The sequence below is a fragment of the Schistocerca serialis genome, chromosome 4 (genome assembly GCF_023864345.2).
Source record: "Schistocerca serialis cubense isolate TAMUIC-IGC-003099 chromosome 4, iqSchSeri2.2, whole genome shotgun sequence".
Lineage (NCBI taxonomy): Eukaryota > Metazoa > Arthropoda > Insecta > Orthoptera > Acrididae > Schistocerca > Schistocerca serialis.
Window position 1 is genome coordinate 476,225,205 of NC_064641.1, and position 70,473 is coordinate 476,295,677.

The 70,473-nt window shown below is 40.8% G+C and overlaps 1 protein-coding gene across 1 annotated transcript; it reads left to right on the forward strand.

Annotated features, from left to right (window-relative positions):
* The first annotated feature begins 33,297 nt into the window (after nucleotides 1–33,297).
* LOC126474545 (thioredoxin, mitochondrial-like) lies at nucleotides 33,298–60,683 on the forward strand. The gene is made up of 3 exons (XM_050102018.1): nucleotides 33,298–33,503; nucleotides 60,342–60,465; nucleotides 60,552–60,683. Exons 1-3 carry the CDS (start codon nucleotides 33,325–33,327, stop codon nucleotides 60,681–60,683), a joined length of 435 nt encoding a protein of 144 aa, XP_049957975.1. The 5' UTR covers nucleotides 33,298–33,324.
* The last annotated feature ends 9,790 nt before the right edge of the window (nucleotides 60,684–70,473 follow it).

The window sequence follows — 70,473 nt, forward strand, 5'->3', positions numbered from 1 at the left end:
GTAAGGAAAAGAAGACACATGCTTTCATTAGGCAGTACGGCCAGGCTTCGTACGAAGTGTGGTCTCTCTTTTCACTATTCTAAGTATGTTCTAACTCGGCTTTAAAAAAAAACCAGCTTCAATAAAGAATCAGTAAAAGCATAGGGCGAGGTAGGTTAAGATGTTTAGCTCACAGTGATGAAAACGAAGGTGAGTTGTAAAGAACAGATACCAGGTATGAAAGCACTACACGTCAACGGCGAAAATCGAATTCGTGCTCTGTCGGTTCCCGCGTATCGCAGTATCGAGAGCGATTTCATCACTTGAAGTCTTCCACCAGTGGCCAGTTTAAATTTACCACTTAGCTTCATTACGTAACAGAGCTTTTTTTTCGGCAGGAAAGAAATGACTGTGTTGAAGCGATGCCGTAAATCTCAGCACGAATTTAACGACTTATGGTATCTGCCTCTTCGTGCTTTGGTCAGAGCTTTGTGCACTATGGTGAATTTAATGCGGCGCTGGCAGTGGCGCGGCGACTTCAGCTATGCCTGAGGTCGGGAAGCAGATAAGATTAGGTCGACGTTGAGTAGTAAATACTATACGTCACCAAGTGTAGGCGCAGCATGAGTGGGCGAAAGTGCGCCACTCTCCTGGACAGAGCGTTAACTCGCAGTTACGTTAGTTTGTTGCAAACAAAGTGCAAATGACAGCGTTAAAAGGCGCGTCCATGCGACGCCGTTTTCTGTTCAACTTTGCGCGTGCAACTGACGCTTCCCGCAACGCAAAGAAGGAATCCAACAAACTCGGCTACCTCCGCCAGACTTCCTGTCTGAGGTTCCGCAGGAAGTTGCCTTCATCTCTCGTAGATTCCTGCCTATGGGTAGCCCCATTCCCCCTGCTATCTGACGTCACACATCTGCATCAGGAAGCATATTACCAGTATAATACAATTTATTTAAATAAAGTATCTTTCACAAATTTTGTAAGCGGCGAGACGCGGGCGCCATCAGTACAGAAAAATAAAAATAAATCTTATATGCTACGTTAATTGCTTCATGACAATGACTGTGTTTAATGCTATTCACAATTGTGGAAATTAAGCGTATAAAAATATATGTAAACTATTTGAGAAGCATGTGTATATATAGTGTCTTTCGTAAAGGAAATTGTCTCCTCTTCCTGCTCGAGCATTCGGATTGGTGAATCTCTCTGAATTCTATCGTAATTTACATATTTAATTTTATTCTTATTATTTATTTCCCCGTAAATAAGTTTATATTATATCTTCTGATGTAAATATCTTCTAATAGACTACAACTGTCGGGTCGACAAGCCGTTATCATTGTTACTCTTATAAGTGATTATAATGAATTTCCGGATCGAGGAGTCATTGTCATTAGTAATTCTATGTCTACATTCTCTACAAGTTGGCGTACTTCCTTTTCCGCAACATATCGGTTACTTCTGTTTGCGGTGTCCCTCAGTAACAATATTTGTCGTATTACGCGATACTGCGTGCGTTGAGGACAGAGACCATTCTCCATCTTTGACTACCGGTGACTGTCGGTTTTCCGCTACGTCACTGATGTGTTTTATCGCTGGGTACCTGCTTTCGACGGACGTGTGGCTGCTTTGCTGAGTGCACTCTACAGTATGATACTTTAGGGATGGGCTAAACTGTGACTTTCCGATATCAATATTTTCCGTGAATGCTACTTTTCGGAAACTGCGATTGCAGTTGCGATGCGATAAGTTTCAAATCGTACTTCACGAATTCACAACTAGTATCCCCTAGCGACGTTAAAATGGAATTTCTGCGATTTATTATCGTAGATGTTACATTGTGATTAGTCGCCAGTGAGAACTAACGAGCACTGATAAGCAGCTCTACCAACTGAAATTTCTGTCCAGGTGAAATGTGTCAATGCAACGGAAGTGATATGTTTTCGCCTGTGAAGTGTGCAAACTGAATGTTGTCATGCACAAGATATCTGGTATTACCATTCGAAGCGATCTATAATAGAAATAAGTATAAAATTAATTGTACGACATGCAGATGCTAGAATCCGAAAGTGGTGCTCACACGTGAAGAGGCAGCTATCGTTGATGTGTACGCGGACGGAACATACGGTATCACGAGAGACTGCGCCATCGGCACACGGGAAAAGCTTATTTGACTCCCAAACCAATCAGTTTCGTCACGAAAATTGACGCGCGTAAAATAGCTGCGTTAGCGACTGTCGAAGAAGAGTGCAGAAAATCGCGAAGAAGATTCTGGACTCGTCGGTGGCTTGAACAGCGAATTGCTGGTACAGGAACAATGCATACTAATGCTATACAACGATCAGAGATACGTACTAGTACAAGTTATTCATTATCGCAATTGAATTTTCATCCCATTTTCGGTTTTAAATTGAATGTAGTTTAGGTATACTGTGTAATGACAATTGGCGCATGCACGACACTCATATTCTCGATGTTGCATTGACTATCAGCACTCGGAAGTAACTTACTTCATCAGATAGATTTCAAGATCGAGATTCGCTTAGCAATTTGATTCGAGTGGAAGTGGAGATTTTTTCTAAGTTGCTCATCTTCATTGAAGAAGACCTTTACAGGCAAGATACAAACATGAGCCAGTCCATAAAACCGGAGATAGGCTAGATACAGGATGTTCATTTTAACTGAAGACGTTGAAATATCTTAAAACTACACGTCAGATCAAAAACAGTTATAATTCCGACTTTTCTGTCTCGGAGGGGGACATCCAATGATACCACACTCGACTCCCCCCCCTCCCCCCAATCGCACCCCTGCGTGGGTGGCCGGGGAGGGGGTGGGCGCAACTTTGAAATCTTCAATGGGAACCACCGTTTTTTATTGCAGATTACGATTCTACGGCAAATCTACATAAATTTTGTCTGAAGCATTTTTTTCGTTTCATGACAGATGGCGCTGTTATCGGAGGGATAGAAATCGGTACACAATCATAATTTACGACATGGCCCTTCAATATACAGTGACACATGGGATCCCCACCTACATGCTTTGAGGGTAGGACAGACCAGTATTTCATAATTTCGAATTGGAAATTCCATTCGCGACGTTGTATTCCTCCGATATGTCGAGCAGGAGCCTACTCGACGCGCCACTATGGCCGTAGCTAGAGGCGAAACCTACTCTACTTTTCCAATTAGAGGAAGTGTTCAAACGTAGTACCGCCAACTTCAATACACTTAGGGACCAGCTTTTCAAATGACCGTACACAGGACAGAAGTATATCTGCGAGAATGTCAGCACAGGCGTTTCTGATGCGGTAGACCGTGTCTTTATTGCCTGTTGGCACTTGCTGGTACACCTAACCTTTTAAATATTCCGACAGGAATAAATCCGGCAACGTTAAATCCGACGACCTAGCGGGCCAATTAATAGGGCCCTTCTATTGATCGACCGACCAGTGTAATGCGCTGGACAGTCTTCATGCTAAAACCATATACGTTACCGAGAGGGGTGGCGCAGTGGTTAGCACACTGGACTCGCATTCGGGATGACGACGGTTCAAACCCGCGTCCGGCCATCGTGATTTAGGTTTTCCGTGATTTCCCTAAATCGCTTCAGGCAAATGCCGGGATGACTCCTATGAAAGGGCATGGCCGATTTCCTTCCCCATCCTTCCCTAACCTGATGGGACCGATGACCTCACTATTTAATCTCCTCCCCCAAACCGACCAACCACATACGTCCAGGGCAAAATTCTGTAGAAGTACCGGTAGTTCGAAAAGCGTTCGGCATTTGCGTCCATTCGACGTGCCGTCGATAAAATACGGACCAATGTGTTTATTCCCCATGATGCTACAGCATACGTTAACCGACGAAGGACGTTGATGGTCAACTTGCCGTAACCAGTGGGGACTGTTTACACTCCAGTAACGCATGTTAAGCCGGTTAACGCTACGATGGTTTGTGAATGTAGGCTTATCGGAAAACGGTACTTTCGCAAAAAACGCGGAGTTCGTCTGCATTGGTTGACGTGCCCATTCACAAAACACTACCCGGTTGTGGACATCAGTGCCATGGAGATCTTGATGCTGTGACACTTGGTATGGATGGTACTTATGACGATGAATTATAGTAACAATAGTACTTATGGACATGCCGGAATCCCAGTGTAAATGCCGGGCGCTTATCCTTGCCGGCAATGAACACTGCGCCAGTATTTTACTGCTTGGAGAGGGTATTTGTTGTACGTCTGCACGATGCATGAGCCACGGTCGCAATGCACTGTCGATAATACGGCTATTTCATTAGTTTCTTCTGTAACACGTTTGCTTCGTTTCCTTCTGCCAGTCTGTACGCTGCCATCAGACATAGGGTCGTTCACAACCTTGTAAAAGAACGAACGAGAACGAGCTTTCTCTGGAAAACGCCCGGCATACAAGGTAACGGCAGCCTCAATTCTCCCTAAATCAGGATCATTTCAGCTTTTTCTTCTGTGGTTGCAACATTCATCGTCGACTTGCACGTCTGTTCTCTAAATGATAGGTAGGTGTGCAGGCAACAAGCACTGCGCCAGGACTGTAATGTTTAGAGCAGCTATCTCTTCTACGTCTGCACAATACGTGAGCTCCGGTCGCAGTGTTATGATACGTCGTATTTCGCTACACGGTCACTGTGGCGACGTCGAGTAGTCAGTCCTCTGTTCGATATGTCGGAGGAATACAGCGTCGCGAATGGGATTCCCAATTAGAAGTTATGAAATACTGGCCTTTTCTACTCTCGCTGCACGGAGGTGGAGTCCCACGTGCTATTTGATATTCAGGGACCATTGAATGGCATGTCGTAAATTACGCTTGTATACCCATTTCTATTCCTCCCATTACAGCGCCATCTTTGGTGAAACGAAGAAAATGCTTCAGACAAAACGTATGTAGGTTTTGCCGTAGAATCGCAATCTGCAATAAAAAACGGTGATTTCCACTGAAGATTTCAAAATTGACACACGCCACCCACGCGCGGTGTGATGTGGCGAGTCGAGTGTGGTATCGTTGCATCTTCCCTTCCGAGACAAACATATTGGAATTATAACTTTTTTTGATCCGATGTCTAGTTTTCGAGATATTTCAATGTCTTCGGTTAAAATGAACATCCTACATATTACAGAAAGATTCGTAATAGCAAAAATTCCAGGGTGTAACTCGTGTTTACTTTCAGACATAGACTGGTGCTCTTCATTAAGATTTCTGGCTGCTGGGGAAACATTCCAGTCGTTCCAGTCACTGGGCTTTGCAACAAGAACTGCACCGGATACATTATTTATAATAAATAACATCGAATTTTGATATAATACTTGTCTTAATTGAGTGAGACAGACGAAGGTGGAAAGATTATTTTTTGGAAGGAAGTGGACGCGAACCTACTACTTTTGCCTTCTTAGCTCCAGAACCCACAACGCTATCAACTGTATCACAGCCTTGACTTTCCAAACCACGACTCAGTGAATGACATACTCTGTACAAATACTGTATATACAAATGTCATTATTTGATATTTAATGCGTAAATTGTACCAAAAAGAGGCGATTTTGATAGATCATCATTGTGCCGTAGCATTGAAGCGGCATACTTCCGTAGCACAGAAGTTATATGACTAGGAACATAAAGTGGAGGAAGCTTTCACCTACCGATATGTAGTCCTGTCATTTTATTATAACAGACCTTAGCTAAAACTATGCGTTTTCGAGAAATCCTCAATTTTCTGATGATTTGAAACAGCTAGTATTCATACCACGTACTCTATGAATAAAAAAACCCACTAAATACTATTTTTAATGCCATACAATATGGCGGCTCCCATTTCCTGCTTGTAACGCAAAACGATGTCGCATCTCATTGGCCAAGTACCTCTCCACTAGGGAAAAATGCGACGTGCCAGATTCTTTATATCACGCTCCGCAGTGTAGTGGTACGTGGGATTCCACACTGTGACGTCACCAGTTCCTCGTCTACGTGCGTTTTCATGTCCAGTGAGAGGAAGGATGAGCTCAACCACGAAAGAAGCGGCTTGCAAGACACTACTTCGAACGATTCTTGACTATTGCTCCTCAGTTTGAGAACTTAGTAGTTTTGATTAATAGAGGAGACAGAGAAGCTCAAAAGCAGATCTAGATCTACATCTACATCTATATTCCGCAAGTCGCCTTACGATGTTTGGCCGGGGGTACTTCGTGTATCATTGCTATATTCCCCTCTTCCTATTCCAGTCACGTATGGTTCGCGGGAAGAACGATTGCTGGTAAGCTTCTGTGTGAGCTCCAATCTGTCTAATTTCATCTGCATGTTGTTTTCGCGAGATATATGTAGATGGAAGCAATATATTGGCTGAAACTTCCTGGCAGATTAAAACTGTGTGCCAGACCTTGACTCGAACTCGGGACCTTTGCCTTTCGCGGACAAGTGCTCTACCATCTGAGCTACACAAGCACGACTCACGCCCCCTCATCACAGCTTTAGTTCCGCCAGTACCTCGTCTCCTAACTTCCAAACTTCACAGAAGTTCCCCTACGAAACTTGCAGAACTAGCGCTCCTGAAAGAAAGGATATTGAGGAGACATGGCTTAGCCACAGTCTGGGGGATGTTTCCAGAATGGGATTTTCACTCTGCAGCGGAGTGTGCCCCGGTATGAAACTTCCTGGCAGATTAAAACTGTGTGCCGGACCGAGACTCGAACTCGGGTCCTTTGCCATTCGCGGGCAAGTGCTCTACCGTCTCATTCTTGAATGTATTGGTTGACTCATCTAGGATTGTACGCTCTTGGAACTTTAACAGTTGACCATGACGTGATGCAGAGTGTCTGGAGTTGGCTAAGCTTGTCTGTGACGTTTTCGCGCTTACTAAATGAACCCGTAACGAAATACCCAGCTCTTCTACGGATCTTCTCTACTTCGTGTACCAGTCCTATCCGGAACGGATCCCATACTGAGGAGCAATAGTTAAGTATTGGTCGAATGAGTGTTTTGTAAGCAACGAGTACTTCCCTCGTTGATGGACTGCATATCCTGAGGATTCTTGCAATGAATCTCAGTCTGGCGTCTGCCTCACTCACAATTAATTTGATGTGAGCGTTCCACTTCAAATCAATATGTACACATACTTCTAGATATTTTATGGATTTTGCGCTTCAGTAACGGGCCGCGGCCACCTGGTGCCGAACGTTAGCCGGGGTCCAGCGGCCGCATGCCTGAGAATTCCATGGTGACGCTGTGTCGATGAAAGAGGCTTGTGCGCCAAAGATGGCGGACTTTGTGAAACCATCGTGGTAGACATTTCAGAGTTCATATAGAAATTAATAGTAGCCAGATGAATCATGATACCTCAAAAAGAAACATGTACATTACCATTATTTGCACGACGATTCTGATGGTGTAATCAGATTTTCAATATCTTTATTTGTTTAAAGTTTAGTCTCTGACTGTAAATTATACAAGTAACAGGCAGCAACGAATTTCCAAAATCTAAACGGTTCATCCTATTTCGTCGATCAACGTGTCTTTAGGAAGCTATTAGTGTAAACCTAAATTGGTATGAATTACAGCCATGTAGCTTGAATAGTACATGAGTTATTGGAGGTCAAAGTGGACGATTACTATCGATCGCGTCAGGCCATAAGTACTCCACAGTTAAACGAAAAAATGGTAGCAGCATGCTTATAAATATATTTATTCATCAATGTCTTTGTTTATATCCGATATATGCTATTCATGAAGAAATTGGTCAGTTATTTACTGTGTTTTAGATATCACAGAGACGTTAGGCTACTGGACAAATTTTGCTTACGATTCCTTTGATATATATGTCTATTTAATTTATTTATGTATTTAATAATGTGTGTTAGAGCGTGTTTATGGTCCAGCCGTAGGAATATTTATTTAATTTCAAATTATTTACATGTAAATCCAGTATTTCGAAAGTCTTTATGTTTGTGAGTGTGTGTTGCCTTGAAGACATGGCGGGAGCGCTCTAGCCAATCACAGCGCTCATGAATGGGGAGACTCGATGAAAGTGGGAGAACAGTACAGGACAGGACAGGAGAGTCCGGGAGGGTGGAGGGGGGGGGGGGGTACGGAGAGGCGGACGCACGGTCGCGAGAGATGTGGAGATTGTGGATCAGTTTGCGCGTGGTCACGGGTGATAGAAATACTTTGGAGTGGCGGCTTGTGAACTTGTGAGATTTTGGTGGTTTCTACAGTGGAGACGTAGTATGCGTTTCGAAGTGAACATCTTGCGAGCTATGTTGTTGCTCATAACTTATTACATAAAGTAGGAATCGACTTCTTCCCTGTTATTCAACTTATATTTTATTTAATTGCTGGACCGTCGACACCAATAAGTATTTTGCAGAAATATACCACATTCTCAAAAGTACTTCTACTATCGTACTCATCATTTAAAGTCGTTAAGATAGTACCTGCAGATTTTATTTAACTGCAATCTTTCATTTATAAATTTCTACGTTACATTCGCAATTGCCGAGTATAGGAACCTTCGACCATTCGATTCATGTGTATATTCATAGTGCATACTGCAGACTCAGCAGTATTTGGCTTGTAATGCGGCAACTACGTATCCCACCCCTAGACAACAAAACCAGCCAAAACTTTTAATATTTCAACTCTGAGTCTGAGGGTACGTAGTTGAGGGCCACCACTATCATTTCATCATGTTATATGAAAGCCCGCAGGGTGCGCCAAGGAGTGGAAGGCCTGTCACCGTTGCCACTGATGAAACACTGACTGCAATTCACGATACGATTTTGGAGGCACATTGAAAGCACATTTGGAATCTCCCATGCGCGGGCTCATGACATTGTAGTGGATATTTTGGGAATGCCGGAATGTTTCACCTCGGTGGTTCCCGAAAGACTTGAATGCAGATCAGAGACGGGAGCACTTGCAGTGTTGCGAAGAAATCGTCCGTCAATTAGAAGTGGATGAAGACGGCTTTCTTGCATGGTATGTGACAATAGACGAAACGAGGGTTTACCACTTTGATCCTGAGACAAAAAAGCAGTCACAACAATGGAAACATCCTTCATCCCCTACCCCCAAAAAATTCCGGGTGCAAAAAGCAGCCGGTAAGCTAATGGCATCAGTCTTCTGGGATGGAGAAGGGGTAATTATGGTGGATTACTTGTAACAGGGCGTAACTCTCAATGCATCATACTATTGCACCCTCCTTCGCCGTTTGAGAGAAGGGATAAAGAATAATAGGCGCGGAAAATTGGCGCACAGAGTTCGTTTGCATCAGGACACTGCACCGGCGAACAAAGCCCTACCATCACTGGAAACTCTGCGTGACTGCGTGTTCGAATTGTTATTGTTCTTGTTGTGGTCTTCAGCCCTGAGACTGGTTTGATGCAGCTCTCCATGCTACTCTATCCTGTGCAAGCTTCTTCATCTCCCAGTACCTACCGCAGCCTACATCCTTCTGAATCTGCTTAGTGTATTGGTTGGTTCAAATGGCTCTGAGCACTATGGGACTCAACTGCTGAGGTCATTAGTCCCCTAGAACTTAGAACTAGTTAAACCTAACTAACCTAAGGACATCACAAACATCCACGCCCGAGGCAGGATTCGAACCTGCGACCGTAGCGGTCTTGCGGTTCCAGACTGCAGCGCCTTTAACCGCACGGCCACTTCGGCCGGCGCTTAGTGTATTCATATCTTGGTCTCCCTCTACGATTTTTACCCTCCACGCTGCCCTCCAATACTAAATTGGTGATCCCTTGATGCCTCAGCACACGTCCTACCAACCGATCCCTTCTTCTGGTCAAGTTGTGCCACGAACTTCTCTTCTCCCCAATCCTATTCAATACTTCCTCATTAGTTATGTGATCTACCCATCTAATCGTCAGCATTCTTCTGTAGCACCACATTTCAGAAGCTTCTATTCTCTTCTTGTCCAAACTATTTATCGTCCATGTTTCACTTCCATACATGGCTACACTCCATACAAATACTTTCAGAAATGACTTCCTGACACTTAAATCTATACTCGATGTTAACAAATTTCTCTTCTTCAGAAACGCTTTCCTTGCCATTGCCAGTCTACATTTTATATCCTCTCTACTTCGACCATCATCAGTTATTTTGTTCCCCAAATAGCAAAATTCCTTATTACTTTAAGTGTCTCATTTCCTAATCTAATACCCTCAACATCACCCAACTTAATTTGACTACATTCCATTATCCTCGTTTTGCTTTTGTTGATGTTCATCTTGTATCCTCCTTTCAAGACACTATCCATTCCATTCAACTGCTCTTCCAAGTCCTTTGCTGTCTCTGACAGAATTACAATGTCACCGGCGAATCTCAAAGTTTTTATTTCTTCTCCATAGATTTTAATACCTACTCCGACTTTTTCTTTTGTTTCCTTTACTGCTTGCTCAATATACAGATTGAATGACATCGTGGAGAGGCTACAACCCTGTCTCACTCCCTTCCCAGTCACCGCTTCCCTTTCATGTCCCTCGACTCTTATAACTACCATCTGGTTTCTGTACATTGTAAATAGCCTTTCGCTCTCTGTATTTTACCCCTGCCACCTTCAGAAATTGAAAGATAGTATTCCAGTCAACATCGTCAAAAGCTTTCTCTAAGTCTACAAATGCTAGAAATGTAGGTTTGCCCTTCCTTAATCTAGCTTCTAAGGTAAGTCGTAGGGTCAGTATTGCCTCACGTGTTCCAACATTTCTACGAAATCCAAACTGATCTTCCCCGAGGTCGGCTTCTACTAGTTTTTCCATTCGTCTGTAAAGAATTCGCGTTTGTATTGTTATATCATCCACAATATTCTCCAGATTTGCCACCATTAGACTTTTTCTTTTCCCAAACCTAAAAAAATACCTCAAAGAATGACGATTTGACAATGATGACACAGTGATTGATGCTGTGTACGCTTTGTTGGACTCGAAATGGAAAACCTTTTGTTTGAATGGTTTGCAGAAATTATCTGAGCGTGCCCGCATGTTTATTAGTGTACACGGGTATTATATTGAAAAATAAATTAGTATTATGAAATTACTGTCATTATTTATTTGTTAGGCTAGAAACTTTTAGCCCCCCCCCCTTATCTATGTCCGATGTGGGAGTCCTTGACTCTGTCTAGTGCATGCGCGTATCATCCAATTAATCATTAATTAAAAGAAAATGGCCACAAATTATGCAGGTGTGAGCTATCAGAAATGTACAGAGAGAAAAGAAGCCTAACTTCCACGTCTTTTTTGATAACTGTCAAAAGAAATGGCCATTTCTAGAGCTGTGGATTTAAATAGCGTTTTATGTGTATCACTAACAAGAAATAACACAAACTTTGCACAAACAGTAACAGATTTAAAATATTTATTCTAAATGTAACCAGAACAGAGTAGTATGTCAAAGTAATCATATAACACGAACTTTTTCTCATTCCGTGTATTTACCTTTGCACCTGCAGCAACAACAGTAATTTACAATGCAACAAATACATGTAATATTGTAAGTTCCGAACTCTGCAGAAAGCATAAGCAAACGGTGGTATATCGAGATAACGTAAAAATTCCAGGTTAATGTTACCAACATGCGCTGAACGCTCTCACTCCAGAGATATTTCTGCTCTTTGGAGGAGACTACGGCACCCACCCCCGTGTGCACAATATAGAGGCACGCGCGATTTTGCATTGGTGGATGCACCTCCTTGCCTCGTCGTGCAACGGCTGCATGAGCCTTGTGCGCACGGGAAGTCGCCCAGGTGTAAACGGACCTTAAGTATGTTACATACAGAGCTAGTGTCATGCGCCGACTGGCTGAAGAGTGGATGCACTAGCCTTAGGTCGCCGCTGGTAGGTGGCGCCGCTGCGCGCCCTGTATGCTCGTAGCTGCAATGAGCATCGTGTGTGATTTCATTACTAGAGTTAACACATTAACTAAAAAGTTGAAAGGAGGAGAGGGGTAAAAAGTGTGCCATTGAAGTCATATGGTCTATTAACAGATCACAGGCTCACATAAAATGAGCGTCAAATCGAAAACGCTTCACAGAAATACTATCAGCGTGTAAGAGGCCCATTACTTGACGTATTAAGTTGACCCCTCACATGAAGGAATACTGTGAGACCCGCCAGGTTAGCCGAGAGCGCTAATACGTTGCTTCCTGGACTCGGGTAGACGCGCCGGCCCCGGATCGAATCCGCCCGCCGGATTAACGACGAGGGCCAGTGTGCCGCCCAGCCTGGATGTGGTTTTTAGGCGGTTTTCCACATCCCTCTAGGTGAATACCGGGCTGGTCCCCACGTCCCGCCTCAGTTACACGACTCACAGACATTTGGAACACATCCGCACTTTTCCATGATTTAAACTAGACGCAGACAGATGGGGTACTCTGATACCCTCCCGGGGGGTACGGGGTGGCGGCAGGAAGGGCAACTTAACTTGCCAAATCCGATTTAACCACGCCAACCCTGCGCAAAATGCGGGACACAGGCGCGAGCGATAGATAGAATGAAGGAATACTGTGCAAGGACACATTGTGACAGAGAAACTGCAAATATTACAAGACAAATGCAAATTGGGGGAAGAGAAAAGGGGGGGGGGGGGTGGATCGTAAGTTGTGAAGCATATGCTAAAGGAAGGTGTCATACTGATAAAGCATGCTGTATGAACAAATATACTAGAAGCGAGGGGTGTTATAAAATATCCAGTAAAATGCTAAATAAACGAAGCCACACTAGTGTGGCTTCGTCATACTCCGAAGCATTTAGGGGGGCCTGTAATCTTACACAAAGAAGTAATGGGGTGTAGAGTGTATTTACAGAAAGAGCTCGAAATTTTCAAATACTTAGAGTAAAACGATGGCTACATTTTCAATGATCAGCTTCACTTTGCTAGTAGATATTTCCTGGAAGGCTTTAAGCCTCTACTTCAGGCCGAGTAGCCAAGTTTACCGCTAGGTGCTGGCCCCCATATAGTGTATGTTTTCCTCAAAATTCTATGTTCAGTAAGTATATATTTTTTATTGTGTTATTTTAAACGTACACTTCATCTTCCACGTGTAAGTGGCTTTTCAGCATTTTAGTAATGAATCACCTGAGACCCAACTTCCCCCCCCCCCCTCCCTCTCGGTGCGTCTAAGGAAGCAGTACACCCTGACGAAGGCGTCTTGCACTAGTCGCCGGAACGTCGGTATCTTATAGTTGACAATGCAGCCTCAAACCCAGAAGAATTTTATTGGCTTTGCTAACAGGCTTTCTCGCGACAGTTCACATATATCTTCAAGAGTCTTCCAGTTCAGTTCCTTCAGCATCTCTATGACACTGTCCCACGGATTAAACAAACCTGTGACCATTAGTGCTGCCCTTCACTGTATACGTTCAATATCACCTGTTAGACCTATCTGTAATGGGTCCCACACACTTGAGCAATATTCTGGAGCCCGTTGCACGAGTGATTTGTAAGCTATCTCCTTTGTAGAGTGACTGCAGTTCCCCAGTATTCTAGCAATAAACCGGAGTCTACCACCTGCTTTATCCATAACTGAACCTGTGTGATCATTCCATTTCATATCCCGGTCCCAGCAGAGACTCATTAATGTTGTAGTCATAGGATATTGCAATTTTCTGTTTTATGAAGTGCAAAATTTTACATTTCTGAATATTTAGAGCAAGTTGCCAATCTCTGCAGCACGTTGACATCTTATCAAGATGTAACTGAATATTTATGCAGCTTCTTTCAGATAGTAATTTATTATGGATAACTGCATCACCTTCAAAAAGCCTGATTTTACTATTAATATTGTCTGCAAGGTTATTAATATACAACATGAAGAGCACGGTCGCAACACGCCCCACAAGCGTCGGTCCTCTGCAGGTTTTCTTGGATTTCGCTATAATTTTTTTATCGCCGCGACTTCCTTATAAATTGTATAACGGCATCATCCGCTAAAAGCATCAAGGAACTTCCACCGTTATCTACTAGGTGATTTATATATATATTGTGAAAAGTAATGGTCCCCTGGGGCACTCCCAAGTTACTTTTATGTCTGAAGACTTCTCTCCATTCAGAATGAGACGATGTGTTCTGTTTACTAAAAACTCTTCAGTACCGTGACACGGTTGATTTAATGTACGAACAATTTTTTACTACCGCAGCTGAGTGAGTTGCATAAGGAGTATTATTACGAAGTAACGCTGGTGAGCTTCCCTTAGTTCAGTTTAAGCTCTGCAGCAACGCGGTTCTCTATTTGACTCGGATCGCTGTTACTTAGCAATCAATGTGCTTTATCGTTTCAAGTGAACTCAAACCACCAAAGAGGACGTGTTCATTCCGAGAAAAATTTCCGGTTACTGTAAATGGTTCTTTATAAAATGAGGGAGAAGTGAGTATGAAGTAGAATGTGTAATTTGTGTTGCTTACATTGTAGCCGGTCGGGGTAGCCGAGCGGTTCTAGTCGCTACAGTCTGGAACCGCGCGACCGCTACGGTCGCAGGTTCGAATTCTACCTCGGGCATGGATGTGTGTGATGTCCTTAGGTTAGTTAGGTTTAAGTAGTTCTAAGTTCTACGGGACTGATGACCTCACCAGTTAAGTCCCATAGTGCTCAGAGCCATTTTTTTCCATTGTATACGAGAAAATAGCAGATATTAAGAATTATTCAGCTACCGTAAAGCATAAATTAAACGTATACTCCAAAAACATTTTAAAAATGCAGTTATTTTGTATAAAAATTATTTAAACAGGGCAAATTAGCAACAGCAGCGGAAATAGTAATGTGCTATCATACTGGTAAACATCATCATGTTTGAAATCAGTAGACTGAATTTCTGAGCTAAGCTACAAACTTTTTAATGATTCTAAAAAAAAAGAAAATGTGTCGTTGGGCAGAACAAAGTGAACAATTGTGAAATCGGTGTTAGCGCCTGGCGGTGTCAAACAAATATGCGATGATCTTTCAAAGATCTATTATTTTGGTATGGTTACATACGCTAGTAATCACAAAGCCGAGAAAATATTTCCATTAATTGTTCCGCATTTTACACCGAAAAATGAATTAACTTCTCTGTCAAATGAAACTGCCTCTGTAATAAGTACGTTTTGCGTCACTGCGTTAGAGGAAAATAATGATGAAATTAAATGCATAGCGTTTTGCGATGACAATGCCAACACGAATTCTAATGGAGTACGTGCTGGTACAAACAATGTGTTCGTGAAACTGAAAAGTGAAGAGAAGTCTTTCAACGAAAATCTTGTAGGAGTTGGACGCCATACACTCATATTACATAATGCAGCACAGGAAGCCTCTGCATGATGTGTGTTGATGTGGAAACATTTTTAATTAAACCTTTCAGTTACTTCTTGTGCACAACACGAACCGGGCGTCTAAAGGAATTTTGTGAGTTCATTGACACAAAGTACGAGTACCATTCATTGTTGCATATATGGCAACAATGTGGTTATCTCTGTTTGTTACAGTAGAGAGACTATTGAAATTATATGATGATCTCACGTCATTCTTCCTCTTGGAAGAAAAAGCGCCTAAATTTCTGGCAACTCTGTTTCAGAATTCGAGGACTGAATAACGTTTATGGTTTTTGCACTGTAAGATGAGTATATTTCAGAGACGCGCGTAAATTCGAGAAGACGGATTACAGTGTTATTGAAGTAAATGTGGTTTTTCCGGAGTGTTAGGGCGGCGTAAAGAGGTCACGTGTCCATTTCAGTCGTAGTTGCCGATGTCGTGGTGTTAACTAAGACACATGCATGGGTCGCGGCTGAGGAGGCCCATCGTTAGGAGTGTCCGGCGCACTGTGTGTTCAGACACACTTGCACTCTGCCCAGCATTAAAGTCTGATGTTACAGGGTGTTTCAAAAATGACCGGTATATTTGAAATGGCAATAAAAACTAAACGAGCAGCGATAGAAATACACCGTTTGTTGCAATATGCTTGGGACAACAGTACATTTTCAGGCGGACAAACTTGCAGCTGCGGTCCAAATGACGCCAACGTCCACGTATCGTCTCATGCGCCAGAGTTTACACCTCTATCCATACAAAATTCAAACGCGGCAACCCCTCAGCGCCGCTTCCATTGCTGCACGAGAGACATTCGCTGACGATATAGTGCACAGGATTGATGACGGCGATATGCATGTGGGCAGCATTTGGTTTACTGACGAAGCTTATTTTTACCTGGACGGCTTCGTCAATAAACAGAACTGGCGCATATGGGGAACCTAAAAGCCCCATGTTGCAGTCCCATCGTCCCTGCATCCTCAAAAAGTACTGGTCTGGGCCGCCATTTCTTCCAAAGGAATCATTGGCCCATTTTTCAGATCCGAAACGATTACTGCATCACGCCATCTGGACATTCTTCGTGAATTTGTGGCGGTACAAACTGCCTTAGACGACACTGCGAACACCTCGTGGTTTATGCAAGATGGTGCCCGGCCACATCGCACGGCCGACGTCTTTAATTTCCCGAATGAATATTTCGATGATCGTGTGATTGCTTTGGGCTATCCGAAACATACAGGAGGCGGCGTGGATTGGCCTCCCTATTCGCCAGACATGAACCCCTGTGACTTCTTTCTGTGGGGACACTTGAAAGACCAGGTGTATCGCCAGAATCCAGAAACAATTGAACAGCTGAAGCAATACATCTCATCTGCATGTGAAGCCATTCCGCCAGACACGTTGTCAAAGGTTTCGGGTAATTTCATTCAGAGACTACGCCATATTATTGCTACGCATGGTGGATATGTGGAAAATATCGTACTATAGAGTTTCCCAGACCGCAGCGCCATCTGTTGTTGAACCTTGTAACTACTGTAATTTCGAAAGTTTGTCTGCCTGAAAATGTACTGTTGTCCCAAGCATATTGCAACAAACGGTGTATTTCTATCGCTGCTCGTTTAGTTTTTATTGCCGTTTCAAATATACCGGTCATTTTTGAAACACCCTGTAGTTCCGCCACGGTTCGCTGTCTGTCCTGTTTTACCAGTCTGCCAGCCTATGACGTCCGACATCTGTAATGAGGGATGACCGCCCAACCCCACGACGTTTGGATGTCGTTCCACCTTGGTTACACCTCATGTTGAAGACACAACGAAACTTCTCAAACACCCGAAAAGTCGTGCAGTTTCAGAAATGCTGGTGCCGAGCCTCCGGACCATCACAATTTGCCCTCGGTCGAACTCGGATAGATCGTGCGCCTGGGTAATACAAAGTAGCCACCGTCAGGTGGCTTGCGGAGTGTGGATGTAGATGTAGAACACTGTTTTTGCTTGCCATAATAGGAGGGGCAGTCATGTTCAGCTTTCAGCTGAACACTCTTGCTACCAAACCTGGCGTTTGTTTACGGAAAGGCCAGAGACAACGCTACCTACCGAGTAGGAGAAGTGGAGGAATCTGAATGTTGTTGGCCAGAGACAGTCTGGAGGTGCAGAGCCACTCGTCAGATTGGCTGAAGCCTGTAAAGTGTCGGTAGATTGGTGGGCCGCCTATAGGAAGGAAGAAATAGCACGCAGCCACAATCCTTTAAAAACCCATTGTGTTGTATCCAGAAAGAGTTCTTAGTCAGAGTGTGGGGTGCCAACTCTATGTTGCTCATCGCCGGCCTCGAGTAAATCCTGACATGTCTTTTTTCTCACTTGGAGTGATGCTCTAAAATTTTGTACTTTACAATGCTAGTAGTGATTGCTACTTCTGTTGGCTCTCACTCTATGGAGTCAGATAATGATTAATGTAGTGCAACCAGTTGCATCCTTTCCTTTTCGTAATGTTTAGAATTAGCCTTCAGTGCAGTAGTTAGTCTGATTGCAAATAAACAGTGTTATTCAGAGCCCTAATATCCTTGAAGCTCCTGCTGCGAGCAAACAGCAAAACTCCCAAAATCCGTGCCTCTTGTAAGTGACAGTGTTTGGCATTGATCCATGCAGTCAACTTGCCTACACTGGGAGTTTGTCTTTCTGCATTTGCTCCTGGTCACTTGGAAGTTGCGAACTAACCTGTAATCCCCTGTCATCCCTCTATCCTGTGTTAGGACACGAAGGGTCCGCAGCTCGTGGTCTAGTGGCTGCCGGCACGGTAACAGCGTCTACGGTCAGAGGGTTAGCTGCCCTCTGTAATAAAAAAAACTGAGTTAATGGATCAACGACGAACTGAAACGGGTGTCTTGAGACGTCCGCCCCGAGCAGATACAACGAACAAAAACGAACAAAATGAGATTAATATAAAAAAAGTGGCTAGCATTGCTATCTCTGGCTCACGGGTCCCGGGTTCGATTCCCGGGAGGGTTGGGGATTTTCTCTGCCTGCGGACTGGATGTTTGTGTTGTCCTCATCATTCCATCACCATTCATGAAAGTGATTAGATTGGACTGTATACAGATTGGGAATTTGTGCGGTCGCTGCTGACCGCGCAGTTGAGCACCCCACAAACCAAACATCATCATCTTCCCATTGCAGTGAAACGCTAATAAGCGAAAAGTTTTTCACAATGTTTCATAATGTTCCACAACATCCATACAATTTTTTTCAGTATTTTCGAATGGGAGTTGAGCGTTTTGAAGTGTTACTTCGCATTTTACCTGCATGTTGTTGTTGTGGTGTTCAGTCTAGAGACTGGTTTGATGCAGCTCTCCATGCTACTCTATGCCTCTTCATCTCCGAATAACTACTGCAACGTACATCCTTCTGAATCTGCTTAGTGTATTCATCTCTTGGTCTCCCTCTACGATTTTTACCCTCCACGCTTCCCCCCAATACTAAATCGGTGATCCCTTGATGGCTCAGAACGTGTCCTACAGAACGGTCCCTTCTTCTAATCAAGTTGTGACGCAAATTCCTCTTCTCCCCAGTTCTATTCAGTACCTCCTCATTAGTTATGTGATCTACCCATCTAATCTTACACATTCTTCTGTAGCACCACATTTCGAAAGCTTCTATTCTCTTCTTGTCTAAACTGTTTATTTCCATCTTTCACTTCCATACATGGCTATACTCCATACAAATACCTCCAGAAATGACTTCCTGACACTTAAATCTATACTCGATCTTAACAAATTTCTCTTCTTCAGAAACGCTTTCCTTGCCATTACCAGTTTACATTTTATATCATCTCTACTTCGACCAACATCAGTTATTTTGCTTCCCAAATAGCAAAACTCATCTACTACTTTAAGTGTCTCTTTTCCTAATCTAATTCCCTCAGCATCACCTGATTTAATTCCACTACATTCCACTATCCTCGTCTTGCTTTTGTTGATGTTCATCTTATATCCTCCTTTCAAGACACTGCCCGTTCCGTTCAACTGCTCTTCCAGGTCTTTTGCTGTCTCTGACAGAATTACAATATCATCGGCAAGCCTCAAAGTTTTTATTTGATTCCTACTGCATTTTTTTTCTTTTGTTTCCTTTACTGGTTGCTCAATATACAGATTGAATAATCTTGGAGATAGGCTGCAACCCTGTCTCACTCCCTTCTCAACCACTGCTTCGTGGCCTCGACTCTTATAACAGCCATCTGGTTTCTGTACTAATTGTAAATAGCCTTTCGCTCTCTGTATTCGACCCCTGCCACCTTCAGAATTTGAAAGAGATATTCCAGTCAAAAGCCTACTCTAAGTCTAAAAATGCTAGAAACGTGGTTTTGCCTTTCCTTAATATATCTTCTAAGATAAGTCATAGGGTCGGTATTGCCTCACGTGTTCAACATTCTATGGAATCCAAACTGATTTTCCCTGAGGTTGGTTTCTACAAGTTTTTTCCATTCGTCTGTATAGAATTCGTGTTAGTATTTTGCAGCCGTGACTTACTAAACTGATAGTATGGTAATTTTCACATGTAAATACTTGCTTTCTTCGGGATTTGAATTATTATATTCTTCTTGAAATCTGAGGGGTTTCGCCTGTGTCATACTTCTTGCTCACCAGATGGTAGAGTTTTGTCAGGGCTGGTTCTCCCAAGGCTATCAGTAGCTCTAATGGAATGTTGACTACTTCCGGGGCCTTGTTCGACTTAGGTCTTTCAGCGCTCTCTCAAACTCCTCACGCAGTATCATATCTCCCATTTCATCTTCATCTGCGTCCTCTTCCATTTCTGTAATATTTCCCTCAAGTACATCGCCCTTGTATGGACCCTCTATGTACTCCTTCCACCTTTCTGTCTTTCCTTCTTTGCTTGGAGCTGGTTTTCCATCTGAGCTGTTGATATTCATACAAGCGGTTCTCTTTTCTCCAGAGGTCTCTTTAATTTTCCTGTAGGCAGTATCTGTCTTACCCCTAGTGATATATGCCTCTAAATTCTTACATTTGACCTCTAGCCATCCCTGCGTAGCCATTTTGGACTTTCTGTCGATCTCATTTTTGAGACATTTGTATTCTTTTTTGGCTGCTTCATTTACTACATTTTTCTATTTTCTCCTTTCATCAATTAAATTCAATATCTCTTCTGTTACCCAAGGATTTCTACTAGCCCTCGTCTTTTTACCTGCTTGATTCTCTGCTCCCTTCACTATTTCATCCTTCAAAGCAACCCATTCTTCTTCTAGTGTGTTTCTTTCCCCCGTTCTTGTCATTCGTTCCCTTATGCTCTCTCTGAAATTCGCCACAACCTCTGGTTCTTTCATTTTATCCAGGTCCCATCTCCTTAAATTCCCACCTCTTTGCAGTTTCTTCAGTTGTGATCTACAGTTCATAACCAATAGATTGTGGTCAGAGTCCACATCTGGCCCTGGAAATATCTTACAATTTAAAACCTGGTTCCTGAATCTCTATCTTACCATGATACAGTATAATCTATCTGAAACCATCTTGTCTCCAAGCCCCTTCCAGGTATATAACCTTCTTTCATGATCCTTAAACCAAGTGTTACCTATGATTAAGGTTTGCTGTATGCAAAATTCTACCAGGCGGCTTTCTCTTTCATGCCTTACCCCCAGCCCATATTCACCTACTAGTTTTCCTTCTCTTCGTTTTCCTACCATCGAATTCCAGTTCCCCCAGTCCCCATGACTATTAAATGCGTCCCCCTTCACCATCTCAATAATTTATTTTATCTTACTATACATTTCTTCTCTCTCTTCGTCATCTGCGGAGCTAGTTGGCATATAAACTTGTACTACTGTGGTATGCGTGGGCATCGTGTCTATCGTGGCTAAAATTATGCGTTTTTTATGCTGCTCGTAGTAGCTGACCCCCGTTCGCAGTACCGGCACATCTAGGCCGTTTTGGTTAATGCTACAAGGCCAGATCAGTCAATAATCCAGACTGTTGCCCCTGCAACTACTGAAAAGGCTGCTGCCCCTCTTTAGGAACCACACGTTTGTCTGGCCTCTCAACAGATACCCATCTCTTATGGTTGCACTTACGGTACGGTTATCTGTATCGCTGAGGCACGCAAACCTACCCCCCCTCCCCCCCACCCAGGGGTTTACTTGCATAAACATACAAAAATATGAATATGACGTAGTCTGTCCCAAGTCAACATAAGAACTTGAAAATGTTATTCGACTGATTTTATCTCATCTTTTAATCTACATATTTATTTCTTAATAATGTAAATTTTTGTCGCATAGTGCTGGTCTTTTTTCCACTTGTATAAGAATGTCATTACCGATGTCGTCTTCGTGCACAGTCACGTTTTGCGAAGACGCGGATACCGTGTTTGTGTGTTGCTGTGTCAATAGTCGGAAAGCAAATGGGAGAGGAGAATGCACGGAGAGTGGCAATTTTGTCACTTGTGCATGCGTAGCCCTCAAAACCTCGCGGTGTAATTACAGTTTTGTCATCGGCTCGCTCGAGAGCCGGCCAGACATATGCGTCACCCGGCTTTCACGTCGTAACATACACGCGAAAGTGTATATATCCGCAGACTGGACAAGAGTGAGGAAGCAATCCCCTGCGCACTAGCATTAATACACGTGGAAACAGTGCCAATAGTAGTCGCTAAATTACGGGGCGATAGAAAGTTCGAGCAGAGCCCGAGTTATTTTTCTTTTTTCTTTTTTTTTTTTTTTGAGTTGTGTCATAAGCTGCTTGAGCTGTTCAATTCGTGCTGAATCACAACGCTGCTGATTGTACCGTGTGAGGATTTCATAGGAGGAATACTGAACTCACAAAGTCGGAGAGCGCCATTAAAATTGTTACACCAAGAAGAAACCCTGATGATAAACGGGTATTCATTGGACAAATATATTATACTAGAACTGACATGTGATTACATTTTCACCCAATTTGGGTGCATAGATCCTGAGAAATCAGTACCCAGAACAACCACCTCTGGCCGTAATAACGGCCTTGATACGCCTGGGCATTGAGTCAAACAGAGCTTGGATGGCGTGTACAGGTACAGCTGCCCATGCAGCTACAACACGATACCACAGTTCATCAAGAGTAGTGACTGGCGTATTGTGACGAGCCGGTTGCTCGGCACCATTGACCAGACGTTTTCAATTGGTGAGAGATCTGAAGAATGTGCCGGCAGGGCAGCAGTCGAACATTTTCTGTATCCAGAAAGGCCCGTACAGGACCTGCAACATGCGGTCGTGCATTATCCTGCTGAAATGTAGGGTTTCGCAGGGATCGAATGAAGGGTAGAGCCACGGGTCGTAACACATATAAAATGTAACGTCCACTGTTCAAAGTGCCGTCAATGCGAACAAGAGGTGACCGAGACGTATAACCAATGGCACCGCATACCATCACGCCGGGTGATACGCCAGATGGCGATGGCGAATACACGCTTCCAATGTGCGTTCACCGCGATGTCGCCAAACACGGGTGCGACCATCATGATGCTGTAAACAGAACCTGGATTCACCCGAAAAAATGACGTTTTGCCATTCGTGCACCCAGGTTCGTCGTTGAGTACACAATCACAGGCGCACCTGTCTGTGATGCAGCGTCAAGGGTAACGGCAGCCATGGTCTCCGAGCTGATAATCCGACTGTTCGTGCAGATGGTTGTTGTCTTGCTAACGTCCCCATCTGTTGACTCAGACGTGGCTGCACGATCCGTTACAGCCATGCGGATAAGATGCCTGTCATCTCAACTGCTAGTGATACGAGGCCGTTGGGATCCAGCACGGCGTTCTGTATTACCCTCCTGAACCCACCGATCCATATTCTGCTAACAGTCATTGGATCTCGACCAACGCGAGCAGCAATGTCGCAATACGATAAACCGCAATCGCGATTGGCTACAATCCGACCTTTATCAAAGTCGGAAACGTGATGGTACGCATTTCTCCTCCTTACACGAGGCATAACAACAACGTTTCACCAGGCAACGCCGGTCAACCGCTGTTTGTGTATGAGAAATCGGCTGGAAACTTCCCTCATGTCAGCACGTTGTAGGTGTCGCCACCGGTGCCAACATTGTGTGAATGCGCTGAAAATTTCGCGTCTGTAGCACGTCATCTTCGTGGTGTAGCAATTTTAATGGCCAGTAGTGTAATTATACTGACGAGCCAGAGAAACTAGTACACCTGCCTAATATCGTGTAGGGCGCACCCGAGCACGCAGAAGTACCGCAACACGACGTGGCATGGACTCGAATAATGTCTCAAGTAGTGCTGGAGGGAACTGACACAGTGAATCCTGCAGGGCTGTCCCTAAATCCGCAAGAGTAAGAGGGAGTGGGGATCTCTTCTGAATAGCACGTTGCAAGGCATCCCAGACATGCTCAATAATGTTCGTATCTGGGGAGTTTGGTGGCCAGCGGAAGTGTTTAAACTCAGAAGAGTGTCCTGGAGCCACTCTGTAACAGTTCTGGATGTGTGTGGTGTCGCATTGTCCTGCTGGAATCGCCCAAGTCCGTCGGAATGCACAATGGAAATGAATGGACGAAAGTGATTAGACATGATGCTTACGTACGTGTCACCTTTCAGAGCCGTATCTAGACGTATCAGGGGCCCCATATCATTCAACTGCACGCGCCCCACACCATTACAGAGCCTCCATCAGCCTGAACAGTTCCCTGCTGACATGCAAGATCCATGGATTCATGGGGTTCAACCCATACCCGTAAACGTCCATTCGCTCGATATAATTTGAAACGAGAACTCGTCCGATCAGGCAACATGTTTCTAGTAATCAAGAGTCCAATGTCGGTGTTGACGGTCCCAGGCGAGGGGTAAGCTCTGTGTCGTGCAGTCATCAAGTGTACACGAGAGGGTCTTTGGCTCCGAAAGCCTATATCGATGATATTTCGTTAAGTGTTTCGCACGCTGACTCTTGTTGATGGCCCAGCATTGAAATCTGCAGCAGTTTGCGGAAGGGTTGCACTTCTGTCACGTTGAACGATTCTCTTCAGTAGTCGTTGGTCCTGTTCTTGCAGAATCATTTTTCGGCCGCAGCAATGTCGGATTCCTGATATTCACGGGACACTCGTGAAACGGTCGTACGTGAAAATCCCCACTTCATCGCTACTTCGGAGATGCCGTGTCCAATCGCTCGTGCTCCGACTGTAACACCACGTTCAAACTCACTTAAATCTTGATAACATGCCAGTGTAGCAGCAGTAAATGATCTGCCAACTGCGTCAGACACTTGTCTTATACAGGCGTTGCCGACCGCAGTGCCGTCTTCTGCCTGTTTACATATCTCTGTATTTGAATACGTATGCCTGTACCAGTTTCTATGGCGCTTCAGTGTATTTACGTGCTTTGTCTATATGACGCAGTAGCACTGAACACCAAAATAATAATAATAATAATTTGTTGTGTAAGCAGCAGATAGCATAATCGTGCATAGATCGCAGCGATGGATCGCTTGTAATTCTCAAGCTATCAAATGAATCGCCGGTGATGAATCGCCTCTGTGTCGCAATATGGCTGGCTGCGAGCCATTTCTCCACTGAACGTGGTTGTGTAGTTCTTTTCGTTTCGGTATAGCCCTGCGGAATAAGGACTTCACTTTACAGAGTTATTCAGGCAGCACCAACCAATCTGAAGAGTTGAGTTAAACTTCGAGTTGTAACTTTGCAAGCAGACCAAGCAGACGTACAGATACCACAGGCATTGATTCACATTTTAAAGCCTCTATCGTGCAAGTAGAAATTCATCGAAAGTTAAAAGTGGTGCTGCAGTCACAATTAAAAGGCTCCAGCTTTTTTTTTTTTTTGTGTTTCTGTCACAGATTGACGCTTTGTTAAAGTTTTTAGTTTCTAAAGAGAATGCGGTAATATTACAATAAGATAAGTGGAGACTTTAATTCTTTTAATCATACCTATTCAAGTGCTATACTTAAGGGGAGTTGGAATGCCGGAAAATGGAAAAAATTCACATTTTCAGTTTTTAACCTTATAACTTAATTTGAAATTTTCTGCTTAAAATGGTGCAAAATTTGTTAAGAAATTCCAATTGGAAGTATTTTTATTTAATTTTTCAAAATTACATGTGCGCCCAGCAAAGTTACCCATCTTGTGATTTGTACACATTTAAATCTTCGCATTTCCGAAAACATTACATATAGAAGGCTGTGGATTTCACTCTTCAGTTGTAGAATCTTTGATCCTTCCATAGGTACCATTGTTTTTACGACTAGCTGTGTTTATTGTTCAGTTTTTGATCTGTGAGTGTTTGTTTTGAGCCTCGAGTTTAGTTTGTCGCTCATTTGGAGTTTGTTATCTGTCTTGTTTTGACTTTCAGTGGTGAGTGCGTAGTTTCTACGATGCCTAGGAGTGCATCATTATTTAAAAAGCGAAAGTTTCGCGGTAATAGATTTACAAATAACGTTTGTTCAAGTGATTCTGCTTCAGCACCTGTTGATGCTGGTGAAAGTTCTGACGTTTGTACAGCTGAGATGTGTGAAGGAGACACGCCCACCAGTGCATCAAAAAAGAAGTTATCAAACTGTGCAAGTGAAATTACAGATGAAGCTTCTAATGAACAATATGTTTTAGTCGACTTTCCTGTTTTTACTGAGTTTATGAAGAAATGTTTGTGTTGTAATCTTTGTGGAGGTTCTTTTGATATGAACATAACAAAATCTATAGGACTTTCCTGCAAAATTGCTATAGTTTGTGCCAGTTGTGAAAATGAGACCTGTTTTTGGAGCTCTAAAACATGCAGTAGCAATTTGTTTGAGAGTAATATCAGGCTAATGTATGCAATGAGAGCAATTGGTAAAGGACATACTGCTGCTCAAACATTTTGTGCCATAATGAATCTTCCACCTCCACCTGCTAAAATTGACAATTACACTGAAGTGATAGGAGATGCTGTTCAGTCTGTAGCAGATTTATCAATGAAAGCTGCTGCCAGTGAAGCAAAATATATAAATGAAGGAAACCCAGATATCCCTGTTGCTTTTGATGGAACCTGGCAGAAAAGGGGTCACACATCCAAAAATGCTGTTGCTACTGTTACTAGTGTGGACAGCGGTAAAGTTTTGGACTATGAAGTGCTCACTAAACATTGTTACCATTGTGCATCTGGTAAGATAGAAGCAGCTCACATATGTAGCAAGAATTATGAAGGTACGAGTGGAGGCATGGAGGCTGCCGCTGCTGTGAAAATGTTTAGCAGATCAGAAAAAGAACGGGGAGTATTTTACACAAAATTCCTTGGAGATGGGGACTCCAAGGCATACAAAAGTGTTACAGAATCCATGCCATATGTCAATAAGACAATAACTAAACTAGAATGTGTCGGTCATGTTCAGAAACGAATGGGCACTCGTCTAAGGAAACTGAAACAGAATCTGAAGGACAAAATTTTGTCAGATGGTAAAACCATTAGAGGTCGCCTGTCAGATAAAATTATAAATGAATTACAACAATACTATGGTATGGCAATAAGAAATAATGCAAATAATTTGCAGGAAATGAGACAAGCTGTATGGGCCACATATTTACATCGATCATCAACTGATGATAATCCTCAACATTTTGCTTGTCCAGATGGTCCTCAGTCATGGTGCAATTATAGAAAATCTCAAGCTACTGGGGATCCTTATCACCATAAAAATTATATTCCATTGGCTGTTATGGAAGTAATTAAACCAATATATAGAGACTTGGGGCATCCTGATCTTCTGCGAAAATGTCTTCATGGTTGTACCCAGAATCAAAACGAGTCGTTCAACAACCTCATTTGGACTCGTGTACCTAAGAATGTATTTGTTGGGATAAAAACATTGAAATGGGGAGTCAGTGATGCTGTTATTTCATTCAATGATGGTCATATGGGTAGGCTAAAGGTCATGGCAAGGCTCGGCATTGCTCCTGGTATCAACACCATCAGAGGTCTTCAGCTTCTGGACAGCGTGCGAGTAAGGAAGGCTCAGTATGCAGCTGAATTTAATACAAAAAAAGCAAGGGCAGCAAGGAGAAGAAAGCTTCTAGGTGAAGAAGAAGAACTAGAAGATGACCCTGATTACTCTGCTGGACACTTTTGATAATAGAATAAAAGGTATTTGTGAATTTTCATAATAAATTACTTTAATCGCATTTTCTGGCATTTGACATTTTTAGTGTTACATGTACCTTTATCTCATAAACCACTCAACCAACAACATTCAAATTTTCAGAAATGCTGCAAAACAGTTCAAAGAGGCCACTGAACTAGAATCATGACAAGAACTGGCTTATTCTCTGAACTAGGGAAGTTTATGTTATACTTTTTCCAATAAAAAATGGCTTAATGGTAAAAAATTCATAAATACTATACCAACAAAAAGAAAACATTGGTTCTAGTTCAGTGGGCTCACAATATATGCTGAAAACCTCTGCCAGAATTTCAAAGTTCTGAAGATAATAGTTCCAAAGAAAAAGGTACACAAAGTTAGCAAATTTAACATTGGCGAGATAGGGCATTCCAACTCCCCTTAAATCCCTTGCCATTTTACATAATCTTCAATCGCTCATACATTTTAAAATAGCGTAGTTGTGGGAACCAGCGTCACTGCTTTTGATAACACTGTTATAGCTATGTGGAGATAGTGTAAATATTTACGGGACACGGAAACAAATATTTCCTCTACTATGACATTTTCCTAGGAGAATGTTCGAAACCGGTAGAGGGTGTTGCCTATAGGTGAAAACTAATTAAAGTAAAAAACTCTGTAAGGTTGCTTGGGATAGTGAAAAAAGTATTTCTAATGTGTTTCCCTGTGAGAACAAAAAGTTGCACAAACAAGTTTTAATTCTTTATTACCGAAGGGCAACAACACTAACATAACAAAATTACTTCAATTACAGTAGCTGTTCAAAAATGCCTCCATTGACTTGTAAACAGATGTTACACTGATGTATCACGTTCTGTCTAACATGGTCAAAGACTGCAGGAGTGTCCTTAAGTCCTACTGTTGCTGCTACTACCCGGGCAACCAGATCCTCCCCTGATTCAACAGAGGTTTTGCAAACAAGGTTGCACATCTCTCATAACACAAAAAAAAGGTCGAGAGCGATCAAATAAAGGAATCGAGTAGGCCATGGTACAGGACCACCACTGCAAACCCACTCTTGTCGAAACTGTCGGCTCAAGAATCGACGCACAGGATGACTGAAATGTGCTGGCCCCCCGTCATGCTGAAACCACGACGCGCTGTCTTGCGAGTGGCACATCAGCAACTCTGGCAATGCTCTGGCGAGGAAATTGTAGTAATGTCTCTCATTTAATGGCCTAGGCAAGGAGGTATGGTCCAGTTAAATAGTCACCAATAACATCTTCCCACACATTCACGTAGAACCGCAAATGCGGCATGTCGATTAGCCTCACTCAAAACGTGTGAATTGTGGATGTTGAAGATCCAATCACTCGCGAACATTTCTTGATCTGCAAACAGCACATAGGACGGAATGTCAATCAATCAATCAATCAATCGATCTCTTTATTCGTCCGTTAATAATATACATTGTATGGATGTAGTCAATTACAATACAGTTTCTTATCCTTAATTTGTTTCTAAAACTTGGATAATAAATACAAATATTTTATATCAGTATATATAAATAATATTACTTTTCCCTGTTCAGATATTCTTCAATGCTATAAAAACTATGTGTTAGTAAAAATTGTTTAAGATCTACCTTGAATTTATGAAATTCTTTAATTTTCTTTATTATAGAAGGCAATGCACTAAAAAGTATTTTGGGCTGGTAGTTTACACTTTTTTGGTACAACACTCCTTTGTGGATGTCTCTGTGAAAATCATCCCTGTTCCTTGTTTCATGGTTATGAACCTGATTATTTAATGTTGAAAATTCCTGATGAGTTTTCAGAAAGCATACACATTCATAGATGTTTAAGCTAGGAAGAGTCAATATTTTAAATTCTTTAAATATTTCCCTGCATGACACTCTTCAGGGAATCCCTTTCATTATTCTAATAGCTCTTTTTTGAAGTTTGAAAACTTGTTTTGCCGTACCTGTATTTCCACAGAAGATCACACCATATCTAAGCAAACTGTTCATGTAAGCGTGATAGGCACATAGCAATGATTGAGGGTTGCAGTATTCCCGAAGCATTCTTAGCACATAGCAGCATTTACTTAATTTTTTACTCAAAACTTCTAGCTGCTTTTCCCATCTCAAGTTTTAATCCACCCATATACTGAGGAATTTTGTGTATGGAGCTTGTGCAATAACATAGTTCCCTAAGTCAGCTTTTACTCTTCTTATAGCTTTACTTTTAATATTACTGGAATCATCAATACCGTTTTATCCTTTTTTATGATCAAAGCATTATCACTAAACCATTTTCCTGTCTCATTTATTGTCCTAGAGACACTCTGCTGTCCTCAGTGTATCCTTTTATAAAAATGCTAGTGTCATCAGCGAACATCACCGTTTCTGCAGCTGTCAGATGGTTTGGCAAATCGTTTATGTACACCAAGAACAACAGAGGGCCTAACTCAGAACCCTGGGACACTCTGTAGCTATTTTTTTTTAATCTGAAAGAAACTCTTTGCCTTCATGGCATATTTGTACTTTCTGTTTTCTATCAGAGAGATAAGACTTGAACCATTTGAAGGCAAGTCCACGGACCCCATAACATTCTAGTTTCATAGCAATAAGTCATGGCTGATTAAATCAAATACTTTAGATAAATCTAAGAATATTCCACAGCTTAATTCGTTCTTCTCCAAGGCATTTAGAACCATTTTCATGAATTGGAAGACTGCCGTTTCAGTGGATCTGTTCTTTCTAAACCCATTTTGACCATTAGCCAGTGTTCTATTTTTATTCAGGAAGTTGGCTAGCCTTTCATACATTAGTCTTTCAATTACTTTAGTGAAACCTGACAATAATGACACTGGCCTATAATTATTTATGTCAGCTGTACTGTCCTTTTTGTGAAGTTGCTTTATTATGGAGAGTTCACCCCTGTTCTGAAAGAACTATTAATAATGTCAGTTGTGTGATTATCTATACTGGTAGAACTATGTTTGATTACCTTGTCTGGAATTCCGTCAATACCACAAGACATTTTATTTTTTAGTTTATTAATAGCATTTGTAACTTCATTCTGTTACTGGGTACGGAAACATTGTCTTTTCACAAGTTGGTACTTTTATGTTTTTGTTGTTTGAATTGCACAGACTGTTAATTAGGTTCGGTGCTATGTTCACATAATGTTCATTGAATATATTGGCTACCTGTTGAGCATCTTCTATCGCTTTACCCTCACTTTTAATTTTGAAATTATGGGTCTTGGTTTTACATTTTCCTGTGCTATTGTTTCTAACCTTCCAAATCGATTTTGATTTATTGCTTCCATTATTAATGTATGAATCATTGCTTAGCCTTTTTGCTGCCGGTAAAACTTTCCTGTAGATCCTTCTATATTTTCTATAGTATGGTTTTATTGTTGTATTTATTTTAGCATGTTTGCTTAGGTTTCTAAGGGTGGTCGCTGATTTTTCAAGCCCTTGTGTTACCCATGTGTTTGTCCTCTCACTTATGTTAATTCTTTTTAATATAAGTGACACAGATTAAAAATTGCACATGAGGGACATTTCTAACATTTATCTGATTCGTCCCCATGTTACGCGCAATTGCATGAGTTGCCGAGGGCGATAATCCTTATAAGATCACTTTGTTGTCCGTCTGTCTGTCTGTCCGACTATTAAAAACCCTTCTTCTAAGGGACGGGTAGACATAACAAAGTTGTAATTTATGCCACATACTAAGGCCTATGGTTCCTTGGTGGTGTAAAAAATTTAAGCTTGTTAGTCAATGCAATCATATATTTTGATAGTCGCAAAACACACTCGTCAGGACCTATAGGGTACTTACTCCCCATTGACCTAGAATCACAAAATTCGTCAAGGTGCAAGATTGTACACTGTAACTAAGGAAAAAATCCGAATACCGTTCATTTGTAATCATCTCACACGAAAAAATTATTTTTTGTCATATTTTATTCATATGTCCGTTTGTTAAGACCCATTTTTCTGAAGAATTCGTAGACATATCAAGTGGAAATTAAGGTCTAAGGTCTCTTTGCGGTGTAAAACATTTAAGCTTCTACGTCAATGGAATCAAGAGACGCGGCCTTTTCTGTAACATTTTGATACTCACTAACACACTCATCAAAAGCTATAGGGTACTTCCCGTTGACCTAGAATTATGAAATTTGTGAAGAAACAAGGTTTTACACCACAAGTAAAGGGGAAAAAAATCCGTGGACTGTTAAATTTGTAATTACACCATACGAAAAAACTTTTTGTCGTGTTATCCGACTGCCTGTCCATGTGTTAAGACCTCTTTTTCAGGATTTGGTAGACGTATCAGGTTGAAGTGTATGTGACGAACACCGTCCCTTGGTGGTGTAAAGAATTTAAGCTTCTATGTCAATACAGTCAAAAGATACGGCCATTTATGTCACATATTTTGATATCTTGCCAGAATCGGTTTCGATAACAGCTCAAAATCGTCGAAATTCTCAATTCCCAGGATGGATGAAGTATCTACAGGGTGTTTCAAAAAGGTACGGCCAAACTTTCAGGAAACATTCCTCACACACAAATAAAGAAAATATGTTAAGTGGACATGTGTCCGGAAACGCTTAATTTCCATGTTAGAGCTCATTTTAGTTTCGTCAGTAACGTGATCAAATTGTAAATTTTCACAATCAACATGTGTGGGCTGACGAGAATACGCACGCAATTGTGCAATCACGTCATCAACACAGATTTCCTGTGAACGTTTGGGCAGGCATAGTTGGTGATGTCTTGATTGGGTCCCATGTTCTTCCACCTACGCTCAATGGAGCACGTTATCATGATTTCATACGGAATACTCTACCTGTGCTGCTAGAACATGTGCCTTTACAAGTTCGAAACAACATGTGGTTCATGCACGATGGAGCTCCTGCACATTTCAGTCGAAGTGTTCGTACGCTTCTCAACAACAGATTCGGTGACCGATGGATTGGTAGAGGCGGACCAATTCCATGGCCTACACGCTCTCCTGACCTCAACCCTCTTGACTTTCATTTATGGGGGCATTTGAAAGTTCTTGTCTACGCAACCCCGGTACCAAATGTAGAGACTCTTCGTGCTCATATTGTGGACGGCTGTGATACAATACGCCATTCTCCGGGGCGGCATCAGCTCATCGGGGATTCCATGCGACGGAGGGTGGATGCATGTACCCTTGCTAACGGAGGACATTTTGAACATTTCCTGTAACGAAGTGTTTGAAGTCACGCTGGTATGTTCTGTTGCTGTGTGTTTCCATTCCATGATTAATGTGATTTGAAGAGAAGTAATAAAATGAGCTCTAACATGGAAAGTAAGCGATTCCGGACACATGTCCACATAACATATTTTCTTTCTTTGTCTGTGAGCAATGTTTCCTGAAAGTTTGGCCGTACCTTTTTGTAACACCCTGTATATATATAATAAAGATTTTACGGAATCTTTCACCTGCCACTGCTGCTAAACACAGCAGTTCTTTGACATAGCACAATTTCACGAAACAGTGTCGCTCGGAACTCTGGTTGAAATTACTTGGCAAAACGATCGTGTGTGGGTGTGTCGAAGAGAGTGACCGATGGTTAGGCGATATTGCTGCTGTCATAGTCAGCGGTATAACATTCGTTCAAGGGGCGTTCATAATTATAACATCTTCGTCCATTCTCGTGCCATTGATCGTGTAATTCCGCGGAAACTGCAAAGCTGCGTTCGCAGTACTAGACGACGCAGACGCTCCGAATCAAAGACAATATAAAAGCTAACCAGGAACCATGTGAACCGCCTGGTACAAGAAACAAATGACCCGAACTTCCCTGAGCGACAGTCATTTGTCATCGAAATTTTCAAGTGTAACGTCATAAAAGAATTATTAACAACAGTACTCCACGATAAGTCACTATGTCTCGCCCTTTCTTTTCGAAATGTTGTTCACTTCTGAGAGAGGTCCATAAGCATTCTCATGCAGCTACCCAAGAAACTATTAAACGATCGGTAAGCTTCACCGTCAAAAATCTCACGGAATTCAATGAAAAGGTGAAGAACAGCAAACAACCAGTTATTGTGGATTTCTGTGCAACGTAAGTACGAAATAAATCCTAGATGATTATTTTGCAGTCCTGCAAAACGAGATACCGTAAGCGATTTTTCCATGTACTGTCAATAATTTCATTTAGCAATTACAAAATCATGTTTATGATACCGGTACGAACCATGCGTGATTTATTTAAATACTTCTGCAGGCTATTTATAATTATCAACACATTAATGTTCATTGTTACACCATATCCTTTTCCTTCTTGCATACGGTATAAAGATATACGAGCATCCTGTAATAGAACGTGATTAAGAAAAAAATGAAAATATGGCATTCATGTATATTACACAGTAATCAGTGTGCTGCTTAAGCACTGAAACTGTCCAGTGAACAACCTGTATTATCTAATACCAATATTGGAAAATCGGGTGCACTGGAGAAATTCGCTACCGATGTATAGACGCAATTCTATGATTTTGTTTGAAGATGATTATTTCGATCTGTAGTGGAGATCTGGGCCATAGACAGCACCCACAGAAAGCGAAGGTCCAAGTTAGAGGCTCACTCCGACACTAAGTTCCAGTACCAGGAAGTTTGTAGTGTACACTTCGCTGCAGAGAGAAATCAGCATCGGTGAAAATAATCTGTAGACCTTGGCCATGAAATTCTTCCTCGCACGCAAAAGGGCATCTGACTCTAAAAGAACAGGATGAATTAGTAACAGAGCTGCTCTGCAAAGGCGAAGATTTGGGCCCAAGTAATATTCGAGCAAACTAAGATGACATTCGGTGCTGTGGTTGATGGAAGCGACTGTAAGTGGGAAATTCCTTCACGGTCGCTCACATAAGCCATTGTGCAGAGTGTCGACTTAGTTTGCATGTACAGTACTAGTCCCATTATTTAAAAATTAGGAATATTCGATACTAGTCGTCAGCTTTGACCAGTGACGTTGGAAACACGAGGCAAACGTCATAAACAACATGGCGACTACAACGTGATATCAGTGGCGGTTTTTTTTAGGATAGGCTGAGCTCAGTGTCACCACAATAAGGCTTGCTGCTTTCACATTCGTTGGCTTCGCCAGCTCTCAACCAAACTGTCACTTACCAACCTAACATAGATCTCGGCCTAAGTTACAGATCAGTCTGTCACCACAACAAGGTTTTTTGCTTTCGCATTTGGGATACAGAGGTATGTTTGATTTATTTCGTCAGCTTTGACCAATGACATAGGAAAAATGCGACAAACGACATAAACAATATGGCGTCTTTAATGTGATGTTACTGCCGATTTTTTCAAACGAGGTAAGGTACAGATCAGTCTGTCAACACAAAATGGTTCAAATGGCTCTGAGCACTATGGGAGCTATGGTCATCAGTCCCCTAGAACTTAGAACTACTTAAACCTAACTAACCTAAGGACATCACACAACACCCAGTCATCACGAGGCAGAGAAAAATCCCTGACCCCACTGGGAATCGAACCCGGGAACCTGGGGGTCTGTCAACACAATCAGGCCTTTTTAGTACCAATTCTTTAGCTTCTACAACGAACAACCAAACTGTCATCTTCAACCAAACCTTGATCTCGGCCAAAGCTGCAGATCACTTTTGCACCACAACCACGTTTTTTTTATGCCACATTAGTTGGCTTCGCCAACTCACAACCAGATGGTAACCTTCCGACCTAATCTTTGCCTCGACATAAGCTACTGAACAGTATGTCACCACAACCAGTAGATTAGATTAGATTAGTGTTATGCTTCTTTTTTTTCATATTTTTTGGCTTCCCAACTAACAACAAAACTATGAATATATGCACCAAGAGGTGACATAACGGCAGCCATTAACATTACGTTACTCGTATTGAACATTCCTCTTCACCCCACACTTGCTGTCTTCGCTAACAACCAACCAAACTGAAAACACACACCAAAAGGTGATGTCACAGCATCCATTGACCAGCGCCATCTTTAACTTATTGGGGCCATGGGCACATAGGATAATGTATCCCTATGACCTTGATATTTATTTATTTACACGTCAAGTTCCGTAGGACCAAACTGAGGAGCAAATCTCCAAGGTCATGGAACATGTCAGTGCATGAAATTACAACATAAAAGTAATAACAGATAAAAATAAAATGTTTATGAACCTGAAAAATGCCAATTCATGAGTTTAAGTAAATGCAGTCAACAATACAACAAGAATCAGCTTAATTTTCCAAAGAACTGCTCGACAGAATAGAAGTGACCCATGAGGAAACTCTTCGGTTTGGATTTGAAAGCGTGTGGATTGCAGCTAAGATTTTTTAATTTGAGCGCTAACTTATTGAAAATGGATGCAGCAGTATGCTGCACACCTTTCTGCACAAGAGTTAACGAGGTCTGATCCAAGTGCAGGTTTGATTTCTGCTGAGTATTAACTAGGTGAAAGCTGCTTATTCTTGGGAATAAGTTAATATTGTTAACAAGAAATGACAGCAAGGAATATATATACATTGAGAGGCCAATGTCAAAATACCCAGACACGTGAACAGGGGTCGACTAGAGGTTCGTGAACTTACACCACTTATTGCCCAAATTGCCCATTTCCGAACCAATTTCCCTTTTGGAATGGGAACAGTTAGAGGGACTTCCTTTAAGCAGGTATACCTATCAGCTGACTTAAATCTAAATAGTGCACTATTTTGTTAGAATAGACAAAGAAAGTAGATCAGTAAGGTTCTAGATATATTTTTATTTGTTTACAGTCACATTAAATGAGTAGATAATATAATAGAATCCACAGAAGTAACTCTTTTACCATTCACAGGTTAATGCTTAAAAATCTATGTTGATTGAAGAGTACCCTTCTAGATTTGAGAAGAGCAAAATAATTAATCACTTCTTCAAAATCTATGTTTTTGAGCATATCACACTCTATGGACATCAGCAGTAAACTGGTTAATCCCTCTTGAAGCATTGTACTACAGTGTGCTCCCTGCCGCCGTTGGATAAGCAGCTGCAGCAGCAAGTCGTATACTCCTAGCTCACTCATTTGTTACATAGTTTAATTCTTAATTTCTTTGCGTGTTTTTGGTACTTGCATTGTTTAATTCATAAATTTCGAGCGTATTATAGTATTTGAGAGTTGTAGCATCGCGTTTTAGTACCTGAATAGTGTAAATTCGCGTAGTCGTTTGTCTACTGTTTTGTTTTGAACGGCCAGTGTCGGTTGGTCGCAGTCAGTGTGCTCCCTGCCGCCGTTGGATAAGCAGCTGAGCAGCAAGTCGTATACTCCTTGCTCACTCATTTGTTACATAGTTTAATTCTTAATTTCTTTGCGTGTTTTTGGTTCTTGCATTGTTTAATTAATAAATTTCGGGCGTATTATAGTATTTGAGAGTGTAGCATCGTGTTTTAGTACCTGAATAGTGTAATTTCGCTTAGTCTCCTTCCGCCGCCGAGCAGTGTCAGCAGTGCGCAAGTAGCAGCATTACTGCATTTACTAGGCAATCTTGTATTTTAATAACCGTTTAAATTTTGTCGATTTGTTTGCGCTCTCTGTAGATTAGTTCAGACGTTCTTAGCAAAACAGTTTTTAGCATGGATAGGGACTACAACTGCTGCGTTAGGATGCAGGCTGAGTTGGCATCCCTTCGCTCCCAGCTTCAGGCAGTGTTGGCTTCGGTCACACAGCTTGAGGCTGTTGCCAATGGGCATCACTGTGGGGGTCGGGATGGGGGTTTGTCGGGGACGGCCAGCTCGTCCCACGCATCCCCTGATCGGACTACGACTGTGGTTGCCCAGGATACTGCCCGCATTGAGGCTGATCCCTCACCTGTGGTAGAGTGGGAGGTCGTTTCAAGGTGTGGCAGGGGGCGAAAGACATTCCGGAGGGCTGAACGGAAAGCCTCTCCAGTTTGTCTGACGAACCGGTTTCAGGCTCTGTCTCAGGCTGATACTGATCTTCGGCCTGACATGGCTGCTTGTCCTGTTCCAGAGGTTGCCCCTCAGTCTGCAAGATCCGGGCAGTCGCAGAGGGTGGGCTTACTGGTAGTTGGGAGCTCCAACGTCAGGCGCGTAATGGGGCCCCTTAGGGAAATGGCAGCAAGAGAGGGAAAGAAAACCAATGTGCACTCCATGTGCATACCGGGGGGAGTCATTCCAGATGTGGAAAGGGTCCTTCCGGATGCCATGAAGGGTACAGGGTGCACCCATCTGCAGGTGGTCGCTCATGTTGGCACCAATGATGTGTGTCGCTATGGATCGGAGGAAATCCTCTCTGGCTTCCAGCGGCTATCTGATTTGGTGAAGACTGCCAGTCTCGCTAGCGGGATGAAAGCAGAGCTCACCATCTGCAGCATTGTCGACAGGACTGACTGCGGACCTTTGGTACAGAGCCGAGTGGAGGGTCTGAATCAGAGGCTGAGACGGTTCTGCGACCGTGTGGGCTGCAGATTCCTCGACTTGCGCCATAGGGTGGTGGGGTTTCGGGTTCCGCTGGATAGGTCAGGAGTCCACTACACGCAACAAGCGGCTACACGGGTAGCAGGGGTTGTGTGGCGTGGGCTGGGCGGTTTTTTAGGTTAGATGGCCTTGGGCAAGTACAGAAAGGGCAACAGCCTCAACGGGTGCGGGGCAAAGTCAGGACATGCGGGGACCAAGCAGCAATCGGTATTGTAATTGTCAACTGTCGAAGCTGCGTTGGTAAAGTACCGGAACTTCAAGCGCTGATAGAAAGCACCGAAGCTGAAATCGTTATAGGTACAGAAAGCTGGCTTAAGCCAGAGATAAATTCTGCCGAAATTTTTACAAAGGTACAGACGGTGTTTAGAAAGGATAGATTGCATGCAACCGGTGGTGGAGTGTTCATCGCTGTTAGTAGTAGTTTATCCTGTAGTGAAGTAGAAGTGGATAGTTCCTGTGAATTATTATGGGTGGAGGTTACACTAAACAACCGAACTAGGTTAATAATTGGCTCCTTTTACCGACCTCCCGACTCAGCAGCATTAGTGGCAGAACAACTGAGAGAAAATTTGGAATACATTTCACATAAATTTTCTCAGCATGTTATAGTCTTAGGTGGAGATTTCAATTTACCAGATATAGACTGGGACACTCAGATGTTTAGGACGGGTGGTAGGGACAGAGCATCGAGTGACATTATACTGAGTGCACTATCCGAAAATTACCTCGAGCAATTAAACATAGAACCGACTCGTGGAGATAACATCTTGGACCTACTGATAACAAACAGACCCGAACTTTTCGAATCTGTATGTACAGAACAGGGAATCAGTGATCATAAGGCCGTTGCAGCATCCCTGAATATGGAAGTTAATAGGAATATAAAAAAAGGGAGGAAGGTTTATCTGTTTAGCAAGAGTAATAGAAGGCAGATTTCAGACTACCTAACAGATCAAAACGAAAATTTCTGTTCCGACACTGACAATGTTGAGTGTTTATGGAAAAAGTTCAAGGCAATCGTAAAATGCGTTTTAGACAGGTACGTGCCGAGTAAAACTGTGAGGGACGGGAAAAACCCACCGTGGTACAACAACAAAGTTAGGAAACTACTGCGAAAGCAAAGAGAGCTCCACTCCAAGTTTAAACGCAGCCAAAACCTCTCAGACAAACAGAAGCTAAACGATGTCAAAGTTAGCGTAAGGAGGGCTATGCGTGAAGCGTTCATTGAATTCGAAAGTAAAATTCTATGTACCGACTTGACAGAAAATCCTAGGAAGTTCTGGTCTTACGTTAAATCAGTAAGTGGCTCGAAACAGCATATCCAGACACTACGGGATGATGATGGCATTGAAACAGAGGATGACACGCGTAAAGCTGAAATACTAAACACCTTTTTCCAAAGCTGTTTCACAGAGGAAGACCGCACTGCAGTTCCTTCTCTAAATCCTCGCACAAACGAAAAAATGGCTGACATCGAAATAAGTGTCCAAGGAATAGAAAAGCAACTGGAATCACTCAATAGAGGAAAGTCCACTGGACCTGACGGGATACCAATTCGATTCTACACAGAGTACGCGAAAGAACTTGCCCCCCTTCTAACAGCCGTGTACCGCAAGTCTCTAGAGGAACGGAGGGTTCCAAATGATTGGAAAAGAGCACAGATAGTCCCAGTCTTCAAGAAGGGTCGTCGAGCAGATGCGCAAAACTATAGACCTATATCTCTTACGTCGATCTCTTGTAGAATTTTAGAACATGTTTTTTGCTCGCGTATCATGTCATTTCTGGAAACCCAGAATCTACTATGTAGGAATCAACATGGATTCCGGAAACAGCGATCGTGTGAGACCCAACTCGCCTTATTTGTTCATGAGACCCAGAAAATATTAGATACAGGCTCCCAGGTAGATGCTATTTTTCTTGACTTCCGGAAGGCGTTCGATACAGTTCCGCACTGTCGCCTGATAAACAAAGTAAGAGCCTACGGAATATCAGACCAGCTGTGTGGCTGGATTGAAGAGTTTTTAGCAAACAGAACACAGCATGTTGTTATCAATGGAGAGACGTCTACAGACGTTAAAGTAACCTCTGGCGTGCCACAGGGGAGTGTTATGGGACCATTGCTTTTCACAATATATATAAATGACCTAGTAGATAGTGTCGGAAGTTCCATGCGGCTTTTCGCGGATGATGCTGTAGTATACATTAGAAAATTGTAGCGAAATGCAGGAAGATCTGCAGCGGATAGGCACTTGGTGCAGGGAGTGGCAACTGACCCTTAACATAGACAAATGTAATGTATTGCGAATACATAGAAAGAAGGATCCTTTATTGTATGATTATATGATAGCGGAACAAACACTGGTAGCAGTTACTTCTGTAAAATATCTGGGAGTATGCGTACGGAACGATTTGAAGTGGAATGATCATATAAAACTAATTGTTGGTAAGGCAGGTACCAGGTTGAGATTCATTGGGAGAGTGCTTAGAAAATGTAGTCCATCAACAAAGGAGGTGGCTTACAAAACACTCGTTCGACCTATACTTGAGTATTGCTCATCAGTGTGGGATTCGTACCAGGTCGGGTTGACGGAGGAGATAGAGAAGATCCAAAGAAGAGCGGCGCGTTTCGTCACAGGGTTACTTGGTAACCGTGATAGCGTTACGGAGATGTTTAATAAACTCAAGTGGCAGACTCTGCAAGAGAGGCGCTCTGCATCGCGGTGTAGCTTGCTCGCCAGGTTTCAAGAGGGTGCGTTTCTGGATGAGGTATCGAATATATTGCTTCCCCCTACTTATACTTCCCGAGGAGATCACGAATGTAAAATTAGAGAGATTAGAGCGCACGGAGGCTTTCAGACAGTCGTTCTTCCCGCGAACCATACGCGACTGGAACAGGAAAGGGAGGTAATGACAGTGGCACGTAAAGTGCCCTCCGCCACACACCGTTGGGTGGCTTGCGGAGTATCAATGTAGATGTAGATGTAGATGTAGAATTCATTATTTATTCTTTTCAATTTGGAGAAGGAGCGTTCCGCAATGCAGTTGGTTACCATCATGCTTAAAAAGATTTTCATTGTGATTTCTACGTATGGAAATGTGTCTTCAATTTTGTTTTCTTTCGAAAGTGATATATTTCCGATATACTATTAGTTTCTCCATTTTTACTATAAACAATTTTCAAGTATTCTGTTACATGCAAACATTCTGTTTCCAATTATTGCTCATCAGAGTCTTCATAATAAATTTCAGCAAATTCTTTGCAACTTTGTTTCAGCTCTTCAGAATTCAGAGTTTTCAAGCGATAAAATAAACCAAAACGTTGACTAGTGTTCTCACACAAATATAATCGCTGGTTTAGATGAATGCTCAGGGTATCAATTATCCAATTATGGGAAGAAAGGTTTCTTTTTTGAATTTCTCTTTTCCATTTAGTTGGACTGATGATGCAGAGCCACCAAAAAAACTACTCTGGTGTGAGTTCCTACGTTTTGTTCTTTGAGATAGATCCTTGTAACCAGATTACAGATTTATTTCTTTAGCAAATGATTTGAAGTCATCAAATTTAGTTAGTTGCAACGTGCATTGTAATTGTTTCTTTCTGAAGATAATTACTTGTTTTGTCAATTCTTTCCAATATAGAGCTCCAAATTTCCATTAGTATAATAAATTATAACTTTCCCATTTTTGTGGACAGACTAAGGGCTTCGTCTCTAGTTTCTCTTGCCTGCTCAATATCTTCTGCGATGGGCATCAAAATTTTTATAATTTGTTGATGACCTTCATGCAAGGCATTACTGCATCAGCTTGGGCTGACCATCTGGCTTGTAAAAGACTTTTAACAACTTTTTTTAACCTAAATCTCTGTCAATATATTCCATCAGTGGGTAGAGCTTGACAAAAAGTTGTACACTTTCTGAATCATTTCAAAAAACTTTGTTGCCTCTGATACACACCCAGCAGCTTGGACACCTAGCAAGTTTAGTGAATGTCCCACACATGATACAAAGGTGGCAGATTCACATTTCTCTTTGATTCTTGCTTTTAGACCAGTATACTTCCCCAGCATATTTGAAACATTGTCATAGTTTTGTCCTCTGCAATCCTTTTTGGGAATATCATGAGTCTCTAAAACATTAAAGATTGTTTCCACTAAATACTCAGTACTGCAACACTCCTGAAGCATTCTTAGCACATAGCAGCATTTACTTACTTTTCAAAACTCCTAGATACTTTTCTCATCTCAAGTGCTCACGCATATGCCTAAAAGTTTTGTGTATGGAGCTTGAGCAACAGCATAGTTCCTTAACTCAGCTTTTATTCTGCGTCTGTCTTTATTTATAATATTACTGAAACTCATCCACACCATTTTCCCCCTTATTTATAACCAAAGTGTATCCGTAAATTATTTTTCTCCCTCACTTGTTGTCTTTGAGACATTCTGCTGTAGATCAACCTAATGCGTCCTCTTATATAAATGCTTGTAGTAAGATGACTTTTATGATTTTCCTCTTGTAAAATCAGTTCTCCCATTGTTGGCTGATAGCGCATTTTCATATTTAGAAATGAAAAACACAAACTTTTGAATGTTCTACAGTAGGCCCTATATATTTTTTTTGTGAACTAGTTTTGAGTATGGTAATCAGAGACAGTTGTGTGCCACTGAGTGCCTTTGGAAAATAGATATTGTGGCCTAACAGTGTGTTGAATAACTTCCACACTAAAGTTTTGATAATGAATCCATAGTATTGGAAGAAAGTATAATGAATTAAATGTTGGCCAGTGCACAAGGATTATACGTGCTACACCTGAACTGAAATTAATGATGTAAGTTACTACTATACCACTGTCTATATATGTATGGATGTAGAGAATAGCCCATAACTGCACTGAGTGAACTGTGATATTTGCTCATGGGACAATTATTAGTAACACATTATTTGTTCTTAAGCAACTGTGTAATGTGCTAATATTAACAAAAGTATTAAAGCAGTTGTAATAGCACTTCACTGTACCCCAGTCAACATATTCAGTTGCAATGTTTGTATAAAATTACAGAAAAGCATGGAAGATATTAATCATTGCAACAAAGATAAGATCAGATATTGTGACACTGTCATTAACATTTCAATAACATCCAAGTAGATGAAACTGGTTGCTTGGGATGCTGATAGTAAATTATTGTACCATTCCATATTGCAGTTTGCTACTCTTGGTGGCATGGCACCATAGTTTAATAAGATAAATGGTATTCAAGCAGGATGAATTATCCAGAATGAATTTCCATGGTGCGGCAGTGTGTGCACTGATATGAAACTTCCTGGCAGATTAATAATCTGTGCCAGAGCAGGACTCAAACCTGGGAGCTTTTACAGACAAGGGCTCTATCAACAAAGCTATCCAAGTACAACATATGACCTGCCCTCACAGCTTTTCTTCCACCAGTACCTATCTCTTAGCTTCCAAACTTCAGAGAAGATGTCCTGCATATCTTACTAAACCAAGTCTTGCAACACCCTTTCTTCCAAGGGTACTAGACCTACAAGGTATGCAGAACTTCTGTGAAGTTTGTAATATATAAGATGAGGTACTGGTGGAAGTAAAGCTTGATGGTGGGTTGTTGCACTCACTTCAGTGGTACATATACTAAAATTGGAATGATACAGAGAAGATTAGCGGCAGCACGGTAGCTCAGCTTGTTCAGTCAGAGGGTTAGCTGCCCTCTGCAATAAAAAACTAAGTGAACAGATCAGTGATGAACTTGAACAGGTGTCAAATGCAACAAACAACATTGAATCAAATGAGTTAAAAAAAAAAGGTTGGTAGAACACTTGCCTGCAAAAGGCAAAGGACCCGGGTTCAAGTGCTTGTCTGGCACAAAGTTTTAACTTGCCAGGAAGTCTCAAAATGAATTACCTTTTTTTCAAGGTTCCAGTCAGTGAAAACAGAACCCTTATAGGATCAATTTGTTGTCTGTCTGTGTGTCTGTCTGACTGCCAAAAACCCTTTTTTTCCATAGAGTGAAAACTTTATGGTCAGGCAGGTGAAACATGACTGGATATCTTCTTCCATCTTAAGCAAACTTCTAACCTCCTTATACCTGGTACTGTATAGTGAGTTACCCTTATGGGAGCAGAACTACATCTATTTTTTTGTAAACCACTGCAAAAGCTTTGGAGCATGTGCAGATCCAAGGATGAGGGAAGGGTCATGAGGTCCCAGTCACTGAGTGAACTGTGATGAGCTCATGAGACAAAAACATTTCAGTAAAGGTGTTTATATTTCTACATACCATATATCTAATTCCAAATTCCTCTGCTAACTTTCAAAGAATAAAGCAGCATGAAAAATAGGTATCTCCAAAATGGCAATAAACTATAGAAAATCACAGCTATGTTTAATGCAATATACTTTTCAGTTCAATAACAATAAACTGCATAAGAATTTCATGACAAAAGGTTTATTTTTTATGTTGATAAGCTATCTAAAATAATAAAATGAAATATTGTACAAACACAATGCTAAAACACATCAGTATTTAATATGGATGTAGGTCTAATGTGTAAAAGTGTAATGTGCAAGTGTAATTTATTACTGTAACAATTAATTAATTATTGAAAATATGGTAATGTAATTATAAAGTCCAATTTATTAACATAAAGTATGGTATATCTGTAATTATAGTTGAATGTAAACATTGATGACATCAATTACATGGAAAATGTTCAGAGGTGAATAAATCAGTTCTATTCTTATCAATCTTCATTCATATTTAAGGGCAATCAAACTCTAATAGCCAAACAGAGCTAAATGAAGCAAAATGGGTGGAGCAAGTTAATGTGAGAAGTGTGCAAGAGATTCAAAAGTAAAATATCTTCTGATATGACCAAAACTCCTAATAATTTTTCATCATTCATAGCCAGTAAGCATATCAAAATACATAGTCATTCACTCAGTGACCACACTGGCAGCAAAACCAAAGATGACAGAGAGGCCAAAACACTAAATTCAGACTTCCAAAATTGTTTTGCTGTGGAAAATCGTAAAACAAATGTTTTCCTCCATTCACCAAGTGCTTGAATACTGAAATGGCAGACATTGAGAAGCAATCGTAGAATAGAAGATCAACTGAAATCACTCAACAGCAGAAATGACTCTGGACTGTTTGAGATACCCATAAGACTCTACAGAGATTATACATTTATCCAAGATTTTTGGATTGACAAAGAATATCAAGCTATTGGAAAAAAAGCACAGGTCGTTTCCAATTTCAAGAATGGTCATCAGACAGATGCATGAAATTACAGGCTTATACTGCTAACATCAATCTGATGTGAAATTGTTCAATATGCTTTCTGCTAATTACAACATATTGAAAGAATGAAAATGTGCTCTATAAAAATGAACATGGATTCCATAAGCAGAGATCTTGTGAAATACAGCTCATGCAAATATATGTGAAATCTGTAGTGCCACAAAGGCGCCCAGATCGATGTCCCACTCCTTGAACCCCAGAAGGCATTTGATACAATTCCACACTGTTGTTTACTGAACTAACTATGAGTTTAATTAGTACTGAACAAGATTTGTTGCTGGATTCAAGATTTCATCACCACACAGTTCTTAATGGGAGAAGAAATTGACAGATGTAAAAGTAATTTGGGGAGTACCCTAAGGAAAGGTGATAGGGACCTTGTTCACAGCATATGCAAGTGTTCTAGTGGATAACATTAGTAGTTCCATATGGCTGTTGCGAGATGATGCTATTTTCAATAGGAAAGTTGCGTGCCAGAAGACTGTAGTGAAATTCAAGAAGAGCTGCAGAGGAGTGATAACTGGTAGCAGGACTGGCAGTTGTCACTGAGGTTAAATAAATGTAATATACTGCACACAAAGAGGCAATGAGACCCACAGGTGTTTGATTAAGCTTTTGGTGATAAACCTCTGGAAACGTAACATCCATAAAGATGTCTAGGATAAATCATCTAGAGCAACCTCAAGTGGAATGACCACACAAAACAAATAATAGGAAAATCAGATGCCAAGCTTCGGTTCATTGGGATAATGCTAAGGAAATGTAATTTATTCATGAAAAAGTGATTTATAAAACACCTGTAAGACTGATTCTTGAGTATTGCTCACAGTTGTGGCCATTTATCATGTGCTACGGTACACTGCAAATTTGCACTAAAATTATGACATTCTCTTTGAATGTGAGCCAGAAATGGCACTAAAATCACACCATTTCTCTGCCAATGCAAATGAAATGGATGAAAGCATATTTTGTTGCACTCTCTTCATGACAACTAGAAACCAGTGTGAAGTACCAAAATGACAGTCAACCACACTATGTTCAACTTAGACAAGGGCTGCAGATGTCTATTTTCCACTGCACATGCTCTGTTGTGACATTATCCTTTTCGGCACTATGAGTGCTAAGTTGCTTGCAGCATCGGGTCAGCATTTTTTTAAATTTTTATTTATTTATTTATTTATTTATTTTTTAAGTGCATGTAATGTACGGCGCAAGTGTAGAATATGAGGGATTTTCGAATACGTGGGAGAATGGTCAAGTGTGCTGAGTGGTAATTCATCATCTCAGGTTCAATTCGCATTACTACTATACCAAAATTTTAAGCATGGCTGAAGCAGCATTTATGATGAAGATTACTACTATACTTTATTTTCTTTTCATTTTATTTCATTCCTCACAGTTTTTTACTTTTAATTATAAAATTTACATCTATTTAAACAGCTTAATGTTGTTGTTGTTGTGGTCTTCAGTCCAGAGACTGGTTTGATGCAGCTCTCCATGCTACTCTAACCTGTGCAAGCTTCTTCACCTCCCAGTACCTACTGCAACCTACACCCTTCTGTATCTGTTTAGTGTATTCATCTCTTGGTCTTCCTCTACAAGTTTTACCCTCCACACTGCCCTCCAATGCTAAATCTGTGATCCCTTTATGCCTCAGAACATGTCCTACCAACCAGTTCCTTCTTCTTGTCAAGTTGTGCCACAAACCACAAACTCCTCTTCTCCCCAATTCTATTCAATACCTCCTCATTAGTTATGTGATCTACCCATCTAATCTTCAGCATTCTTCTGTAGCACCACATTTCAAAAGCTCCTATTCTCTTTTTGTCCAAACTATTTATCATCCATGTTTCACTTCTGTACATGGCTACACTCCAGAAAAATACTTTCAGAAACGACTTCCTGACACTTAAATCTATACTCGATGTTAACAAATTTCTCTTCTTATGTACATACATAAAATTAACATATTCAACTGAGTTAGGATTACTGCCCTTGTAAGCTAACAGGCTATAGGCCATCTACAATGTAGCAGATTGGTAAAATTTTGCATGACTCGCTACCGATTGGTCATCAGTCTGGGATACTTATTTTGTATTAATATGAGAGAGAGAGAGAGAGAGAGAGAGAGAGAGAGAGAGAGAGAAGATTCAAAGAGGAGTGTCATATTTGTCACAAGCGTGAGAGCTTTACTGAGAGGCTTAACAAAAACTCCAGTGGTACACACTACAAGAGACTCTGACTCCATTCACAAACCTGTTTGTTATTTATCATGTGCAAAAGAATTTATTTACTTTGCGTGGTTCCGAATTAGAAGCTTTAAGGTCTAAAAACATCATTGTCATCATCGTCATCCTCTTCAGTCTCAAGACTGGTTTGCTGCAGTCTTCCATGTTAATGTGCCCTGTGCAAGCCTCTTCATCTCTGAATGACTGCAGCAACCTACATCCATTTGAATCTGCTTACTGTAGTCAAGCCTTGGACTCCATTTTTAATTTTTACCACTCACATTGCCCTCCTTTACCAAATTAACTACTCCTTGATGTTTCAGTTTGTGTCCTATTAACCAATTCCTTTGTTTAATCAAGCTGTCCCATAAATTTATGTTCTGCCCAGTTCAATGCTGTGCCTCCTCGTTAGTTATCCAATCTCCACACTGTATCATCAGCATTTTCCTGTTACATCATATTCAAAAATTTCCATTCATTTCTTGCTGCACTGTTTATTGTCCACTTTTCACTTGTGCACAAGGCTATAATCCAGACAAATATCTACAGAAAAGACTTTCTATAAAATTTACGAAGGTTGTTTAATAAATAACACCCCCCCCCCCCCAATATACACATACAAATACAAACACACACAAACAAAGACACACACACACACACACGCACACACACTCACACACACACACACAGAGAGAGAGAGAGAGAGAGAGAGAGAGAGAGAGAGAGAGAGAGAGAGACCACCAAAATTGTATATATGCAAGACATTCATAACAAGCACTGTGCTATAGTTGAATCTTTGCTGCAGAAAAAGAAACCATGATGAACATCCATAAATGTTTGTGTGTAGTAATGGTAATGATGCATGTGATAGGAGTACTGTTGGGCAATGGGTAAAGAGAATTAAAATATCAAGATGGGCAGAAACTGTGTTCCAAGATAGTCAATGTTCAGGACGTCCTGTCACAACCACTGCTCCTGATTAGGTGTGATGCGATTATTTGTGCAGACCAGCGCATCTCAGCTCAACAACTGGCTTTACAACTATAGGTGAACATTGGAGGCATGTGTGCAATGATTGAGACTCTTGGATGTTCAAAAGCATTCTCAATGTAGGTTCCATAAAGTCTCACAACACACCACAAATTCAAAGAGTAGCCTAGCCCTTTCATCTGAAGTGTTGGAACACTTTGAGCCAATGGAAAGGCCTTTCTGTCATGGACTGTTCCAGGTGACAAAAACTGGATACCTTACTTTGTACCAGACACAAAAAGGTTGTCACTGGAATGGTGCCACTCACAATCACCAGAAAGGAAGAAATTGGAGGCAGCTCTCTCTGCTGGCAAAGTCATGATGACTGTCTTTTGGGATACTAATTCTCATGGATGTGTTTGCCAAAAGGGCCAACTATTTCTTCAAAGGCATTTGTGTAGGGACTGGACATACCCCAGAACAGTTTGCAATATTGTTAGTCTCACAAGAATCCAAACAAAATTTTACTCTAATACAGAAATGCAAGCCCACTCAAAAGTTTCAGAACTCAGGGAAACGTTGTCAAATTGAGATGGTCATCACTGCCTCATCCACCCTGTACCCCAGACCTGGCAGTCTTGGACTTCATCTGGAGCAATGTCTGGATTGGTGGATTGGAAGGAACAATCCAACACCCTGGCCAACCCGCTCTCCCCAGACATTACGCCCCTTGACTCTTTTTCTGGGGCTATATCAAGGACAGGTTCTTCATCACAGCAGTTTCTGACGTCGCCGAACTGAAGGCTAGAATACAAGCTGCTGTGGGTACTGTGACAGAACACATGTTATGAAACACCTGGTGGGAACTGGAATACCGCAACAACAACAACTAGTAACACTACCCTATGTAACGGCAACAAATGTAACTTATTATGTCAAATAGTTATTCTGTTACAAATTTTTATAATCATGGCAAGACTTTGTGCTCTCCTGTACAGTGTTGATGTAAGGCTGTAGAATATGTCAGAAGGGAAGACAGAAGGAAGGAATACTAGGGTTTAACGTCCAGTCAGTAACAATGTCATACAGAGCACAAGTTTGGAGTGTTTCAAGGATAGGCAAGAAAATCAGCCATCCCTTTCATAGGACCCATCCCAGCATCCGATGGAGCAATTTAGGGAAATCATGAAAAACCTAAATATGGATGGCTGGACATAGATCTGAAGCTACCAAATGGAAGTCCAGTGTGCTAACCACTGTGCCACTTCTTTGTAAAATGTGTTGGAGACTATGTAAAAAAAGACTGTACATGTAAAATAAAAGTTGACTGATATTGTCATCAAATTCTAACTCTCATGGATGAATGTGTACTGAGGAAAAAATTGTGGGGTATTATTTATTGAATAACTCTCATATAATCAATGTTAACAAATGTGTCTTTTTTTTAGAAGCATTTTTCTTGCCTTTATCAGTCTGCATTTTACATCCTCTCTCCTTTGGCCATTGCATTACTCTGTTGCCTAAATAGCAAAACACATCTATTACTTTTAGTGTTTCATTTGCTAACCTAATTCCCTCAGAACCACCTAAGTTACTTCATTCCATTATCCTTGTTTTACTTTTTTGTCATTCATTTATAACCTCTTTTCAATGCACTATCCATGCTGTTCCACTGGTCTTAGAATGTCATCTTTCTACCTCAAAAGTTTTAATTTCTTATCCTTGAACTTTACTTCCCTTTTCAAAATTCTCATTGGTTCCATTAACTGCTTGCTCAGTTTGCAAATTGAATAATGTTTTGGATAGGTTACAGCCCTGTTTAACTTCCTTCTCCACTACTGCACCCCTTTTATGTCCTTCAACTTTAATAACTACTGTCTTGTTTTTGTACAAGTTGTAGATAAGTTTCACTCCATGTATGTTATTTCTGCTACCTTTAAATGGGATGACTGACCTTGTAACATCAGCCAGTGGGGCCTTGTTGTGCTGCTGCTGCAGCTATGAACAGCTGAAAGCAAGGGCAAACTACTGCTGTTACTTTCCCCAAGGGCATGAAGCTCCACTTTATCATTAAATGATGATGGCATCTTCTTGGGTAAAATATTTCATATGGCATCCCCTTGGGTAAAATATTCTGGAGGTAAGATAGTCCCCTATTTGGATCTCTGGGCAGAGACTACTCAGGCCGACGTCATCATCAGGTAAAACAAAACTGACATTCCATGAGTTGGAGCATGGAATGCTATTTGTGTGGCAAGATGAATAGGACTTCTTGTCACATGAGAATAGGGTATATTTATAAAATGAAATAGAACTAATGCAGCAGTAGGTCTAATAATGAATCAGAAAATATAAATGTGGGTAAGCTTCTATGAGCAGCATGCGAACACATTATTGTAACCAAGACAGACACAAAGTCAACAGCTACTACAGTAGTACAGCTTTACATGCCAATTAGCTACACAGATGGGAAGATACTGAAAGAATGTATGATGTGATGAAAGAAATTATTCACATAGTTAAGGAAGAGGAAAACTTAATTTTGATGGGTGATAGGAATTCAGCAGTAGGAAGAAGAGAAAAAATAGTAGAGGAATATGGACTACGTGAAAGGACTAAAAGAGGAAACAATCTAGTAGAATTTTGCATGGAGTATAATTTAATTATTGCTAACACTTGGTTCAAGAATAATGAAGGAAGAGTGTATACATGGAAGAGACCTGGAGACACTGGAAGGTCCACTCAGACGGAGATTTTGGAGCCAGATTTAAACTGTAAGACTTTTCCATTCTGGGCAGATGTAGACTCTAACCATAATTCGTTGGTTATGAGCTGTTGATTAAAACTGAAGAACTTGCAAAAAGGTAAGAAATTAAGGACATGGGACCTGAATAAGAGTGCAATAATCAATGACTGACTGACACAAGAGAAAGAAGACAGTAGAAGAAAAATAGGTAGCTCTGAGAGATAAAATAATGAAGACAGGTAGTATTCTGGAGGTAAAATAGTGCCCCATTCAGATGTCCGGGTGGGGACTACTCAGGGGGATGTTGTTATCAGGAGAAAGAAAACATGCGTTCTACGAATCGGAGTGTGGAATGTCAGATCCCTTAATCGGGCAGGTAGGTTAGAAAATTTAAAAAGGGAAATGGATAGGTTAAAGTTAGATATAGTGGGAATTAGTCAAGTTCGGTGGCAGGAGGAACAAAACTTCTGGTCAGGTGAATACAGGGTTACAAATACAAAATGAAATATGGGTAATGCAGGAGTAGGTTTAATAATGAATTTAAAATAGGACTGTGGGTAAGCTACTACAAACAGCATAGTGAACATATTATTGTGGCCAAGATAGACACGAAGCCCACGCCTACCACAGTAGTACAAGTTTACATGCCACCTAGCTCTGCAGATGTGGAGAAATTGATGAAATTGTATGATGAGGTAAAAGAAATTATTCAGATAGTGAAGGGAGACAAAAATTTAATAGTCTTGGGTGACTGAAATTTGATAGTAGGAAAAGGAAGAGAAGGAAATGTAGTAGGTGAATATCGAATGGGGGTAAGAAAAGAAAGAGGAAGCCACCTGGTAGAATTTTGCACAGAGCATAAATTAATCATAGCTAACACTTGGTTCAAGAATCATGAAAGAAGGTTGTATACGTGGAAGAGGTCTGCAGATACTCAAAGGTTTCAGATAGATTATATAATGGTAAGACAGATATTTAGGAACCAGGTTTTAAATTGTGAAGCATTTCCAGGGGCAGATGTGGACTCTGACCACAATCTATGGTTATGAACTGTACATTAAAACTGAAAAAACTGCAAAGAGGTGGGAAATTAAGGAGATGGGACCTGGATAAACTTAAGGAACAAGAGATTGTAGAGAGTTTCAGGGAGAGCATTAGGGAACGATTGACAGGAATGGGAGAAAGAAATACAGTAGAAGAAGAATGGGTTGCTTTGAGGGACGAAATAGTTAAGGCAGCAGAGGATCACGTAGGTAAAAAGACGAAGGCTAGTGGAAATCCTTGGGTAACAGAAGATATAATGAATTTAATTGATGAAAGGAGAAAATATAAAAATGCAGTAAATGAAGCAGCAAAAACAAATACAAACGTCTCAAAAATGAGATCGACAGAAAGTGCAAAAGGGCTAAGCAGGAATGGCTAGAGGACAAATGTAAGGAGGTAGAGGCATATCTCACTAGGGGTAAGATAGATACTGCCTGGGAGTATACAACATTCCATTAGAACTACTGATAGCCTTGGGAGGGCCAGCCCTGACAAAACTCTACCATCTGGTGAGCAAGATGTATGATACAGACGAAACCCCTCAGGTTTCAAGAAGAATATAATAATTCCAATCCCAAAGAAAGCAGGTGTTGTCAGATGTGAAAATTACCAAACTATCAGTTTAATAAGTCATGGTTGCAAAATACTAACGCGAATCATTTACAGACGAATGGAAAAACTTGTAGAATCTGACTAAACACCTTTTTCCAAAGCTGTTTCACAGAGGAAGACCGCACTGCAGTTCCTTCTCTAAATCCTCGCACAAACGAAAAAATGGCTGACATCGAAATAAGTGTCCAAGGAATAGAAAAGCAACTGGAATCACTCAACAGAGGAAAGTCCACTGGACCTGACAGGATACCAATTCAATTCTACACAGAGTACGCGAAAGAACTTGCCCCCCTTCTAACAGCCATTTACCGCAAGTCTCTAGAGGAACGGAGGGTTACAAATGATTGGAAAAGAGCACAGGTAGTCCCAGTCTTCAAGAAGGGTCGTCGAGCAGATGCGCAAAACTATAGACCTATATCTCTGACATCGATCTGTTGTAGAATTTTAGAACATGTTTTTTGCTAGAGTAGCATGTCGTTTTTGGAAACCCAGAATCTACTATGTAGGAATCAACATGGATTCCGGAAACAGCGATCGTGTGAGACCCAACTCGCTTTATTTGTTCATGAGACCCGGAAAATATTAGATACAGGCTCCCAAGTAGATGCTATTTTTCTTGACTTCCGGAAGGCATTCGATACAGTTCCGCACTGTCGCCTGATAAACAAAGTAAGAGCCTACGGAATATCAGACCAGCTGTGTGGCTGGATTCAAGAGTTTTTAGCAAACGGAACACAGCATGTTGTTATCAATGGAGAGATGTCTACAGACGTTAAAGTAACCTCTGGCGTGCCACAGGGGAGTGTTATGGGACCATTGCTTTTCACAATATATATAAATGACCTAGTAGATAGTGTCGGAAGTCCCATGCAGCTTTTCGCGGATGATGCTGTAGTATACAGAATTAGAAAATTGTAGCTAAATGCAGGAAGATCTGCAGCGGATAGGCACTTGGTGCAGGGAGTGGCAACTGACCCTTAACATAGACAAATGTAATGTATTGCGAATACATAGAAAGAAGGATCCTTTATTGTATGATTATATGATAGCGGAACAAACACTGGTAGCAGTTACTTCTGTAAAATATCTGGGAGTATGCGTGCGGAACGATTTGAAGTGGAACGATCATATAAAATTAATTGTTGATAAGGCGGGTACCAGGTTGAGATTCATTGGGAGAGTCCTTAGAAAATGTAGTCTATCAACAAAGGAGGTGGCTTACAAAACACTCGTTCGACCTATACTTGAGTATTGCTCATCAGTGTGGGATCCGTACCAGACCGGGTTGACGGAGGAGATAGAGAAGATCCAAAGAAGAGCGGCGCATTTCATCACAGGGTTATTTGGTAACCGTGATAGCGTTACGGAGATGTTAAACAAACTCAAGTGGCAGACTCTGCAAGAGAGGCACTCTGCATCACGGTGTAGCTTGCTCGCCAGGTTTCGAGAGGGTGCGTTTCTGGATGAGGTATCGAATATATTACTTCCCCCTACTTATACCTCCCGAGGAGATCACGAATGTAAAATTAGAGAGATTAGAGCGCGCACGGAGGCTTTCAGACAGTTGTTCTTCCTGCGAACCATACGCGACTGGAACAGGAAAGGGAGGTAATGACAGTGGCACGTAAAGTGCCCTCCGCCACACACCGTTGGGTGGCTTGCGGAGTATAAATGTAGATGTAGATGTAGATGTAGATGAAGATCAATTTGGATTCTGTAGAAATGTTGGAATACACGAGGCAATACTGACCCTACGACTTATGTTAGAAGATAGATTAAGGAAAGGCAAACCTACATTTCTAGCATTTGTAGACTTGGAGAAAGCTTTTGACAATGTTGACTGGAATACTCTCTTTCAAATTCTGAGGGTGGCAGGGGTCAAATACAGGGAGTGAAAGGCTATTTACAATTTGTACAGAAACCAAATGGCAGTCATAAGAATCTAGGGGCACGAAAGGGAAACAGTGGTTGGGAAGGGAGTGAGACAGGGTTGTAGCCTATCCCGGATGTTATTGAATCTGTATATTGAGCAAGCAGTAAAGGAAACAAAAGAAAAATTTGGAGTAGGTATTAAAATCCATGGAGATGAAATAAAAACTTTTTGAGGTACACCGATGACATTGTAATTCTGTCGGAGACAGCAAAGGACCTGGAGGAGCAGTTGAACGGACCGGACAGTGTCTTGAAAGCAGGATATAAGTTGAATATCAACAAAAGCAAAACGAGGATAATTTAATGTAGTCGAATTAAGTCGGGTGATGCTGAGGGAATTAGATTACATAATGAGACACTTAAAGTAGTAAATGAGTTTTGCTATTTGGGGAGCAAAATAACTGATGATGGTCGAAGTGGAGAGGATATAAAATGTAGACTGGCAATGGCATGGAAAGCGTTTTTGAAGAAGAGAAATTTGTTAACATCAAGTATAGATTCAAGTGTTGAGAATACATTCCTGAAAGTATTTGTATGGAGCGTAGCCATGTATGGAAGTGAAACATGGACGATAAATAGTTTGGACAAGAAGAGAATAGAAGCTTTTGAAATGCGGTGCTACAGAAGAATGCTGAAGATTAGATGGGTAGATCACATAACTTATGAAGAGGTATTGAATAGAATTGGGGAGAAGAGAAATTTGTGGCACAACTTAACTAGAAGAAGAGATTGGTTGGTAGGACATGTTCTGAGGCATCAAAGGGTCACCAATTTAGTGTTGGAGGGCAGCGCAGATGGTAAAAATCGCAGACGAAGACCAAGAGATCAATACACTAAGCAGATTCAGAAGGATGTAGGTTGCAGTAGGTACTGGGAGATGAAAAATCTTGCACAGGATAGAGTAGTATGGAGAGCTGCATCAAACCAGTCTCTAGACTGAAGACCACAACAACAACAACAGGTAAAAAGAAAAGATCTAGCAGAAATCCTTGGATGTTACAAGAGATATTGAATTTAATTGACAACAGGAGAAAATGTAAAAATGAAGCAGGCAAAAGGGAATACAAATATCTAAAAAATGAAATTGGTAAGAAATGCAAAATGGCTAATCAGGAGAGGCTAGAGGATGAATGTAGGTCTATAGAAACATCTTTAACTCAGGGAAAGATAGATACTGCCACAGGAAAAGCAAAGAGGCCTTTGGAGAAAAGATAAGCAGCTGTATGAGTATCAACAGCTCATTTGGAAAACCAGTACTAAGAAAAGAGGGAAAGCTGAAAAAAGTACTATACATGGGAAATGAACTTGAAGGCAATATTATAGAAAGGTCAGAGAACATAGAAAAAGGTGACATATGACGATACTGCAAGAAGAATTTGACAGAGCACTGAAAGACCTAAGTTGAAACAAGGCCTCTGGAGTAGACAACTTTCTGTCAGAATTACTGATTGCTTTGGGAGAGCCAGCCATGGCAAAACTATCCACTTGGTGTGCGAGATATAAGTAACAGGGAAAATATCCTCATACTTATATAAGAATGTAATAATTCCAATTACAAAGAAATCAGGCGCTGACAGATTGAATATTATCAAACTATTAGCTTAGGCAATACTGGCCTGTGTGCGAGGGGGGGGAGGGGGGGGGGGCCTTGCCTGATGACCTGATAGAAGAAAATGGAATTATTGAAGAAGACATAGGGGATCCAGTATTAGAGCCAAAATTTAAAAGAGCTCTGGAAGGCTTGAGGTAAAATAAAGCTGAATGGATAGATAATATTTTACCAGAATTTCTGTAATCATTGGAGGAAGTGGCAACCAAATGACTATTCAAGTTAGTGATTACAATCTATGAAACTAGTCATGTACCAATCAGACTTTCGGAAAAATATCATCCCCAAAATTCTGAAGATAGTAGGGGCAGAGATATGTGAAAATTATCACACAGCTGGTTTTACATCTCATGCATCCAAGGTGCTGACAGGAGTAATACACAGAAGAGTGGAAAAGGAAACTGAGGATGTGTTAGGTGACAATCAGTTTGGCTTTAGGAAAGGCACCAGAGAGGCTTGATATGGAAGTGCTTGATAATGGAAGCAACATCAAAGAAAAATCAAGATACATTTATAGGATTTCTCAATCTAGAAAAAGCATTTGACTATGTAAACTGATGCAAGACGTTTGATATTCAGAGAAAAATAAGTGTAAGCTATAGAGAAAGATGGGCGATGTACCATATGTACAAGAACCAAGAGGGAACAATAAGACTGGAAGAGCAAGAACAAAGTGCTCAGATTAGAAAATGTATAAGACAGGGGTTCAGTCTTTTGCCCCTACTATTCAATCTGTACATTGAAGAAGCAATGATCATATTTAAAGGAAGGTGCAAGAGTGCTATCAAAATTTAGGAAGAAATGATATCAATGATGAGATTGACTGGTGACATTGTTATCCTCAGTGAAAGTGAAGTATAATTGCAGGACCCATTGAATGGAATGCTCAGTCTTCTGGGTACAGAATTTGGACTGAGGATAAACCAGAAAAAGACAGAAGTAATGAGAAGGATCAGAAATGATAATAGTGAGAAACTTAACATCAAAATTGATGGTCACAATGATTAAAGAATTCTGATACCTTGAAAGTTAAATAACGTGACAGGCAAAGCAAGGAGGGCATAGAAAGCAGGCTAGCACAGGCAAAGGGGCAATTCTGTCTAAAAGAAATGCACTCATGGAAAACAAAGGCCTTAATCTGAGAAGAATTCTCAGAGAATGTACATTTGGAACACAATATTGTATATAATGAATCACGGACTGTAAAAAAAAATCAGAAAGGAAGAGAATCAATGTGTTTGAGATGTGGTGCTATGGAAGAGTGTTGAAAAATTAGGTGGACTAATGGGATATGAAATAAGGAGATTTTTCACAGAATCAGTGAAGAAGGGAACATATGGCAAACAGTGACAAGAAGAGAAGACAGAATGATAGGACATACCTTCTGACAATGTCACAAAAATTTCATAACTATATAAACACAATTGCTATCTTTTGGCAAAACATTCACAGATAGTTTCATAAATCACAGCGTAATGTAAAGTGGGAGCAGGAGATTTCCTGAGGTCAATCAAAAATTTGTGAACTATGCCTGCTTACAGATTTGTACATTTTCTTAAATTATTGAGCACAGATATTTTATTTTGTTCACAGCAGCATAAAGCCTTCCTGAAGTAGTGGTCAGGAGCCTACCGTGGACCTAAAATGGGAAGAGAGAATGTGACTTATGTTTGTTTTGCAGTGAATGAAGAAATAGCCTACATCAAATGACTTTATGTACAGGTCTCTACTAGTCAATATCCAGTACATATTTTGGCTTCCTTCAAACTGCTCATGGGCATGTCTGTCTGGCAGGGCAGGATGCAGCAGAATAACACCCACTTGACATTTATTTGTTATGCCAATTTAACAAAGCAGACCCCTTGATTGCAGTTACCAGTGGTAGTGTCAGAATGTGGTGTGTTCACATTAGGACATAATGAAGCTAGACTCCACAAACACAATTTTTGCCTCTTCTCATAGGGAAAGCATTTATGTGCCTGTAGCATTCAGAAGCATTTGTGATTTCTGGACAATGGGTACCAACACAATGGTTCGTGTACCACCAGTCCAGCCTGCAGTGAACTGTTAAACACGGACAGGTTCACACGTTTCAATGCTCAGACATAGAACTAAGACAGTGAAAAATGTGTCATTGATCACATCATGGAGGAGTACCTTCAGGGATGTGTAATGATTCAAGACATACATTAAAGTGAGATAAAGACATCATCAAAACATCTGTATACGGTATCCACACATATTATAGAAGTGGATGCTGGATGGACGAATGTATGTTCCACATCTTCTCTTAAACCACTTCTTCTAAATCACCTACATCTAGAACAAACCACTGTGGAGGTAAGAACCATCTCTCTGTCAAATGTGTGGGGGGTGAGAAATTGTAATAGCTCGTGATACACAAATAGCGAGGCTTTATTCACATAATATTTGAAAACAGAAGCAGGTAGTGATCTCCAACAAACATTATACACAATATCAAACCTCTACAAGATTTTTTTTGCTGATCCCCCCCCCCCCCCCCCCCCCCCCCCCCCCCCACTGCTCACACACACAAAATGATGAACGGAAGATTTTTCTAAAGGCATAAGTGTTAGACAGAGTTTCTTGTTTAGTTTATCCAGGTGTTGACTCCATTTGAATGTATCTGTACTTCAATCATTATGACCATTTATGTCTGTGGTGTAAGGTTATTATTGCTTACCCGAAACTGCATAATAGAAATCTTTGTGAGATTATCACTGATAACTGTGTATCACTTATAGGCCTAGTCAACTATTATCTGAGTAGTGTCTGCTAGGGATGAGTTTGGACCCTTGATTAGTACGCTTATGTCATTAACAAATGTTACAGTATTTGGACTGCCCTTTAAAATCATAGAAAAATCATTTATGTAGATTATAAATGTGAGCAAGCATAGTATCAAACTCTGTGGCACTCCACATTTTATGTTCCCCCTCCTGAGGTTATTTTCATGGCCAAGGTAGTCTGTTAATGAGCTCTTCTGCTTTCCATTGCGAAGATAAGGTCCAGTCTGTGCAAGAGGGATGCTATTACTGACATAACATTTGAGTTCGCTAAGTGGAATTTTGTGAACAGTACGAAGGCTTTGACAAGGTCACATAATATACCAATAGGATAGCACTTCATTTGTTAGGTATTGTATTCCTTTCTGCATGGAGAACCCTTTATGAAAGATAACAGCCGCAGTTAACATGTTCAACTAGCAGTTAAATTAGTCAATATTTTGTCACAGGCCACTTACTTTAATACTTTTGAGAAGGTGGCATGGATGGATATAGTTCTGTCATTAGATGTGGTTTGCTTATCTTCAGTTTTGTAGATGATTTATTACAAAGGTAGTTTAAGGGCAATCTTATCAAGTTAGCACAAGATTTTAATACTCTGCTGACTGAAACACCATTACAGCCAACAAAGTTAATACTTTTTAAACGGAGTTGTATGGTCCATAGTGGCCATGTGGACAAGATAGACATATTCCTGTATTGTGATTGCACTATATGGTTCAATACCTGTTCATCAATGCAGTGTGTGGCCACCTTTTGTATCCGCTGGTTCCAAACACTCATCGCTGAAATGGCAGCAGGCCCTGTCTGATCCAAAGTGTCAGTCAGACCACCATTCTACCCAGTTCAGATTGACTCACGTACTACGATTTAATATTGCACCATTGGCAACGGCAGTGGCACTTGTTTCATTGTATTTACTTTGTTTGATAGCTTTTTACTGAAAATGATGTCGGTGTATCTAGTTACATAAAAGGGTATATCAGTCAGCTAACATGTGTATACTATCTCCCTACAAGCTTTCTGGTAGGCTGTGCTTCACAGTCTCCAAGCTTTTATATTTAGGACATTTCTTATGGGTATTGCAATATTCCCAAAAGTTAGTCTATTTCAAAAGCATAAATAAAATTCATAAAGTCATATACAATGTCAAACATATTTTGTATGTTTAGATGGTGCAAACCCTGTGAAAAACTTACACCACGAATTGAATCAGTTATAGCAGAGAAGAAGGGCAAAATACTGCTCGCTAAAGTGGATGTTGATGAAAACACTGATCTTGCCATGGACTACGAGGTAATACTGCTTTCTCTCTCTTTTTTAAATGCAGGTAGTCATGTTTGAAGCAGAATACAGTTCTGACCTTTTTCTTTCACTTTTAGGTAGGCAGTATACCATCCCTCATAGCCATTGAAAATGGGAAGGTAAAAGAAAGGCTAGATGGGCTACAAAACACTGAGAAATTAAGAAGTTTTGTTGATAAAATCTGTAAGACAGAAAAGGCTGATGAATGAAAAATTAACGAGAACTATATATATTCCACTGCAAGGCTTGAGCTTTCAGAAGAACTTCTAGACAAATCCATGTATAAATAATTATTAAAAAGCATTATTCACAACATGATACCTTTTCTCTACTACTTTAAAGTGTAGCAATACATCACCTACATAGGTAAATAAACAGTAAAATAAATATTTTTTTATACAAAAAGGAGAATATTAGTTGATAGGTTAAAGTCTGAATACAATATTCAAATTAACCTGAATGACCTCTATGACAGTGATATAACAATGTGATCCAATATATGCTACTTATTAGTGTATGCTGTTTCACTATTTTTCCACCTACTATCAAATAAATTTTCGAATGGTTCCAGTTCCTTCCTGAAACTAAAAAAGTCATAGACACAGCAGAAATATGTTTATACATAGCCTGAATGAAGAAACTGAGGCACCCAGAAGACATGGTCGGATGCAGTATAACTTGACACAAGTACACACCATCAACAGGCATGTAAATGATTAGAATTGCAATTCTCTGAGCCAGGTAGAAAGGGCACCAGAGTGCATTAGTGTTGTTTGTGTTTAGTATTGTTACTAGGTCTGTAGGGTATGTAAGGGGCGTGAACAGTATCATATGCTGAGTGAGTAATCACCAAGTGATCAGTGAGTAATCACCAAGTGATCACTGACACAGAGATGCTATGTATTAAAGTGAGGCAGCGTTATCAGCATCACAAAGAATTTGAAATGGGCTTCATTGTAGGTCTTCATTTTGCTGGTTGGTCAAATTATACAATACTCACATTTGTTGGGTACTCAGATGTGACATGCACACCCATTGCCAAGCTTCCATGCCATTCAACTACGTCTGACCACCCTAAGGAAGGATCGTTGTGTGTACGCCAAGCACACCATACCCCTTCAGATCTGTGCCTGCCATCTGAGAACAGGTTCTGGATTCTTCAGATGAACTGCATCACATTGTGTTCAGTGATGAACCACAGTTTTGCAATACCCTGGATGACCATTGTCAGCAAATATGGCAGCAGACTGGGCAGAGGTCCCATTCTTCCAATGTGTTGGAATGGCACAGCAGTGTAACTTTTGGCGTCAGTGTATATGGAGACATCAGGTATGACTTGGGTAACAGCTGGTAGCAATGACACAACAGTATGACATGGATATGCTGCACCTTCATGTTAAGTCTCTTGTGACAGTATGATGCTACATTTTTCAATAGGACAATCCTTATCCACACATGGCACGTGTCCCTATGAACTGTCTATATGATGCTGAGGTACTCCTGTGGCCAGCAAGATCCCCAGATCTGTCCTCAATTGAGATGAGACCACATGAAGCAGAGGTCATATATTAGTAGAATTTGCAAAGTGCAGCAACAACCTACTTGTCATCAACATATTCTTCCAGAATGAAACAAATAGAAAAGAATAAGTCTGCAATTGTTATAGTTTTTAAGAATAATGGTGTCTAGTTCATTTAATGAATTTTTCATTTATTATAAATAAAAATAAATTAAGTCATCTAGTAGCTGGAAATAGACAGACTTATTTGGAGGAAGTCAGAGATGGATATTACAAGAGTTTACATAATGACAGGGAAAAATAATACATGTTCAGCCTCCTCCTGATAATGCCAATAATATAAAAGATATTCATTAAAAATATGATGCCTTGCATAGAAAAATATGGTTTCAATCAGGATAACAAACAAGATGGCTACAGAAATGGATGAAACACCATCAGTCATTTGCAGGCCATGAACAAAAATGTAGACCTGAGCAATGATTATGGATTTATCAACTTGTCTCAGATTCGTAACTATTAAATTTGGACACTCAAAGTGGGTACAAATGTAGCAGGCACTCATTACACAGAGAATTACGCCAGGAGAAATTCAGAACTGAGAAAAGAAGTCAGCAAGGAGATTTATTGTGACTAAAGCTTTTCTTAGCTCTGTTTGAGGAAGTTTCCACATTTTCAAACAGAGATAATGAAAAACAAATATATATCAATGGGACAGGTCTGGATGGCTTTTGTTCTCTAATGACACTGTACTGTTTGCCTCCAATGCCAATAAACTCCAGCAACAATTGGAAGTACTTGATAGAGAAAGTTTCAAAGTAGGCTTGAGAATTAATTATAAAACTAAATAATGTTCATTTAACAAATAAAATAGAAAATATTTAAATATGAAACAATGTAAAATCCAGGATGGAATGTAACAATATTATGAAAAGGAAAGTTGTTACTCACCATATAGCAGAGATGGTGAGTCACAGATAGGCACAACAAAAAGACTGTCACAATATAAGCTTTTAGCCAACACACACATTTTGGCTTCAGCTGCCAGAGGCTGGAGTTGTGTGTGTGTGGGGGGGGTGTCTATTTTTGACAAGGGCCGACAAGGGTCTTGTTGGCCGAAAGCTTATATTGTGACAGTCTTTCTGTTGTGCGTATCTGCAACTCAGCATCTCCGCTATATGGTGAGTAGCAAAATTCCTTTTCATAATATTGTTATTTAAATATGAAGTCAGAAAGTATTACCAGTGTGAACTTATGACAGAGGGATGGATTTTTAATGTGAATACCATGAAAAATTGAGATTGCTCAGCAAGCGTGAGTGATGAATGTTGGGAACTGAGAAAATAGTGGAAGAGAGAGAGAGTGATGGAAGGAATGGAAGACACAGAGAGACAAAATACGTGGAAGAAGGGTAGTGCTAGAAGGACAGGATTGCAGAAGTTTTCTACAAGTTTAGTGGACTATGACTAAATTATCGTACAGCATCTGAATCATTTCTGTTGTTCATTTCTTGCAACGTGTTCATGAACACTGCTACGATCTATTTATTCCTCACTGTAGTAACTTCAGAAATGAATTCATCTGTTGACAGTTATGTTGTCTTGGGTCACTCATTGTAGATGACTGACTGATTTGGTATGAATTCTGTGGATCCTTGCAGCTTAATATATGTGTCAGTAAAGTGGAAGATTATCCAGTTTTATGTTCCAGTTCATGATGCACACAACATCAAGATCTAACATAATCCCACAGATTTGCCAGGCTGGGGTGAAATCCCTGAAAACCTACTTTAAGTTGATGGCCAATTAATGTTTCTTTCACATGAAAACGAACTACTTAGTTGATGCTTAATGTTTACTGTCATTAGTGCAAGAATATGTGAATATAATTTACTTCAGAACATGCGATACTGTAGAGGTATAGTAATCAAAGTACAGTTTATCAAAAGATCAAAAACATTTAATTAGATCATTTGAGTTTGATTTTCATTTACTTTCAGCTTCTAAACTTTAGAGGAGAGTGGTTGGATGTCGCGTGAGATTTTGAAGTAAGATGAATGTACTGTACTGTTTGGGAACCTTGGATGGCAAACACATAGTTCTACAGTACCCAAACAGCAATGACAGCAACTATTTCAGTTATAAGCATGATTTCTGTCTTCTTTTATTTTATCGTGTTGACACAAACTGTTAGCAAATCAAAGTGGCTTTTAAAGGAAACAGGATGGCTTCGGCACATGTAGGGCTCCAGAATCGTTCCTCTTTTCAGCATATATTTGTCAGAAGTATAAATGAAAATTCTTTGTTTTGATCAGATTCACCTTCATTGTTTGCAGGTTGTTCTTATTTGTGAGGAACTGTAGACAGCCATTTTGTTTAACTCTGTCTTCATTATCTGCTGAACTAACTGGCCACAAAAAATAAAAGTAACTGCACTTCAGTGCTCTTCAAATTCTGTGTTTCTGATTAGCCCTCTAAAGACAAAGTGCTAAGGTGCATGACTGTCTTACCTGTCTCTCAGTCGTGGCTGCACATGGTGGCTCTGTGCACAAATCTGCACCATTGCGTACACACTCTTGCCTCGAAGCTGCAGTGGTCAATCACATCTAATGCATGTTTGTAAGTGCACCTCAAACATTTTTGTGGTGCAAAGCATCCAATTATATCATAAGGTAAATAAGATATATGTGTTGTTGTTGTGGTCTTCAGTCCCGAGACTGGTTTGATGCAGCTCTCCATGCTACTCTATCCTGTGCAAGCTTTTTCATCTCCCAGTACCTACTGCAACCTACTTCCTTCTGAATCTGCTTAGTGTATTCATCTCTTGGTCTCCCCCTACGATTTTTACCCTCCACGCTGCCCTCCAACACTAAATTGGTGATCCCTTGATGCCTCAGAACATGTCCTACCAACCGATCCCTTCTTCTGGTCAAGTTGTGCCACAAACTTCTCTTCTCCCCAATCCTATTCAACACCTCCTCATTAGTTATGTGATCTACCCATCTAATCTTCAGCATTCTTCTGTAGCACCACATTTCGAAAGCTTCTATTCTCTTCTTGCCCAAACTATTTATCGTCCATGTTTCACTTCCACACATGGCTACACTCCATACGAATACTTTCAGAAATGACTTCCTGACACTTAAATCAATACTGGATGTTAACAAATTTCTCTTCTTCAGAAACGCTTTCCTTGCCATTGCCAGCCTACATTTTATATCCTCTCTACTTCGACCATCATCAGTTATTTTGCTCCCCAAATAGCAAAACTCCTTTACTACTTTAAGTGCCTCATTTCCTAATCTAATTCCCTCAGCATCACCCGACTTAATTAGACTACATTCCATTATCCTTGTTTTGCTTTTGTTGATGTTCATCTTATATCCTCCTTTCAAGACACTGTCCATTCCATTCAACTGCTCTTCCAAGTCCTTTGCTGTCTCTGATAGAATTACAATGTCATCGGCGAACCTCAAAGTTTTTATTTCTTCTCCATGAATTTTAATACCTACTCCGAATTTTTCTTTTGTTTCCTTTACTGCTTGCTCAATATACAGATTGAACATCGGGGAGAGGCTACAACCCTGTCTTACTCCCTTCCCAACCACTGCTTCCCTTTCATGTCCCTCGACTCTTATAACTGCCATCTGGTTTCTGTACAAATTGTAAATAGCCTTTCGCTCCCTGTATTTTACCCCTGCCACCTTTAGAATTTGAAAGAGAGTATTCCAGTCAACATTGTCAAAAGCTTTCTCTAAGTCTACAAATGCTAGAAACGTAGGTTTGCCTTTCCTTAATCTTTCTTCTAAGATAAGTCGTAAGGTCAGTATTGCCTCACGTGTTCCAGTGTTTCTACGGAATCCAAACTGATCTTCCCCGAGGTTGGCTTCTACTAGTTTTTCCATTCGTCTGTAAAGAATTCGTGTTAGTATTTTGCAGCTGTGACTTATTAAGCTGATAGTTCGGTAATTTTCACATCTGTCAACACCTGCTTTCTTTGGGATTGGAATTATTATATTCTTCTTGAAGTCTGAGGGTATTTCGCCTGTTTCATACATCTTGCTCACCAGATGGTAGAGTTTTGTCAGGACTGGCTCTCCCACGGACGTCAGTAGTTCCAATGGAATATTGTCTACTCCGGGGGCCTTGTTTCGACTCAGGTCTTTCAGTGCTCTGTCAAACTCTTCACGCAGTATCGTATCTCCCATTTCATCTTCATCTACATCCTCTTCCATTTCCATAATATTGTCCTCAAGTACATCGCCCTTGTATAGACCCTCTATATACTCCTTCCACCTTTCTGCTTTCCCTTCTTTGCTTAGAACTGGGTTTCCATCTGAGCTCTTGATATTCATACAAGTCGTTCTCTTATCTCCAAAGGTCTCTTTAATTTTCCTGTAGGCGGTATCTATCTTACCCCTAGTGAGATAGGCCTCTACATCCTTACATTTGTCCTCTAGCCATCCCTGCTTAGCCATTTTGCACTTCCTGTCGATCTCATTTTTGAGACGTTTGTATTCCTTTTTGCCTGTTTCACTTACTGAATTTTTATATTTTCTCCTTTCATCAATTAAATTCAATATTTCTTCTGTTACCCAAGGATTTCTACTAGCCCTCGTCTTTTTACCTACTTGATCCTCTGCTGCCTTCACTACTTCATCCCTCAAAGCTACCCATTCTTCTTCTACTGTATTTATTTCCCCCATTCCTGTCAATTGCTCCCTTATGCTCTCCCTGAATCTCTGTACAACCTCTGGTTCTTTTAGTTTATCCAGGTCCCATCTCCTTAAATTCCCACCTTTTTGCAGTTTCTTCAGTTTTAATCTACAGGTCATAACCAATAGATTGTGGTCAGAGTCCACATCTGCCCCTGGAAATGTCTTACAATTTAAAACCTGGTTCCTAAATCTCTGTCTTACCATTATATAATCTATCTGATACCTTTTAGTATCTCCAGGGTTCTTCCATGTATACAACCTTCTTTCATGGTTCTTAAACCAAGTGTTAGCTATGATTATGTTGTGCTCTGTGCAAAATTCTACCAGGCGGCTTCCTCTTTCATTTCTGTCCCCCAATCCATATTCACCTACTATGTTTCCTTCTCTCCCTTTTCCTACACTCGAATTCCAGTCACCCATGACTATTAAATTTTCGCCTCCCTTCACAATCTGAATAATTTCATTTATTTCATCATACATTTCTTCAATTTCTTCGTCATCTGCAGAGCTAGTTGGCATATAAACTTGTACTACTGTAGTAGGTGTGGGCTTCGTATCTATCTTGGCCACAATAATGCGTTCACTATGCTGTTTGTAGTAGCTTACCCGCATTCCTATTTTCCTATTCATTATTAAACCTACTCCTGCATTACCCCTATTTGATTTTGTGTTTATAACCCTGTAGTCACCTGACCAGAAGTCTTGTTCCTCCTGCCACCGAACTTCACTAATTCCCACTATATCTAACTTCAACCTATCCATTTCCCTTTTTAAATTTTCTAACCTACCTGCCCGATTAAGGGATCTGACATTCCACGCTCCGATCCGTAGAACGCCGGTTTTCTTTCTCCTGATAACGACATCCTCTTGAGTAGTCCCCGCCCGGAGATCCGAATGGGGGACTATTTTACCTCCGGAATATTTTACCCAAGAGGACGCCATCATCATGTAATCATACAGTAAAGCTGCATGCCCTCGGGAAAAATTACGGCTGTAGTTTCCCCTTGCTTTCAGCCGTTCGCAGTACCAGCACAGCAAGGCCGTTTTGGTTATTGTTACAAGGCCAGATCAGTCAATCATCCAGACTGTTGCCCTTGCAACTACTGAAAAGGCTGCTGCCCCTCTTCAGGAACCACACGTTTGTCTGGCCTCTCAACAGATACCCCTCCGTTGTGGTTGCACCTACGGTACGGCTATCTGTATCGCTGAGGCACGCAAGCCTCCCCACCAACGGCAAGGTCCATGGTTCATGGGGGGGGGATAAGATATATAAAGCATTTATAATATTGCTCCAGCAAATCTGAATCCGTTATGATCCATATCGATAACATTTTACTTCATTTTTGTTGAAGGCAACCTGTTACTAACTTCCTCTACAATTTATTCTTTAGACTGTATCAGACAAATTTTTAGTAATAGGATGATCATGCATTAAAAATTTGAAATGAATATTAGCAAGCACAGTGGACATGGACGGGGACTGCAGATAGGTGGCACTATTTGGGAGTGTGGGTCAGCCGACATAGTTCGTACATTTGCGATAAACACTGTGTCCATGTGGTGCAGCAGTTAATTCAACTGCCTAGTAAGCAGGAGATCCTGGGTTTGTGTGCTGGTCCAGCACACATTTTCACTTGTCGCTGCCAATTCTGCACAGTCATGATGCAGGTAATATTATTAGTTCCTTCCCTTCCCTTTCCTTTCCTTTCCCTTCTCCACCTTCAATTGCATAACACACCTTTAAACTGAATCTAGTTCAACCTGCTCATTGGGGAATATCAGAGACTGTCCTTTACGTTCTTGTCACCTCACAAACAGTAGTTAGCAAGTTATTAATAGCTTTCCCATTTTCATTGATACCTTTACTGGAGTCGATATGAAGGGATTTCACTGATACCTGTTAATTTTTGTTTTTCTATAAAACTGGTAATATTTTTATTTAATTATTTAAAATTTTTATTTGTAAACCAGGCAGCTGGCTATATTCTCTCAGTGAGAGCTGCCTCAATTTTGTCAAGTGTACTGTCAGTATTTTGAGAAAATTGCTTCATTATTCTCATTGATACCCTTCCTTATTTCATTCAACTTACTGTTAGTATCCCTGGCAGATTCTTTTAATTTACTATTAATCCTTGACATTCTTCTTTATTTCATTGTAACTGCATCTATTTTGTCACATCTACCCTTAAACATTTACATCATTTCCTTCATACTAATGTTCCCTTTTCATTTCCTACAACTTTATTCCACTTACTACCTGAGTATTCTTGTCAACATTAGTTTCTGTTAAAGCTACAGTGCTTTGCGTCCTTCGTTGCTCCTCGCACGTTTCTGCACTTCACATTTTGCTTCCCATTATTTTTGCTATCCTCAAAGAAAATATATATCACAGTACTTAATTACTAATGTTCAAGCACTCTTGTCCCTAATGTAAACCTTGACTTACTTTCTGTAAGTTCTCACACCTTCCTGAAGGCCTGGCTGTTTGAAGAATGTGAGGTGTCCACACACTAAACTCTGGACCTCTGTACATGAACCCATAGTGCATCCTTCCACTGCTCCTGTGGTGGCTTCAATTACTTCCCATGCACTTCCTGGACACGATTCTGCCTCCAGATGCATGACCTTTCTCACCACATCTGAAACCGCTGGCTTCCGTCTTCTTCCTTGTCATGATTGTTCATGATATTTCATCACCAAATGTTCGTAATCCTTATTTTCCAATAAATTGTGATACTGTTTGTATTCCTCATCTTCAGCACAGTTATTCCAAAATTGCATCTCCTATCTTCAACAATTAAAAAAAAAAAATCCCCACAAGGTATGTCATATTGTATCTCCTGTCCTCAACACAAGGAATACCATATTGCAAGATCCCCCATGGTACTAATCCTCCATAGATATTTCCCTATCTACCCATAAGTGGGTAGATAGGGAAGTGGACTAGGCAACATATACAGTTGAGACTGCAAAATTTAAGTTATCCCATTCCTGGATCAATTTAGTAAATCAACTCCTCCCTACCTGTTCTGCGTCTTGCTCTTGCTGATGTAGACCCTTGAAGCAGGTCTCACAGCACACTGGATTTGTTCAGAAATGCAAACAGCTTACCTGTATTTGTTTGTTACGTGTTCCATGGATCATTTTGCAAATCGTAATGATGTGGAACGAGTCATTTTACATTCAGATCACAAATTACATTTTGAAACTTCTCTCTCTTTTTTTTCTTTTTTTTTTTTTTTTTTACGAGAAAATAGATATATGGTTGTGAGTTAGTAATTCCTGCCGACAATTTTTTTATATGGGACAGTAATAGAAATTCTTCTATGGAACAGAAGGAGAAACATCCTGTTTATCATCAAATTTTACTTTGCTGTCTGTCAGACATTTTATATCACTGGGTAAGTGATCAAGAATTTTTATTGTAGCATTGTGCACCACTTTTTGTGCTAAAGTCAACCTTAATGTGGAGTAATGAATGTCACTTTTCCTTCTGGTACTGTAATTACGTGCCTCAATGTTCCTTTTGAACTGTAGTGGATTATTTACAAGAAACTTCATGAGGGAATAAATATACTGTGAAGCAGTTACAAGATAATCATTGACGAGCACCAAATATTATTCTTACAGCACATTTTTGCACAATGAAGACTTTCTTTCTTAAAGATGGGTTACCCCAGAACATTATTCCATATGACATTTGAATGACAATACGAAAATATGCCAGCTTTACAGATTTGTCTCTCCCCAGATTTTAAGTGCA

What these genes read in the sequence shown, in the direction of transcription:
- LOC126474545 (XM_050102018.1), top strand. Translation starts at nt 33,325, where the DNA reads ATGTCTCGCCCTTTCTTTTCGAAATGTTGTTCACTTCTGAGAGAGGTC. An exon ending in ATTGTGGATTTCTGTGCAAC is followed by an intron (nt 33,504 to 60,341) that starts GTAAGTACGAAA and finishes TTGTATGTTTAG; the next exon opens with ATGGTGCAAACCCTGTGAAA. An exon ending in ATCTTGCCATGGACTACGAG is followed by an intron (nt 60,466 to 60,551) that starts GTAATACTGCTT and finishes TTTCACTTTTAG; the next exon opens with GTAGGCAGTATACCATCCCT.